Here is a 72,089-nt window from a genome sequence, read left to right as displayed (position 1 = left end):
TACAAACTTCTGGGCCTCACCATGAATATAAAGAAAACCCAGGTGCTCCACCAGCCATCACCTAATCGGCTTGCAACTCCTCCCTCTATAAAGGTTGATAATAACACCCTTGAAAATGTCAACACCTTTCCATATCTTGGTAGCCATTTATCCTCCAAAGCTGACATTGATTCTGAAATCCATCACCGCCTGAGTTGTGCAAGTGCAGCCTTTTCTAAACTGAGGAGAGTCTTTGAAAATCATGACCTCCAAGTCCAAACTAAAATTCTTGTATACAAAGCCATCATCCTTCCCACCCTTTTATATGGAGCTGAAACCTGGACTACGTACAGTAGACATCTCAAAGCCTTAGAGCAATACCACCAACGCTCTCTACGCAAAATCTTGAGGGTCAGCTGGGAGGACAAGCGTACCAACTGGAGTATACTTGAAAAGGCCAATATCTACAGCATCACTACGCTCATCATGCAGCATCAACTCCGATGGATTGGACATGTCATTCGCATGTCAGACTCACGTCTCCCAAAACAGGTTCTGTACTCCCAGTTGAAGGAAGGGCAGAGGTCTCCTGGTGGTCAAAAGAAGTGTTACAAAGATAGCATCAAAGTAATCCTTAAAAAGTTCCATATCAATATTAATAACTGGGAGGAAATCGCACTGGACAGAGACAATTGGAGAAAATGCATCCACAACGGTGCCGCACTACATGAAAAGAATCTCCAGCGTGCCGCTGAGGATAAATGCCAGCGCCGTAAGGAGAGACAACAACTTAAGAAGACCCATACTCCAGTCACTACCAATAGTCTTACATGCCCACACTGTAGTAGAGTCTGTGGATCTCGAATTGGCCTCCACAGCCACCTGAAGACCCACAAGTAGATGACTGATGAAGGACATACCATACTCGTATTCGAGTGGTCGCCGATGATGATGATGAATTGGATGGATTGGATTTGTCCTGCTTTTTGTGGACAGGACATACCTGGGCAGTTTTCCACATTGTCAGATAGATGCCAGTGTTGTAGCTGTACTAGAACAGCTTGGCTAGTTCTGGAGCACAAGTCTTCAGCATGACAGCTGGGATGTTGTCGGGGCCCATAGCCTTTGCGCTCAGCCGTTGCTTGATATCACGTGGAGTGAATTGAATTGGCTGAAAAGTGGCTTCTGTGGTGGTGGGGACCTCAGGAGTAGGCCAATATGGATGATCTACTCAGCACTTCTGGCTGAAGTTAGTTGCAAACACTTCGGTCTTATCTTTTGTACTCACGTGCTGGGCTCCACCATCATTGAGGATGGGGATATTCATGGAGCCTCCTCCTCCAGTTAGCTGTTCAATGGTCCACCACCATTCACAACTGGATGTGGCAGGACTACAGAGCTTTGATCTGATCTGTTGATTATGGGATCGCTTAGCTCTGGCTATAGCATACTGCTTCCGCTGTTTAGCATGCATGTAGTCCTGTGTTGCAGCTTCCCCAGGTTGCCACCTCATTTTTAGGTAGGCCTGGTGCTGCTCTTGGTATGCTCTTCTGCATTCCTCATTGAACCAGGGTTGGTCCCCTGGCATGATGGTAATGGTAGTGTGAGGGATATGCCGGGCCATGAGGTTAGATTGTGGTGGAATACAATTCTGCTGATGGCCCACTGCACCTCATGCTTGCCCAGTTTTGAGCTGTTAGATCTGTTCTGAATCTATTCTATTTAGTCCTGTGGTAGTGCCACACAACACAATGGTGAGTGTCCCCATTGTGAAGACGGGACTTCGTCTCCACAATGACTGTGCAGTGGTCACTGCTACCAATGCTGCCATGGACAGATGCGTCTGCAACAGGTAGATTGGTGAGAACGAGGTCAAGTAGGCTTTTCGCTCGTGTTGGTTCTCTCGCCACCTGTCGCAGGCCCATACTAGCAGCTATGTACTTCTTGACTCGGCCAGCTCGGGCAGTAGTGGTGCTACCAAGCCATTGAAGTCCCCCACCCCTATGCTACTCTCTGTGCTTCTTGCAAGTGGTGTTCAACATGGAGGAGTACTGATTCATCAGTTTAGGGAGGGCGGTGGGTGGAAATCAGCAGGAGGTTTCCTTGCCTCTGCTTGACCTGAAGCTATGAGACTTCATGGGGTCCAGAGTCAATGTTGAGGACCGCCCAGGGCCACTCCCTCCTGCCTTATACTATTGTGCCGCCACCTCTGGTGGGTCTGTTCTGCCAGTAGGACAGAACATACCCAGGGATGGTGATGGAGGTGTCTGGGACATTGGCTGAAAGGTATGATTGTGAGTATGACTATGTCAGGCTGTTGCTTGACTAGTCTGTGGGACAGCTCTCCCAATTTTGGCACAAGTCCCCACGTAGAAACATAGAAGATAGGAGCAGGAGTAGGCCATTCGCCCCCTCGAGCCTGCTCCGCCATTCAATGAGATCATGGCTGATCATCCCAATTCAGTACCCTGTCCCTGCCTTCTCCCCATATTCCTTGATCCCTTTAGCCTTAAGAAATATCTTTAACTCCTTCTTGGATATATTTAATGAATTGGCCTCAACTGCCTTCTGTGGTAGAGAATTCCACAGGTTCACCACTCTCTGGGTGAAGAAATTCCTCCTCATCTCTGTCCTAAATGGCTTACCCCTTATCTTTAGACTGTGAACCCTGGTTCTGGACTCCCCTGCCATCGGGAACATCCTTCCTGCATCTAGTCTGTCTAGTCCTGTTAGAATTTTATAAGTTTCAATGAGATACCCTGTAGGGTTCGAAAGTCCACAACCACGTTTTACCAAAAATTGGATTGCCCTATACAGTTTAAAACCAACATTTTCGGCCAAGACAGAGGTCCTGACAAGCAGGCTGGGATATGCCTGGGACATCTGAATACAGGGGACTGTGGCTCAGAGGCGAGCCATAGTTGTCAGCCAATCGAAGCAGAGTGCATTCTCAAAGGCCAATCAGGGGACCGAGTCAGACCTGAAGCGAGGAAACCCCCGGCCAATGGGGACCACCCAGTCCGGGTTTGAATATGTGACTCACCCTTAATCGGGCTATGAATACAAGCCATCATCACCTTAATCAACTCGGACTAGGGACAATAGTCTTGGGATCACTACAGTTAAGAGGTGGCCCAAACTAATCAAGTCCCAGGACTGACACAATGAGGCAGCAGACTTGGAGGAGCCGATGTGCACTCAAAACAATACCCCTGTCCTCACACCTACCTGTATAAATATGGAACACAAGAAGGACCAACGCTGAGAGAGAGCTATTACCAGAAGAACGAACAGGAGAGCGAGTTAAGACGCTGAGGGAAAAGACGAGCCCGGGAGGGACGAGCTGGGGCGAACTAACATCTAAAGAACTCCAACCGCGCTGAGGAGAAGATCAACCATCAGGCCCCAGGCTCAATCGGTATACTGAAGGTTTACTCCGCTACCAGACGGTGCAACATCGCCGCAAGAAGCCGTACCGTATACCGACTCCCGTTCCGGGGACCTCGACAAGAAGACACCAACGACCGAAGTGGCTGTGGAAGACGGCATTCACTCCAGTCATTTCGGGAACCTTTTCCATCAAGCACAAACCAACCAACGACAGCCGACCAAAAGCGCAATCAACAAAACCAAACTTCGAGAAAACCCAACCAGACGCAGCAAGGTCGTCTCCGAGGTTTGGGGACGACGAACCCCGAGGCACAGGTCGAATTCTGACGACGACAGCGACAACAACAACCGCACTCAAAATTCCATCTGTCAAGGGAGGAGGCTGTGAGTATAATTCAAGGGCCTGCAACTGTCAGTCTAGTTTAGGTAGGAAAGTGGGTTGGTTGGATTGGACTTGGTAAAGATAAAACTGTGTAAACATTCTCGTTGTGTCCGTTCTCTCTCATATTTTATTTTTATAGTTATAAATGTGTGTGTGTGTGTTTATTACGTTTGTGGTAGAACTTACCTTGGCAAGTAAAATTGGTTGTCACCTGCTCTTTTCCAAGGACTACTTGTCTCTGAGTGTCTATTTAAAGTGCATCGTTCTCCACCCAAATTCTGGAGTTAGAACCAGATAGGGGCATTAGGGCGCTTCGAACCCGCCAAACAACGGAACAGCAGACTAGGGAAAAGAGAGAGGACTCCAGGAGCACTTGGGCTCAGGAGTACCCCACAGATTAGATATAAACTGTGCGGGTCGCCACCGTATTTTAGTCCTCCTCTATAAGCTGTTGTTCTCTATCTCCTTAGAGGGTGTTTAGTGACATCCGACCTGCAGACTAACATAAGCTGCAAGGGTATAAAGGAGACCGAGGCCCAATACATCAACAGGCACTAAAGACCCCTGCAATTGGGCAGAGCAGAGCCCCATCCCCCTACACAATGGCCACCGCGGCAGGACTCCAGTGGAAGAATGAATGCATGACCTCGGAAACAGTGGTTTTTGGTAAATCTAAGATGGAGAAGAGAATCTCCGCCTACGCTATTTCCAAGGTAAACTTCACAAAAGAGTGGGTACAGAACCTAAGCAGGGCACCACGTCCCATGGACGCGGCGGCCCAGTGGACGGCAGGATCAAAGCATAATAATGTCAACATGGATTTACAAAAGGTAAATCATGCTTGACTAATCTACTGGAATTTTTTGAGGATGTAACTGGTAAAATAGATAAGGGAGAACCAGTGGATGTGGTGTATTTGGACTTTCAGAAGGCTTTCGATAAGGTCCCACATAAGAGATTAGTGTGCAAAATTAAGGCACATGGGATTGGGGGCAAGGTATTGACTTGGATAGAGAACTGGTTGGCGGACAGAAAGCAAAGAGTTGGAATAAACGGGTCGTTTTCCGAGTGGCAGGCAGTGACTAGTGGGGTACCGCAAGGATCGGTCCTAGGACCCCAGCTGTTCACAATATATATTAATGATCTGGACGAGGGAATTGGATGTAATATCTCCAAATTTGCAGACGACACAAAGCTGGGTGGGAGGGTAAGCTGTGAGGAGGATGTCATGAAACTCCAGTATGATTTGGACAGGTTGGGTGATTGGGCAGAAACATGGCAAATGCACTATAATGTGGATAAATGTGAGGTTATCCACTTTGGTGGCAAAAACAGGAAGGCAGATTATTATTTGAATGGCAATAGATTGGGAGAAGGGGAAGTGCAAAGAGACCTGGGTGTTCTTGTGCACCAGTTGCTGAAGGTAAGCATGCAGGTGCAGCAGGCGGTTAAGAAGGCAAATGGTATGTTGGCCTTCGTAGCAAGAGGGTTCGAGTACAGGAACAAGGATGTCTTGCTACAGTTGTACAGGGCCTTGGTGAGACCGCACCTTGAGTATTGTGTGCAGTTTTGGTCGCCTTACCTGAGGAAGGACGTTCTTGCCATGGAAGGAGTGCAGCGAAGATTCACCAGGCTGATACCTGGGATGGCAGGAATGACGTATGAGGAGAGATTGTGTCGATTGGGCTTATACTCACTGGAGTTTAGAAGATTGAGAGGGGATCTCATCGAAACCTATAAAATTCTGTCAGGCCTGGACAGACTAGATGCAGGAAGGATGTTTAGGATGGCCGGGGAGTCCAGAACCAGGGGTCATAGTCTAAGGATAAGGGGTAAGCCATTTAGGACTGAAATGAGGAGGAATTTCTTCACCCAGAGAGTGGTGAACCTGTGGAATTCTCTGCCACAGAGGGCGGTGGAGACCAGTTCATTAAATATATTCAAGAAAGAGTTGGATATATTTCTTAAGGCTAAAGGGATCAAGGGATATGGGGAGAAGGCAGGGACAGGGTACTGAATTTGGATGATCAGCCATGATCTCATTGAATGGCGGAGCAGGCTCGAAGGGCCGAATGGCCTACTCCTGCTCCTATCTTCTATGTTTCTAAAAGGCAATCTGGCTCATATGCCTGACAAGGCAGGTCCGGGCATCAGACTGAGATAGCCAGGATTAGCGAGGAGCTGCGAGAGGCGCTGCTCACCTCAGAAGCTAGGGAAGCCACAGGTCAGAGGATCATGTTAGAGCTGTTTGAGGAAGGGGAAAAAAAGGCCAAAGAGGAGGAAGCCTCCCGCAGCCAGCAACAATACCTGCAGGGGCAGGTGACCGAGGCTAAGGCTGGGGAGCGCAAGGTTAAGAAGTTGAATGTTACTTATGCACAGAAAATCGAAGAGCTGGAAGGCCAGCTGAAAGATTTGCAGGCGGCATATAGAGTTAACTGCAAGGAGGGTTTCGAGAAAACAGATCACAGGCCTTGCAGAGAACGGGTTCAGTCGCTGCTCCAATCTCTTGCCCAGGCGAAGGGCACGATCTGTTTGTTAGAGCCAAAGAGGGCTGACAACAGATCGGAGCATTGGGGAATAGTAGAGGACCCGGCTGCGAAGGACAGCCAACCGCTTCCCGAAGCACCGGTAGGTCCGGTCGAGCCACGGGGGGAACCAAGGGTGCAGACCAGGGAGCCCACAGGGCGGGGGACCGGACAGGGAGGTCCGGCCCAACCATAAGGGTATGGGACCGAACAGGTAGATCCGGTCCAGCCCAAGGGGTATGGGTCACCCACAGAAGGAGTTGGGTCTGTAGGATCGGAATCCGAGGCAGAGGAAGAGGAGGTAGAGGAAATAGGGACCCCAGCTATGGAGTCTGCGGCGGGACCTATGTGTCCAGTGGTCCAGAAAAAGTACAGGCCTCCACAAGGTGCACAGGCCCATGGGCCACTGGACAGTGAGTTTGTAGTCCCGCACGCAGCTCCAGCTCTGAAGGCCATGATTGCACATATCCCCACGCTCACCAGAGGGGGGGAGATCCATCTGTACATTTCTCTAACATCGCACAGGCGGTAGAAATGAACAATTGTGACGACCAAGAAGCAGTAAAGATGCTGCTATTCTCAATAGAGGGGAGGGTGTACCAGGCCCTCCCAACAGCCTGTAGAAAGGGGCAGGTCACCCCAGAGCGGTTACAACAGGCCATCTTAGAAGCCCTGGGGTGTAACAATGGGAACCCCCTTGACAGGCTCAACAAGACCAGCCAGTTACCTGGGGAAGCCCTGCAGATGTACGTGGACAGGCTGTGGACGGTGTACCGTGCAGCCTGTGGCAATATCCTGGATAGAGAGGCTCTTACAGCGGACCAGCGTGAAACGTGGTTCCGGATGATTATCGCAAACAGTCTGCCCTTTATTAAGACCCGGGCAGATCTCTGGTTCAACTCCAGAGACCCTAACCTCACCGAAGAGGCGGTGACTGAAAGGATGTCGGTTACCCAGCGTAACGGGGAAACCCCAGATGAAAAGCTGGATAAACCCACAAAGGGGCGAGTGCACGAAGTGCACTCAAACCCTAATCCAAAAAGGGAATGGTATCAGGAGGGCAAGCACCCGTCCGTTAAGAGGGGAGTGTGTTACGGGTGTGGGAAGCCCGGCCACTACCGAAGTAGTTGTAGGAGCAATCCACCCCAGGCGCAGGGAGGAAGGAACCCTCCCGCGACTGCCCCGTCCGGAGGAAAGAAAGGACAGGCAAACGAAGTTTATGAAAACGCAGTGGTAGCACTCCGACAGCTGATGGCAGGGACGGGACGCATAGATGTAGCCGTAGGAAGGGAAATCCCCACGGCTCCACAACCACGGGATCAATGACTACAGCCCACGCAGCCTGCTTACTTGTGCCCACTAGATTATGACTCATGGGGTAGACCGTGGGTGAAGATGGAGGTGGAGGGAGCACGGGGAACCTACCTGTTGGACACGGGTGCTTCCAACACCATCGTCCATGTGGAGGATCCGGGGGCTTCGCCTCTATCCAGCGGGGTGCCCCATGAACTAATGGGATTCACGGGGAATGAGAAGACAGGGTACTTCTCACTCCCACTTACGCTTCAGTTAGGCGCACTTACTGCGAAGTGGAAGTGTGTCCTGATGAAGTGGGAGCAGGCTGACAAGGGGATACTGGGGGCTGACTTTGTAATCGCCCACCAGATCCTGGTGGACTTGCGGAACCATTGTCTATGGGGAACCGTAGACCCAGGGACCAAGAAGGGAGTTATGATGATTGACAAGGTGCAGGATAAGGGGAATCTCTGTACAGTGAAGCCAAAGGGGGGCTACGACCTGGAGCTTCTGGCCAGTGGCACCCCAGCCGAGTACAGGGCCTATGTGCGAGCCAATCTCGCAGCATTTGCCACCCACAAGCACGACTGTGGGAGAGTCACAGGTGTGGAGGTCAGAATAGATGGGGATCCCATGTCTAGGCCCCAAAGACAATACAACTTCCCGAGAGAGGCGGAAGCCAATTTAGAGGTGGCGCTGGGTTCGCTAGTCGAGCAGGGTGTTCTGAGGCCCATAGCCACCCACGTAAACTCTCCCCTTTGGCCGGTCAGGAAACCGGACAACTCGTGGAGAGCCACGGTGGACTATCGGGTGCTCAATAAGAACATCCCGGCTTGCGCTCCCACGGTGGCAGCGGTTGCAGACCTGATCCGAGAGATCCCTGCTTCAGCCACCACGTTTACGGTGCTAGACATTTCAAACGGCTTCTGGTCGATCCCTGTGAGGAGAGAGGACCAATACAAGTTTGCTTTCACGTTCAGGGAGCAACAGTATACTTGGACCTGCCTCCCACAGGGATTCCACAATAGCCCTAGCATCTTCCACCAGTGCATGGCCAATTGTCTAAAGGGTTTCAGCCAGCCAGGACAGCTGGTGCAGTACGTGGACGACCTGCTGCTCTTCACAGAGAGCAGGGAACAACACGGTCCACTGCTGGCTGAGCTGTTGGCTGCGCTGAAAGACGGCGGGTTTAAAATAAACCCCAAGAAGGCCCAGATAGGGTTGAGGGAAGTCAAGTTCCTGGGTTTAACCTTAAGGGCAGGAGAAAGGGGCATTGATGAGGCCCGAAGGCGGACAGTGCAGGAACTCCCGGTACCGACCAACGTGTCCGGAGTTCGATCCTTTCTGGGGATCACGGGCTATTGCAGGGACTTCATCGAGGATTATGCAGCCACGGCAGCCCCCCTGCACAGGCTCCTCCACAAGGGGGTTGAGTGGGAATGGGACGACGGCTATCAGGCTTCATTCCTTCGATTGAAGCAAGATTTGCAAAAAGCACCTGCACTGGGGGCAATTGATGGGGGTGAGGATTTCTTTTTGGAAGTGGCAGCCAGCGGGGACAGCCTGAGTGCCGAGCTTTTACAGGAAAGGCACGGACGGCTGAGACCGGTGGTGTACTCCTCTAGGGTCCTCACGGATGTGGAGAAAGGGTACTCGAACTGTGAGAGACATCTGTTGGCTACTCACTGGGCAGTGAAGAGGTCACAAGTCTTCACAGGAGTATCCCCTATCACACTCCTCACCCATCATACCCCGACCCAGATGCTGCTTGATGGGAGGATAAAAGATGGGACGGTCAGCAGTGCAAGGATCATTCGCTGGACCCTCCTCCTCTCCCAGATGGCGATCAGGGTCAGAGGCCTCTGTGAGCCAAAGCTCGCAGCCAACCTTACTTATGCAGGGGAACCGCACAGATGCTCAGTAGAGGGGGTGTGGGACGTCGACTTCGGATTTCGGGCAGGGATACATCCCACAGGCCGCAAGATCTACGTCGATGGGTCAAGTTCAGTGTCCGCGGGTACAAGACTCATGGGTTGCGGAGTTTGGGACCCCAAGGCAGGCATAGCCTTGGCACTTAAACTCCCCAGCACCCTGAGCGCCCAGCAGGCTGAACTCTCGGCGGTGATGTACGTGGTCACTCACCCCGAGGAATTCCCCACCCCGTACACGATTTGCTCGGATAGTATGTTCACATGCAATTCGTCTACAGAGTATCTGGTGATTTGGTCCCGCAGGGGGTACACCTCCGCGGATGGGAGACCCCTGGTCACCAAGCCCCTGCTAGTGAGGATAGTGGCAGCCCTAGGGAGTAGTAGGGATGCCTACATCCATAAAGTAAAAGCCCACTCTAAGACCGAGCCACGGGCAGAGGGTAACCAGCGAGCCGACCTGCTAGCCAGAGAGGGAGCACAGACCGGTTGCTTCTGGGACCCGTACGAGAAAGGCAGTGTAGTAGCTGTCAGAGGCCAGCCGAGGGCACCAGGGAGCGCAGGGGTAGGATTGGCCCCGGACCTGAGAATGGTCCAGACGCAGGATCCCGTCCTCAAGGCGGCCATAACAACCATCCTCGATGGAGGAAAAGCAGAGGGCCCGTATGATATTGCGGACGTAGCTGTGAAGGAAGGGATGCTGTTCAAGGGGGACAAGTGGGTGGTCCCAGTGCAACACCAGCGGGAGTTCCTACAACTGGCCCATGAGGGCCCAGGTGCAGGACATCCCGGGCCAGAGTCCACCTGGCAGAAGGTGGAACAGGCAGCGTGGTGGCCAGATCTCCGGACTGACGTCCGCGACTTCTGTGCAGCCTGCCTGGTGTGTGCAGCAAACAACCCAGACCCCCAGAAAAGAAAGGCATCCATGGGGCACATAAGGCGGGTAGAGGGACCATAGCAGTCGATCCAGGTCGACTACATAGGACCCCTACCGACTGCCCAGGGAGGATACAAGTACTGCCTGGTGTTGGTAGACATATTCTCTAAGTGGGTGGAGGCCTTCCCCTGCCGAACAGCCACCGCAATAGGGACGGCCAGGATCCTGGTCAGGGAAGTGTTTTCAAGGTGGGGACTGCCACAGTTTGTGGAGTCCGACCAGGGGAGTCACTTCACTGGCCAGGTGATGCAGGCCACCCTAAAGGTACTGGGAATTAGGGCAAAATGGCATGTTGCTTACAACCCCCAGTCCTCAGGTCCAGTGGAACGCCTGAACCGCACCATTAAAGAAAGACTCCGCAAGGAGACAGGGGACTCACCGAACAAATGGGTAGAGGTCTTGCCTCTGGTCCTCATGGGAATTCGAGCCAGTCGATCGAAGAGCACAGGGTACTCGCCCCATGAGCTGATGACCGGACGGCCCATGAGGACACCGGTACACGTATTGGTGCCCGGCCTCACCGAAGGACAGCTTCGGGAAACAGACCGGGACCGCTTTGCTGGGAATCTGCTGGAACGACTGCAGCAGATTCACTGGCAAGCGGCCACCAATATGGGGAAACAGCACCGCAGCAACAAACTGCTGCTGGAACCCCGCAAGTCATGGTCCGCAGCTTCGCCAGAGTGGGGGTGTTCGAACCATTGTACATGGGTCCTTATAGTATCGTCGATAAGGCCAGCCCAATGGTTTATGCGGTCCAATTACCCCGCCGGGTGAAGTGGTACCACATCAACCAATGTAAGCGGTTTGACCCCACTAGGGCAGGAAGGAAGAAGGTCCCCAAACCCAGAGAACACCCAGAAGTGACAGAGGACACCCCGGTGGAGGTGGCAGCTTTGACAGAGGTCGATGTCGGCCCGAAAGCTATGCCGCCCAGGATGGTCCTCTGCCACTGTGGAGACATCACACAACTTGACAGACAGGCAGGAAGGATAGGACAGGAAGTTCAAAGTCAAGGTCACAGGGAGGCTGGAGCTCAGTGTGAAACCGACGCGCAGCCGAGGGAAGCCCTGCAGCCCACAGCAGAGAAGGGAATTGTGTTAAGCATAGCAACCGGAAAAGCAAAGGAAGGGGAGGATCAGTGGGAGGACGAAGGGATACTGCCCATGATGTGGGACTTTGTGCCGCCGGTGAGGCGTAGTTTCCAGGCGGTCCGACCCAGGGTGACTTGGTCCCCCGTGTATCCTTCCCCAAATACAAGGGTTCAAAAGCAGAGGAAGCGCCGGAAGGGTAAACTCTGTACTGTGAGGGGTAAGTCCCCGTCACAATCCCCAGAACGAGCAGGGGGACAGTTGAAGGAGATCCTCCTGCAAGCCCTATGGAAGGGGGTATCTCGATCCCCTGGACAAGGTCAACAGGATGACCAGGAAAGGGGAGGCAGTTACAGAGACTGACCTGGCCACCCGGAGACAGGTGGCATTGTACATAGCACCTTTTTGATAGTTGGGGTGATTTTGCAGTGAGGTGATAGTGTTTTGGTTAAGCAAGGAAAACAAAACTTGGTGCTACTCCAGTCAAGCCTGAAGAAGTCTCAGGCAAGACTGTGTTTTTCAATTTGTGTTCCAGAAGATGCTCCGGACCATCGTGATGATACTCACCTACATGGGGACCTGCACCGGATGCCGAGGGGACACCGAGAAGTCCCTGGTGTACGGGTGTTCCGGGGGCTGGGCGCCAACCGTAACCACGGGAGAAGGGATCATGGAGGCAGAAGACCAGGCCACCTACTTCCACGAGGGAAGATGGCCTGGGTGGTTGGGCTCAAATTCCACCCGGTATTCGAGCCACAAGAGCTTTACTTACGGAGAGGCCTCCATCCCCTGTCCGAACATCGAGGTGGCCACTTCCCGGGTTAGGGTGACAGAGGGGAAAAGGGTGTGTTTGACATGTAAGGGGGATGTACCTTTAGGACGCTGGTGGTGGCTCAGGAAATTGAGCACGGACATCGAGGACAGGAACTCAGACTGGGAACGTCTGAGCAACGATACCTGCCGGACCATCACGGGGTCACCGGGGGAAGTCACTGTGTGTTGGGAAAAATGGTGGGCCTACGATGAAGGGATGTACGTATGCCTATGGGGATCAGCCCAAGTATGCCCAGCGGGGCTGTCCATCGCCTTTGCCAGGTGGTGGCAGGACACGGGATGGAGTGGGATAGAAGCGGGGAAGCTTGCGTCACCCCTCGTATCCGAGTGCCCATCAATGCCACCGAGCTCCTGGCTCAGGTGAGGAAACCCCTACCAACGCCCAAACCCACTGATGCCCACGGATGTCCGACCACCACTAGGGGACCTGGGAATGGGTTGGTATTAGTACCGACGGGTAAGTTGGTGTACCAGGGAGTGCACTACGCAGTTGCATCTGTGGTCCTTAACCTAACAGAAGTTCGCCTACCTGCGTTCTGCCCCCAGAAAACCGAGTTGCTGTATCAGGCTCTGCTGAGGGAGATGTTCCGAAGCTTCTATGAGCTGGATTTCGGGGACATTAGTTTGGCAGACCTGTACACAAAAGAAGACACAACCGAGAGGGGCAGGCAGTGCAGGGGGGTTATGAACGATGTTTTCACTGGGTTTAATACTGGGGCCTCAGTTATGAACAGCCTGGATGATGTGCAGCTGACCCTACAGATTAATGGGATAAATTCTCAGCTGCGCAGCATCCTAGGGAAGGAGAATGATGTTTTGGGCTCCACGCTTCACGAGGGGGTGGCTATGACTGTGCACCTGAAGGAGATTGTTGCCCAGCTAGAGGCTTATGCTCGGACGATAAACACCTTGATTAAGGAGGATAGGCTGGCCTCCGATCAGGCGGCGCAGAATGAGGTGTGTGTGCTCTATGGGGCCTGGTTGCTGGGAGAGGGCCGCAGTAACTTGGAAGACCTTAGGCAAGGTCGGGTCCCCTCCTGGATCAGCAACCGGCACCTGGAGGCACTACACCCCTATAGCCGCACCCTCAGCCCATGCCAGCTCCGAGTGGCGTCAGAGGCCTATCCTGTCCCGGTTGACTGTGGGAAATCCAACCACACGATTATGGGCAGAAGTTCAAGTGGCCCAGGAAAGGATCCAATCCCGGAACCCTCCACAATTCACCTCACGGTACAGCACAATGTAAGTGACTTGCAGAACTATGTTGCCCGGTTTGGGTACTCTATACCACTCTTACCTGAGAAGCTCACTGCCTTATTGAAGGCAGTGGACCTCAGTCAAAAACATTACTTCACCCTTGAACAGAAAAACAAAGACATAGCTCTTGGGATTGCAGACATACAGTCACCCGCGTGGTGGGAATGGGGAACAAGGGTAGATATCCCTGTCTGGCTTTGCGTGGCCTCTCACACGCTGGTAATTGTACAACTGGTCATTGTAGTGTATCTCATTATAAACACCTGCAAAGCCAGTAGAGCCCTCAAAGCACACCGGTATCTGAAATTATTCAACAAGCAGCAACAGAAGGACAGCCTAGTATAACCATGAGAAGAATGCCCTTTTGTTTCCAGGCATTCTTTCCTTGTCGGAAACAAAGAGGACCATTCTGATGCACTGTATCGCAGCACTACTCGCACCCGGAGCTGGCTAATACCATACACTACGTAAGCTGTCAAAACTTATGTACGGCAGATCACATAGTACGAACTTACGCCATCACAGATATATATCTTATACTGTATGGATATGGTGAAAGCTGTACAACTTTGCAGGAAAGGACGCAAGGAACACACGCAGCATGGGGTATTTTGTTATGCTCTATGTATTGGAAAAATGTAATATCTTGTTTTGATGTATACCTGAAAGGGAATATGATTATTATTATTTTTTTGTTTGTTTTTACACTAACTTTGTAAGGGTTATTAGTTAGAGTAAACAACAGGGATGACTGACACTTGGTAGGCCTTTGGATTTTCTTACATGCCAATTGACACATCCCAGCTATACCCGGTTGTGTCAAGATGGGGGACTGTAGGGTTCGAAAATCCACAACCACGTTTTACCAAAAATTGGATTGCCCTATACAGTTTAAAACCAACATTTTCGGCCAAGGCAGAGGTCCTGACAAGCAGGCTGGGATATGCCTGGGACATCTGAATACAGGGGACTGTGGCTCAGAGGCGAGCCATAGTTGTCAGCCAATCGAAGCAGAGTGCATTCTCAAAGGCCAATCAGGGGACCGAGTCAGACCTGAAGCGAGGAAACCCCCGGCCAATGGGGACCACCCGGTCCGGGTTTGAATATGTGACTCACCCCTAATCGGGCTATGAATACAAGCCATCATCACCTTAATCAACTCGGACTAGGGACAATAGTCTTGGGATCACTACAGTTAAGAGGTGGCCCAAATTAATCAAGTCCCAGGACTGACACAATGGGGCAGCAGACTTGGAGGAGCCGATGTGCACTCAAAACAATACCCCTGTCCTCACACCTACCTGTATAAATACGGAACACAAGAAGGACCAACGCTGAGAGAGAACTATTACCAGAAGAACGAACAGGAGAGCGAGTTAAGACGCTGAGGGAAAAGACGAGCCCGGGAGGGACGAGCTGGGGCGAACTAACATCTAAAGAACTCCAACCGCGCTGAGGAGAAGATCCACCATCAGGCCCCAGGCTCAATCGGTATACTGAAGGTTTACTCCGCTACCAGATGGCGCAACATCGCCGCATGAAGCCGTACCGTATACCGACTCCCGTTCCGGGGACCTCGACAAGAAGACACCAACGACCGAAGTGGCTGTGGAAGACGGCATTCACTCCAGTCATTTCGGGAACCTTTTCCATCAAGCACAAACCAACCAATGACAACCGACCAAAAGCGCAATCAACAAAACCAAACTTCGAGAAAACCCAACCAGACGCGGCAAGGTCCTCTCCGAGGTTCGGGGACGGCGAACCCCGAGGCACAGGTCGAATTCCGACGGAGACAGCGACAACAACAACCCAACAAACGCACTCAAAATTCCATCTGTCAAGGGAGGAGGCTGTGAGTATAATTCAAGGGCCTGCAACTGTCAGTCTAGTTTAGGTAGGAAAGTGGGTTGGTGGGATTGGACTTGGTAAAGATAAAACTGTGTAAACATTCTCGTTGTGTCCATTCTCTCTCATATTTTATTTTTATAGTTATAAATGTGTGTGTGTGTTTATTACGTTTGTGGTAGAACTTACCTTGGCAAATAAAATTGGTTGGCACCTGTTCTTTTCCAAGGACTACTTGTCTCTGAGTGTCTATTTAAAGTGCATCGTTCTCCACCCAAATTCTGGAGTTAGAACCAGATAGGGGCATTAGGGCGCTTCGAACCCGCCAAACAACGGAACAGCAGACTAGGGAAAAGAGAGAGGACTCCAGGAGCACTTGGGCTCAGGAGTACCCCACAGATTAGGTATAAACTGTGCGGGTCGCCACCGTATTTTAGTCCTCCTCTATAAGCTGTTGTTCTCTATCTCCTTAGAGGGCGTTTAGTGACACCCGACCTGCAGACTAACATAAGCTGCAAGGGTATAAAGGAGACCGAGGCCCAATGCATCAACAAGCACTAAAGACCCCTGCAATTGGGCAGAGCAGAGCCCCATCCCCCTACAACCCTCTCATTCTTCTAAACTCCAGCCAGTATAAGCCCAATCGACCCAATCTCTCCTCATACGTCATTCCTGCCATCCCAGGTATCAGGCTGGTGAATCTTCGCTGCACTCCCTCCATGGCAAGAACATCCTTCCTCAGATAAGGTGACCAAAACTGCACACAATACTCAAGGTGTGGTCTCACCAAGGCCCTGTACAACTGCAGCAAGACACCCTTGTTCCTGTACTCGAATCCTCTCACTACGAAGGCTCACATACTATTTGCCTTCTTAACCGCCTGTTGCACCTGCATGCTTACCTTCAGCGACTGGTGCACAAGGACACCCAGGTCTCGTTGCACTTCCCCTTCTCCCAATCTATTGCTGTTCAGATAATAATCTGCCTTCCTGTTTTTGCCACCAAAGTGGATAACCTTACATTTATCCACATTATACTGCATCTGCCCAATCACCCAACCTGTCCAAATCATACTGGAGTTTCTCAGCATCCTTCTTACAGCACACACGCCCACCCAGCTTTGTGTCATGTTTATGAGTAAGACTTTGCAGGGTCGACTGGGCTGGGTGTGCCAATGTCGTGTCCGTAGCAGAGGTCGATGCGGGGTGGTCCGTCCGGTTTTATTGTTTATCGTAGCGGTTTGTTGCAGCCGAGTGGCACGTTAGGCCATTTCAGAATACAGCTAAGAGTCAACCACATTGCTGTGGGTCTGGAGGCACTACAGCAACTCGCCAAGGCTTCTTCGACAGCACCTCCCAAACCCGTGACCTCTACCACCTAGGACAAGGACAGCAGCTGCATGGGAGCACTATCACCTCCAAGTTCCTCTCTAAGTCACATATCATTCTGACTTGGAAATATATTGCCACTGGGTCAAAATCCTGTAACTCCACCCCCCCCCCCCCAAAGCACTATGGGAGTACCTTCACCACGCTGACTGCAGTGGTTCAAAAAGGCAGTTCAGCACCACCTTCTCAAGGATAATTAGGAATGGGTAATAAAATGCTGCCTTGCCAGTGACGCCCACATCCCAGGAACGAGTAATTTAAAAAAATCTGTGTTTACCCCAAATGTTGTAGCTCTGTAACCAGGGCTCGAAAGGACAAGAGAATAAGGATTGAAAGTGGCCCTTCGGCGATGCTGTTTTGCCAGCCTCACTACCTTATGCAGCCATAACTGAAACGAAACAGGAATTTGTAAACCCAGTCAAAGTTGCAATATCAGAGAGGAGAGGGAATCGAAAGGGGGAAATGGAAAGGGGATCAAGAGGGGGGAATGAAGGGGTAGAGAGGGGATCAAAGGTGAGGGGGTGAGAGAGGAGCTTGGAATGGGGAACTGGTGGGATGAGGGAGATCAGGAACTTGGGAGCGGGGCGGGGGAAAGAAAAGGTCAGGAACTTGATTGGGGGTGGGGGGGAAGCGAGCATAGCGAGAACAGTGCAGGGGTTGGGGGGGGGGGCGGGGGGAGAAAGAGGAGAGATGATGAGAGCAAGAACGTGATCCAGATGGGAAGATAGATCACCTTCTTCCACCTCCACTACACCTGCATCATATTCTCCCTCTTCCCCACCACCACAGCTGTTTAAAAAGGTAGTTCCCTACCAGCCTCTCAAGGGCAACGAGGGATGGGCAATAAATAAATTAATTTAAATAAAGTGTATTCTGTGTTGGTCCTACAACAATGCGTAACATGACATTTGTGTTATTTGCCGGACTCGACTATTCCAATGTTCTCCATTGCCAGCCTCCCATCTTCCAACCTCAATGAACTTGAGCTCATCAAAAACTCTGCTGCACGTATCCTAACACCCAGCAAGTCCCATTCACCCATCTGCTCGTTGACCTACTCTCGCTCCCTCTTAGGCAGTCCCTCGGAACCAAGGATGACTTGATTCCACATTAAAAATGGAGTTTGCAGGTGACTGATGAGTCCAATGCGGGACCTACAGTCTCTGTCACAGGTGGGGCAGACGGTGGTTGAAGGGGTGGGTGGGTGGGGTGCTTGGGTCAATGGGTACTCCTTGCATTTGGCTTCCGCTTGCTCCTGGCGAAGAGACTCGAGGTATTCGGCGCCTTCCCGGATGCTTCTCCTCCGCTTTGTGTGGTCTTGAGCCAGGGATTCCCAGGTGTCGGTGGGGATGTTGCACTTTTTCCAAGGAGGCTTTGAGGGTGTCCTTGAAGAGTTTCCTCTGCCCACCTGGGGGTCTCTTGCCGTGTCGGAGCTCAGAGTAGAGCGCTCATTTTGGGAGTCTCGTATCGGGCATGTGGATGATGTGACCTGTCCATCGGAGCTGATCGAGTGTCAAAGCTTCGATGTTGGGGAAGTTGGCCTGAGCAAGAACACTGACATTGGTGCGCCTATCCTGCCAATGGATTTGTAGGATCTTGCGGAGGCAGCGTTGGTGGTACCTCTCTACTGCTTTGAGGTGCCTGCTGTACATGGTCCATGTCTTTGCGGCATATAGGGGGGCGGGTATTACTACTGCTCTGTAGCCGGGTTTGCGGTCCTGGTCTTCAAACACTCTCTCTTCCTCAGGCAACTGAAGGCTGCACTGGCACACTGAAGGCGGTGTTGGACTGAAGTTGGATGATCAGCCATGATCGCATTGAATGGCGGAGCAGGCTCGAGGGGCCGAATGGCCTACTCCTGCTCCTATCTTCTATGTTTCTATGTATGGAAAGTGGTCCACATTCTCCAAGGCCTTGTCATGGATTTTGATAATCGGGGGGCAGTACGGTGTGGCAGGGGCAAGTTGGTAGAGTACCTTTGTCTTACAGATGTTTAGTGTAAGGCCTATGCTCTCGTACGCTTCGGTGAAGGTGTTAACGATGGTTTGGAGTTTGACCTCCGAGTGTGTGCAGATGCAAGCATCGTCTGCATACTGTAATTCGACGACAGAGGCTGGGGCGACCTTGGATCTAGACTGGAGACGACGGAGGTTGAACAGTTTCCCGTTTGTTCTGTAGATTAGCTCCACTCCAGCGGGGAGCTTACTGAGGGTGAGATGGAGCATTGCAGCCAGGAAGATCGAGAAGAGTGTTGGTGCGATGACACAGCCTTGCTTGACCCCAGTCCATACGTGAATTGGGTCTGTGGTGGAACCATTGGTCAGGATCACGGCTTGCATGTCGTCGTGAAGCAGGCGGAGGATGGTGACAAACTGTTGAGGGCAGCCGAATTTGAGGACACTCCATAATCACTCACGGTTGACAGTGTCGAAGGCCTTTGTAAGGTCAAAGGCGGCCATGTAGGGCAGTTGGCGCTGTTCCCTCCATTTCTCTTGTAATTGGCGCGCAGTAAAGATCATGTCCATTGTGCCCCTTAGTGGGTGGAATCTGCATTGTGACTCTGGGAGGAGCTCTTCAGCCAGTGGGAGAAGGTGATTGAGGAGGATTTTTGTGATGACTTTCCATGTGACAGAGAACAAGAAAGCGCCTCTGTAATTACCGCAATCGGACTTGTCACCTTTCTTGAAGATGGTCATAATTACGGCATCTGAGATCCCCTGGCATGCTTTCCTCCTTCCAGATAAGAGAAATGAGTTCATGAATTTGTGCCAGTAGTGCTTCTCTGCTATGCTTTAGTGCCTCGGCAGGGATTCCATCCGCTCCCGAGGCCTTGTTGTTCTTCAGTTGTCGTATGGCCTTTTCAACCTCATGCTGGGCTGGGGTTGTGCGGAGATGGTGGCGGGTAGCAAGCTGCGGGATGGAGTGGAGGGCACTCGCGTCGAAGAGAGAGTCTCGGTTAAGATCTTCGAAATGCTCCTTCCAGCGGGCACTGACTGCCTCCCTGTCCTCGAGGAGTGTCTCTCTGTTCTTGGCCCGTAGTGCGTTAGGACCTTGGGCTGTAGGTGGTCTTGACTGCGCTAAAGAATCCACGCACGTCGTGGTTATCGGCTAGCTGCTGGATCTCCTGCGCTCTCTCCACCCAGCATCTGTTCTTTAGGTCGCGAGTTAGCTCACGGTCCACCAACATTCCTGCTAAGCTACGCGGCTGCACAGCCATCTGGAGGTTCCACGTAGGCTGCTTACCAGCTTTTGAATGGGAGATTTTGCACGTGAAATTTTTTTTCAATGGGCTGCGCAGCTCCTTAAAAGGGACCGTGCACCCAAAAAAAATTATTAGCAGGTACATTATCCATCAACACTGATTTTAAAATTCTCATCATGTTAAAATCCCTCCATGGCCTTACCCCTTCTTATCTGAACCCAGCCGTGTGAGCCCTATCTGTTCTCTGAAAACAGTAGTGTTAACACTGAGCTCTGGAGCCTGGCTAGCGCCATGGATCAAATTACACATTGCAAAGATCTTGATTACTTTCCAGCAGGCAGGATCAATATTATACATTCCAGACTGTTGGGTGCGTCTTGTCCTCCTAGGGGACCAATTAGAAATCTGGTGTTGCAAATAAACATGGCCATCAATGATTTAGACTTCAATGTAGAGGGCATGATTAAGAAGTTTGCAGATGATACAGAAATTGGCCATGTGGTTGATAGTGAGGAAGAAAGCTGTAGATTGCAGGAAGAGATCAATGGACTGGTCAGGTAGGCAGAAAAGTGGCAAATGGAATTCAATCTGGAGAAGTATAAGGTAATGCATTTGGGGAGGGCTCACAAAGGGAATACACAATAAATGGTAGAATACTGAGAAATGTAGAGGAACAGAGCGACCTTGGAGTGCATGTCCACAGATTCCTGAAGGTAGGACAGGTGGTTAAGGCGGCATACGGGATACTTTCCTTTATTAGCCAAAGCATAGAATACAAGAGCAGGGTGGTTATGCGAACTGTATAACACACTAGTTAGGCCATAGCTAGAGTACTGCATACAGTTCTGGTCACCACATTACAGGAAAGATGTGATTGCACTGGCGAGGGTACAGAGGAGATTTACAAGGATGTTGTCAGAACTAGAGAATTTTAGCTAGGAGGAAAGATTGGATAGATGGGGTTAGTTTCCTTTGAAACAGAGGAGACCAAGGAGAGACTTAATAGAAGTGTATAAAATGATGCCTAAATAAAGTGGATAGGAAGGACCTATTTCCCTTAAAAGAGAGATCAATAACTAGGGAGCATAGATTTAAAGTAATCGTAGATGGATCAGATGGGAGTTGAGGAGAACTTTTTTTCACCCAGAGGGTGGTGGGGGTCTGAAACTCTGCCTGAATGGTGGTAGAGGCAGAAATCCTCATCACACTTAAAAAGTACTTGGATATGCACTTGGAAGTGTAGAAAGGGAGGGGTCTTTGGTTTTGGGGTTATTGTCTGGCCAGTCAGGCGTATCTGAGCTGCTCCAGGCCCCGTGCGGTTTCGAATCGCTTCCCTTTCTGGTTCTGACCGCCGGACTTATTTCAGTAGCGATATAGACAAAAAGAGACTCATGGTTGGGTGCAAAGAAGACCAACGTTTATTAAAAAAAGAATAAATTGCTCTCCAGGGAAAATAATGAATACAGCACACTTTTACTTCATACAGCACACCTTTACTTAATACAGCACACTTTTACCTAACGGGGAGAGAAGACGGACACATCGAGGGAAAATTGACTAAAAATGGCAATTTTAACAAAATTCCCCTTTAATTCCCACCCCTTATACCTATCTAGGTTGCCTTGTAATGGGCCAGAAAGTTCATGCTCACCAGTAAATGCCTGCTCCATGCCCCTGCGACCTGCCTTGAATTCTTCACCACCCCGAAGTAGAGATACCCCAGTAATTCAAAAGTAACTGCTGGTATTCCACTTCTTTGGGCGGGCTGCTGAGCTGTTCCTCTGGTAAGCAGGGCAGTGGAGGCGAGGCGGTAGAGAGAGAATGGCTTCCTGAGGGGCTATCTTTATACCCCATTTGGGAGCCCTTATCTTCGCGCCCAAATCTGGACGTATCCGGGGTACACAAAAGGGACCGATCTGTCCCCATTGACCGTACTGGGTTTGAATGCGTTTCCCATTCGTTTAACTGGTTTGTGCTCAGTTTAAAATGTCCCACTGATTTCTCAAGTGCTAGACAAACAAATCCTTAAGTGTTCAGTAAACAGTCCTTTGTCCTGCGGTTACATTCCAACCGCAATTGATTGACAGCTTCAAGTGCTTAAGCCCTCGAGTCAACACTGTTGAGAGCTTGTAAACAAACAGTCCTTTGTTCGATGTTGAACTTCCTAAACCGCAGTTGATTGACAGTTTAAGTACCTCAAGTACTTCAGCCAGTGATGGGAGATGTTCAGACAGGCTGTCTTTCTCTTTTGCCACAAGGCCTGGCAGCCATCTTTGATGCCCTGGGTTTTTAAAAGGTACATTCCAACCAGGTTTTCTTTAATCAAATAATCTTCGGGGGCTGTCGAAATTTTCCAAAGTTTTGCGAACCTTACAGAAGTGCCATAACCTGCAGGGCTCCAGACCAAGAGCTGGAAAGTGGGATTCGGCTGGATGGCTCTTTTTCAGCTGGTGCAGACACGATGGGCCGAATGGCCTTCTGTGCCGTAAATTTCTATGATTCTATGACTTACTTTAAATTTAGTATTAGAGTCATAGAGTTTTACAGCACAGAAAGAGGCCCTTTGGCCCATCGTGTCCGCGCCGCCCATCCATCCCTGTCCAGTCTAATCCCATTTTCCAGCATTTGGTCCATAGCCTTGGATGCAATGGCATTTCAAGTGCTCATCCAAATGCTTCTTGAATGTTGTGAGGGTTCCTGCCTCTACCACCCTTTCAGGCATTGAGTTCCACATTCCAACCACCCTCTGGGTGAAAAAGTTCCTCCTCAAATCCCCTCTAAATCTCCTGCCCCTTACCCTGAACCTATGCCCCCTTGTTATTGACCCCCCTACTAAGGGGAAAAGTTCCTCTTTATCTACCCTATCTATGCCCCTCATCATTTTGTACACCTCAATCAGGTCCCCCCTCAGCCTTCTTTGCTCCAAGGAAAACAACCCCAGCCTGTCCAGCCTCTCGTCATAGCTGAGGCGCTCCATCCCAGGTAACATCCTGGTGAATCTTCTCTGCACCCTCTCCAAAGCAATCACATCCTTCCTATAGTGAGGCGACCAGAACTGCACGCAGTACTCCAGCTGTGGCCTCACCAGCATTTTGTACAGCTCCATCATAACCTCCCTGCTCTTATATTCCATGCCTCGGCTAATGAAGGCAAGTATCCCATATGCCCTTTTAACCACCTTATCTACCTGTTCCGCTGCCTTCAGGGATCTATGTACATGTACACCAAGGTCCCTCTGACCCTCTGTACTTCCTAGGGTCCTACCACTCATTGTGTATTCCCTTACCTTATTTGTCCGTCCAAAATGCATCACCTCGCACTTTTCAGGGTTAAATTCCATTTGCCACTTTTCCGCCCATCTGACCAACCCGTTTATATCGTCCTGTAGCCTGAGGCTTTCCTCCTCGCAATTTACCACCCCACCAATTTTCGTGTCATCTGCGAACTTACTGATCATACCTTTTACATTCTCATCCAAGTCATTTATGTAGATCACAAACAAGGGACCCAGCACAGATCCCTGAGGTACCCCACTGGACACAGGCTTCCAGTCACAAAAGCAACCATCGACCATCACCCTCTGCCTCCTGCCACTCAGCCAGTTTAGGATCCAACGCGCCAAGGCACCCTGGATCCCATGGGCTCTTACCTTCTTGACCAGTCTCCTATGCGGGACTTTGTCAAAAGCTTTACTGAAGTCCATGTAAACCACATCCACAGCATTTCCCTCATCCACCCCCCTAGTCACCCCCTCGAAAAAGTCAATCAGATTTGTCAGACATGATTTACCCTTGACAAAGCCATGCTGACTATCCCCGATTAATCCTTGCCTCTCCAAGTGGAGACTAATTTTGTCCCTCAGAATTTTTTCCAATAATTTCCCTACCACAGATGTTAGGCTCACTGGCCTGTAATTCCCTGGTTTATCCCTGCTACCCTTCTTGAATAATGGTACTACATTAGCTGTTCTCCAGTCCTCTGGTACATCCCCTGTGGCCAGAGAGGTTCTGAAAATTTGTGTCAGAGCCCCTGCAATCTCCTCCTTTGCCTCCCACAGCAGCCTGGGATACATCTCGTCCGGGCCTGGGGATTTATCCACTTTTTGGCCTGCTAAAACCGCTAGCACCTCCTCCCTCTCGATGCTAATATGTTCAAGTATGTCACAGTCCCCTTGCCCGATTTCTATGTCTGCATCATCTTTCTCCATAGTGAACACAGATGCAAAAAATTCATTTAAAACCCCGCCTACATCATCTGGCTCTACACACAGATTGCCACTTTGGTCCCTACCCTTTCCCTGGTTATCCTCTTGCCCTTAATATACTTATAAAACATCTTAGGATTTTCCTTTATTTTGCTCGCCAGTGTTATTTCATGGCCCCATCTAATTTCTTTTTTAAGTATGCCCCTGCACTTTTTATACTCCTCTAGGGCTTCTTCCGTCTTTAGTAACTGCCAAAAGCCCCCCTTTTTTTCCTAATGCATTTTTGTATATCCCTTGTCATCCAAGGTTCCCTTTGCTTGTTGGTCCCACCCTTGACCTTTACAGGAACATGTTGGCGTTGTACTCTCTCTATTTCCCTTCTGAAAGTCTCCCACTGTTTTGATGTGGATTTTCCTATAAGTAGCTGCTCCCAGTCCACTTTGGCCAGATCCTGCCTTATCATATTAAAATCGGCCCTCCCCCAATTTAGAACCCTTATTTCCGGGCCGTCTTTTTCCATGACCACCTTAAATCTCACCGAATTATGGTCACTGTCGCCAAAATGCTCTCCTACTGACACTTCCACCACTTGCCCGGCTACATTCCCCAGAATTAGGTCCAGTACCGCCCCCTCTCTTGTAGGACTTTCTACATGTTGGCTCAAAAAGCTCTCCTGGATGCACTTTAAGAATTCTGCACCCTCTAAGCCTTTCACACTCTGACTATCCCAATTTATATTGGGGAAGTTGAAATCCCCCACTATTATTACCCTATTATTTTCGCACTTTTCTGAGATTTGCCTACATATCTGTTCCTCTATCTCCCCCTGACTGTTTGGGGGCCTATAGTACACTCCCAGCAAAGTGCTTGCCCCCTTTTTGTTTTTAAGTTCTACCCATATGGCCTCATTAGAGGAACCCGCTAATATATCCCTCCTTACAGCAGTAATTGACTCCTTAATTAATATTGCAACACCCCCTCCCCTTTTACACCCCCCTCTGTCTCGCCTGAAGATTCTATACCCCGGAATATTGAGCTGCCAGTCCTGACCCTCCCTCAACCATGTCTCCGTGATAGTATTGTGGCGGTACCACTGGTTGTCCCTTACATTGAGACACATAATTCCCTTTAACTTACCTAACTGTATGTACTTAACTTACTACTGTATGTACTTAACTTACTTATGTATGTATAACTTACCCGTTGGGGCTGTTGCCCCTTCAACTTACCAGTTGGGCCGTTGCCCCTTTAAGAGGCGACCGAACGCGCTGACGTCACGCATCACGTGACGCATGCGCGCCGGCCGCCGGCCCGACCTTCCAAGACGGCCGCCGGCACAGCCCGGCCTACCGCGACTTCGGCCGCATCAGCCAGCCGACGGGAGCGACGCGATCTCCCACTCCCGCGGCAAGCACCGGCACAGCCTGGCCTCGCGACCTCAGCCTCAACGGCCAGCCTCCGTACCGGGGAGATGCACCGATGCAACGGCGCAGGTCACGTGACCGCCTAAGCGCACGTGCTGACGTCACGATGCAGTCACGTGACGCCCAAAGCGCGGGAACACACAGCAGAGCGTGATGACATCATCACGCTCTCCACAGGACTGCGAACTCAGTCCTCGTGGAGTCCCCGCTGGGACAAGACCTACACCACGGTGCTCCTACAGTCAGCCATCTTACCTGCTGTAATTAGCCTGTTCCTGTAAATAAACAACTTATTTATAGTTCGTCGAAGTCAAATTCTCTTATTTAGTGGTGATCTACACGAACCGCTACAGTATGAAGAATATTGATCGAGACAAAAAGTTTACAATGGTGAAGGGTTCAAATACCAGGGGGGCACAAGCTATAAAAACAAAACAAAAGTGAAGTCAAGCTAAAAAATCTGCACCCAAAAGGTAATCAAATTGTGGAACAAGTTACCAGGGCAGGCCACCAAAACGTGTTGTAAAATGGATCAAGAAATACTTAGATGCCTTTCTGGAGAGAGAATAGATTGAGAGATTAGGGAAGAGAAGGCACATAGGTAAGGGTTGATGCCTGAAAAGGAGACAAGTTTGTTGGGTCTAATGGTCCTTCTGCTGTTCATTTAGAAAAATACATATTTCTGAGCAGGCAAACCTAAAGAAATTATTTTTTGTTAAAATTGCTGGGTAAGAGGCACAACTTAAAAGTGGTTCTGGAAAACCAGTAGGCTAGGGAAATCTACATTTCCAATCTTTAGCGTAGATTCCTGGACAGCTCTTAGGCTAGGTTAAAGTCTCAAAGTCTGCAAAAAAAGATATTTTTATTACAAATCTTAATTGTGTACTATTTTCTCCTATAAAAGTAGGCATACTTTGAATGAAAAATACTCCTCAGATTTTCCTGCTGGTTTAAGTTTAATATTGACAAAATTAGCGATGATAAAAACAATTTTTGAACAATCACTACTTTTGCAAGTCAATAGGCAATATCTCTTTTACAGGGGTAGACCCATGCCTTCAGCAGCAGCCAAAAAACTGTGATGAGAAGAGGTAAAAATAGATAATGGATACCAGTAAAAAGGACCAAATTGTGTAGGAGATGGCCATCATGAAAGCAGATAGGTTCTTTCAGATAACCTGGATCGGGGAAATCAGAAAATGAGACACGTTCTGAAAATCGTACCTTTTAATAGGATGGTAACATTTTTACATGCCTAAAATTTTTCTTAGCATTAATTTTTCTATGGAGTAGCTTCTCCTTCCTCCTTAAAGTGCTTATTCTTGCTGGGAAACTATCCTGTAACTCACATAAGTAGCTTTTCATGTGCAAGTCTGTCAGGCAATTTGACCACAGGGAAGGCAGCCCCTTAAGTATCAGCAACTTAGAGCCGAGTATACATCAGCAAGGTCTCAGATTCAATCTCTGGTCTGTATTGCATTTTCAACTTCAGTCATGGCTATGGTGCTACAACTGGACTCAGCACCGAGTTTCACGGGGAAAAAAATCCTGTCCACTCACTCCTCTGGAAGTGAGCATGTACGGACAGCATCCAGGGCACAATCAGGCTGGGTATGATGCCTCCACAAGGTACTGGAAGTCAGAACTGTACCGTAACCAATAGTTCACACCTTCAGGAAAAGCAGAGTGAGAGAAAATGAGCATCAGAAGTGGCTTTGGAGATGTCTGTGGGCCAGGCCATTTTGCTCCTCCAGCTGCAGCTTGGAAATGAACAAAGTGGGAACAAGAGGAAAGAAACTTCATTAAAATTATATTACCTTTATTTATAGCTGGTTTAAATATGAAAAATCGCAATCCACTTTCACAGCAGATTCACAAATTATTCTCCATCACACATCTGTTACATTTGAATTCAGGTTTTTACAAAACATTGAACACCTTCTTGAAGACCTGACTAAACAAGCTCTAAATGAAAATAATGAGCAGGATCTGAACCAGGCTTTAAAATAGCTTTTATTATCAAAGCTCACATGTAAAACAGAAATTGTTTCCATAAACTGTACAAGACCATGGCACATACTGCAGCCAAAATTGCTAAACTGACAGACTTGTCAGTATCAAGGTAAAGAAAACTATTTTCCTCACAAGACTTTGCACATTAAATCCAGTTTGTGCAGATGCCCTATATTTTGAGAACAGTGGGCAATACACGAGTGATAAGTTGAAGAGCAGGGAATATCAAAGTACGTTATTTAGTAGAGCTACATACAAAAAGCAGACAAAGCCACTTAAAACTAAGAAAGCCAAATAAACAGTAAACTACATGAACTCAAATCTAGTCACAAGGCTCATAGGATATGTAACTATCTACATCAGTATTTGTTGAGTCTCTTTAAACAAAAATTACACATTACTGAGGTTCCTACTCTTGTCAAAGGAGATCCCTGCATACATTTCAGAAAAAGCTTCTTACTGGCACACCAATCTGATGCTATAAGAAGTGCAGTTTCACTTCCTGAACCAAGTTATCTGTACACCTCTTTCACAAACTGTGTCGAACAAGGCAGGTGCCAAGGTCACCACTTTCTGTAATTGTAGAAAATATAATAGAAGGGCGACACTTCAATTCTGACAGAAAGCACTGCTAAAAATAATCACTTCACATTAGGAATATAAATCAGCTTTTACTAAATTTATTCACTCATGTCCATGTCTTCTTCATGGTGATCGTCGCCATTGACCTTTGACTCTTTAACAATATCTGTACTTCCCTTGTCACTTGCTTGCACTAACTCTTTCAGTTTTGGGGACATTCCAGATTCAGAAATTCTCTGTTCTTCCTTTCTTTCTTTTTCACTGTCATATCCTTGTTCCTCTTCATCATAATTCCTTGTAACCTGAATAAAGGAGTAGGAAACTCTGAATATTTGTCTAATTCAATAAACCAATCCATGTAAAATCACATAGCTTAATATGCAACCTCACACACTCCCATAGAACAGTAATGATTCAAGCTAGTACAAATTTATAGAAGGGAAGATTTACTTTTTCTAACTAAAATTCTGTACATTTACAGATTTACCTTCACATCTCCCTTTTCACTCTCAGCCTTCTTCTCCCTCTCCTTCTCTCGCTCTTTGTCTTTGCTCTTTTTCTTTTTGCTAGCCGATCTCTCCCTTTCCTCTACTTCTCTGCTTCGGTCTCGGTCTTTATCCTTCTTCTTTTCTTTCTTGTGCCTGAAAAATAAATTGGTCAACATCTTCAAACAAGTTCGTTAAAGTTCTACCTCACAATTCAAGACAAGGAAAAGTTAAAGTTGGGCTTTTCTTTGGAAGAGAGAAATGAGGAGAAGGAGACAAAGAAATGTAAAAAAAGATAGGGCCTTGGTCATAGAGCACAGAAAGAGGCCCTTCGGCCCATCGTGTCCACGCCGGCCATCAATCCCTATCTATTCTAATCCCATTTTCCAGCACTTGGTCCGTAGCCTTGTATGCTTTGGCGTTTCAAGTGCTCATCTAAATGCTTCTTGAATGTTGTGAGGGTTCCTGCCTCCATCACCCTTTCAGGCAGTGAGTTCCAGATTCCAACCACCCTCTGGGAGAAAAAGTTTCCCCTCAAATCCCCTCAAAACCTCCTGCCCCTTACCTTGAAACTATGCCCCCTGGTTATTGACCCCTCTACTAAGGGGAAAAGTTCCTTTCTACCTACCCTATCAATGCCCCTCATAATTTTATACACCTCAATCGGGTCCCCCCTCAGCCTTCTCTGCTCTAAGGAAAACAACCCCAGCCTGTCCAGTCTCTCTTCATAGCTGAAGCGCTCCAGCCCAGGTAACATCCTGGTGAATCTCCTCTGCACCCTCTCCAATGCAATCACATCCTTCCTATAGTGTGGTGACCAGAACTGCACACAGCATTCCAGCTGTGGCGTAACTAGCGTTTCGTACAGCTCCATCATAACCTCCTTGCTCTTATATTCTATGCCTCGGCTAATGAAGGCAAGTATCCCATCTGCCTTTTAAACCACCTTATCTACCGGTCCTGCTGCCTTCAGGGGTCTATGTACATGCACACCAAGGTCCCTCTGTCCTTCTTAAGGTCTGACCATTCATTGTGTATTCCCTTGCCTTGTTAGTCCTCCCAAAATGCATCACCTCACACTTTTCAGGGTTAAATTCCATTTGCCACTGTTCTGCCCATCTAACCAACCCGTCTATATCGTCCTGTAGCCTGAGGCTTCCCTCCTCGCTATTTACCACTCAAATTTTCGTATCATCTGCAAACTTACTGATCATACCTCCCACATTCATATCTAAATCATTAATGTACACTACAAACAGCAAAGGGCCCAGCACCGATCCCTGCGGTACACCACTGGACACAGGCTTCCAGTCACAAAAATAACATAGAAACATAGAAGATAGGAGCAGGAGTAGGCCATTTGGCCCTTCGAGCCTGCTCCGCCATTCAATGAGATCATGGCTGATCATCCAAATTCAGTACCCTGTCACTGCCTTCTCCCCATATCCCTTGATCCCTTTAGCCTTAAGAAATATATCCAACTCTTTCTTGAATATACTTAATGAACTGGCCTCGACCACCCTCTGTGGCAGAGAATTCCACAGGTTCACCATTCTCTGGGTGAAGAAATTCCTCCTCATTTCAGTCCTAAATGGCTCACCCCTTATCCTTAGACTATGACCCCTGGTTCTGGACTCCCCGGCCATCATAAACATCCTTCCTGCATCTAGTCTGTCCAGGCCTGACAGAATTTTATAAGTTTCGATGAGATCCCCTCTCAATCTTCTAAACTCCAGTGAGTATAAGCCCAATCGACACAATCTCTCCTCATACGTCATTCCTGCCATCCCAGGTATCAGCCTGGTGAATCTTCGCTGCACTCCTTCCATGGCAAGAACGTCCTTCCTCAGGTAAGGCGGCCAAAACTGCACACAATACTCAAGGTGCGGTCTCACCAAGGCCCTGTACAACTGTAGCAAGACATCCTTGTTCCTGTACTCGAACCCTCTTGCTACGAAGGCCAACATACCATTTGCCTTCTTAACCGCCTGCTACACCTGCATGCTTACCTTCAGCAACTGGTGCACAAGAACACCCAGGTCTCGTTGCACTTCCCCTTCTCCCAATCTATTGCCATTGAAATAATAATCTGCCTTCCTGTTTTTGCCACCAAAGTGGATAACCTCACAATTATCCACATTATAGTGCATTTGCCATGTTTCTGCCCAAATCGTACTGGAGTTTCACGACATCCTCCTCACAGCTTACCCTCCCACCCAGCTTTGTGTCGTCTGCAAATTTGGAGATATTACATCCAATTCCCTCGTCCAGATCATTAATATATATTGTGAACAGCTGGGGTCCTAGGACCGATCCTTGCGGTACCCCACTAGTCACTGCCTGCCACTCGCAAAACGACCCGTTTATTCCAACTCTTTGCTTTCTGTCCGCCAACCAGTTCTCTATTCAAGTCAATACCTTGCCCCCAATCCCATGTGCCTTAATTTTGCACGCTAATCTCTTATGTAGGACCTTATCGAAAGCCTTCTGAAAGTCCAAATACACCACATCCACTGGTTCTCCCTTATCTATTTTACCAGTTACATCCTCAAAAAATTCCAGTAGATTAGTCAAGCATGATTTACCTTTTGTAAATCCATGTTGACTTTGTCCGATCCTGTCACTGCTTACCAAGTGCTCTGCTATTACATCTTTTATAATAGATTCTAGCATTTTCCCCACTACCGATGTCAGGCTTACCGGTCTATAATTCCCCGCTTTTTCTTCACCACCTTTTTTGAATAGTGGGGTAACATTAGCTACCCTCCAATCCATGGGTCATGTTCCAGAGTCTATCGAGTTCTGGAAGATGACCAGCAATGCATCTACTATTTCTAGGGCCACTTCCTTAAGTACCCTGGGATGTAGATTATCAGGCCCTGGGGATTTATTGGCCTTTAGTCCCATCAATTTTCCTAACACCATTTCCCTACAAATACTGATTTCTTTCAGTTCCACCCTTTCATCAGGCCCCATGTTCCCCGGCATCTCTGGGAGGTTATTTGTGTCCTCCTTTGTGAAGACAGAACCAAAGTATGAATTTAGTTGGTCTGCCATTTCTTTGTTTCCCATTATAAATTCCCCTGATTCTGACTGTAAGGGACCTGTGCTTGACTTCACCAATCTTTTTCTCTTCACATATCTATAAAAGCTTTTACAGTCAGTTTTTGTGTTCCCCGCTAGCTTACTCTCATATTCTATTTTCCCTTTCTTAATTAATCCCTTTGTCCTCCTTTGTTGAATCCTAAACTGCTCCCAATCCTCAGGATTATTGCTTTTTCTGGCCAATTTATATGTCGTCTCCTTGGATCTTATGCTGTCCCTAATTTCCCTTGTTAGCCACGGTTGAGTCACCTTTTTTGTTTTATTTTTATGCCAAACTGGGATGAACAAATTCTGTAGCTCATCCATTCGGTCTTTGAATGTTTGCCATTGCCTATCCACCGTCAACCCTTTGAGTGACATTCCCCAATCAATCCTACCCAACTCGCTCCTCAGACCATTGTAGTTTCCTTTATTTAAATTGAAGACCCTAGTCTCTGAGTCAACTACTTCATTCTCCATCTTAATGAAGAATTCGATCATATTATGATCGCTCAGACCCAAGGGGCCTCGTACAACAAGATTGCTAATTAATCCTTTGTCGTTACATAATACCCAGTCTAAGATGGCCTGATCTCTGGTTGGTTCCTCGACATATTGGTCCAGGAAACCATCCAGTAAACACTCCAGGAATTCCTCCTCCACAGTATTGTTACTAATTTGGTTGGCCCAATCTATATGTAGATTAAAGTCACCCATGATGACCGCTGTGCCCTTATTGCACGCTTCTTTAATTTCCCTTTTAATGCCATCCCCAACCTCCGCCTTACTGTTGGGAGGTCTATATACCACTCCCACTAATGTTTTTTTCCCCTTAGTATTTCTCAATTCTACCCATACAGATTCCACATCATCAGAGCTAATATCCTTCATTACAATTGTATTAATCCCTTCTTTAACCAGTAATGCTACCCCACCTCCCTTTCCTTTTTGCCTATCTTTCCTGAATATCGAATACCCCTGGATGTTGAGTTCCCAGTCTTGGCCATCCTTGAGCCACGTTTCCGTAATCCCAACCAAATCATATTTGTTTACCTCTATTTGCACAGCCAATTCGTCCACCTTATTACAAATGCTCCTCGCATTAAGACACAAAGCCTTCAGGCTTGTTTTTTTTAACGCTCTTAGACCTATTAGAATTATTTACTGTGGCCACGTTTGATTTAAACCGTTGATTTCTCTGACTGCCACTTTTGTTGTTCTCCTTCCTATCTTTTGCTTTTATCCCGGTTTCCCTTTCCTCTGTCTCCCTGCTCAGGTTCCCAACCCCCTGCCATTTTAGTTTACACCCCCCGAACAGTGCTAGCAAACCTCCCCGCAAGGATATTTGTCCCGCTCTGGTTCAGGTGCAACCCATCCGACTTGTACAGGACCCACCTTCCCCAGAAGACGACCCAGTGATCCAGGAAACGAAAGCCCTCCCTCCTGCACCAACTCTTTAGCCACGCATTCATCTGCTCTATCCTCCTATTCCTATACTCACTAGCACATGGCACCAGGAATAATCCAGAGATTACAACCTTTGAGGTCCTGCTTTTTAATCTGCTACCTAGCTCCCTAAATTCTTGTTGCAGGACCTTATCCCTCTTTCTACCCATGTCGTTGATACCAATGTGAACCATGACCTCTGACTGTTCGTCCTCCCCCTTCAGAATGCCCTGCAGCCGTTCAGTGACATCCTTGACCCTGGCACCAGGGAGGCAACATACCATCCTGGAGTCACGTCTGCGGCCACAGAAATGTCCATCTGTTCCCCTTACGATAGAATCCCCCATCACTATTGCTCTCCCACTCTTTTTCCTCCCCTCCTGTGCAGCTGAGCCACTCGTAGTTACACGGACTTGGCTCTTGCTGCATTCCCCCGAGAACCCATCTCCCCCAGCAGTATCCAAAACGGAAAATCTGTTGGAGAGGGAGATGGACCCAGGGGACTCCTGTACTACCTTCCTAGTTCTTTTACTCAGTCTGGCAGTCACCCATTTCCTGTCTGCCTGTGCACTCTTGACTTGCGGTGTGACCACCTCGTTAAATGTGCTATCCACGAAGATCTCAGTTTTGCGGATGCTCCAGTGACTCCAGCCGCAGCTCCAAAACGCGGATTTCGAGTAGCTGCAGCTGGAGACACGTGTTCGCCCTGGACACCAAAAGTGTCCCTGACTTCCCACATAGCACAGGAGGAGCACTCCACGCTGTAGAGCTTGGCCTTGGTCTAATCTTTCAATCGAAAGATAGCACCAATACTGGACTGAAGCGTTACTACAATCCAGAACCTTCTAACTCAGAATTCTACTACTGAACCAAATTGCAACCCTAGAATGTCAGATAATCACAATGAAGTTTTATTATGAAGGTAATTGATCCCGAGAACTTGTTCACTATGATAAAAGGTTCAAGCACTCATTGAGATATTTTTACATGCATTATACAGAAATGGTTCATGAACAGTAGTAATTCAAAGCAAAATCTATGTATCAAACATTTACCTTCTAGGGGATGGTGACCGTGACAGTTTACGCTTAGGTGATCTTGACTTCTTAGGGGACCTTGAAATAGTCCTACTTCTTCTACGCCTTCGTTCCCTTTCTCTTTCTCGCTCTCTGTCTCTGTCAAAGTAAAGGGAACATTTTAATTACGGTATTCCATTACTCTTACATAATCACCCTGCATTTATATGAATTGCCATATAGACCCAGATAGTTATACTGTAAAAAATGACCATTTTCATCGTGCTCCTTTGCTCCCATGGTTTATACTTTTTAAAACTGTCAAAAGTTCTCAACAGGTTTTTTTTTTTATTTTTAAAAAAAGGCATAACTTGCATTACAGAAATATCACAAAGTTAAGAGTCTAGGAAAAATAACGGTCCAATGTCAATAGCCCAGTTTCCAAAGTGAATTCCTTTCTCATTTGGGCTGCTATAAAATGGTTTCAGCATCACTACAGTGAATCCTTGCATCAAAAAAATACCCATATAAAATGCTGGCCCTTAATTAAAGTTAAAAGGCAGAGGGGACCAAGACACCTGTAACTGCACAAATAATTTTACAAGATTTCGGAAAATATGGCAATTCAGGTGAATGGTCTCTTCCCTTTAAATGCACATTTGACTTGAAATTGTTAAAACATTGCTTCCAAGTGAAAAACAGGTGTAGATAACACACCAAACAACACATCACATTGGTGCTTCAATGTGCTATGCCACAGAGCAGTGCAACACAAGATCTTGGCCTTGATTTTCTGTTTGAAGTTCTAACACACTTCTTAGTGGTTTACTGAATAATGTGGTCCTCTGTCTCCAGCCTCCCAAGTGAGGAATGCTGCATGGACCAGAAAGTACCTAAACTGGAGAAAGAAATGCAATCCTGTCTTTTCTCCTTGCCCCACATTTCTTAAACATAGAAGCTTTTTTGTAAAGTGCACCACTTGCATGCATACCTGCTAGGGCTGCGAGACCGTCTGGCTGTGCTGTAGCTTTTGGGGGGTGTTTTTGATCTTTTCTTCTCTTCCTTCTTTTTTTCCCTAAAAGTGTGTTAAGGAAATATAAAATTCATGCTCAAAAGTGGTTCTACGTAACTTCCATGTTAATTTTGTGGCAGAGACCAGAAAAATTGAAACAAAGGCTTACATAAATACCAAAGAGACGCACTGAAAGAAAGCTGTAACAAACCTTGCTTTTGATATACTTCTAGATCTCCTTCGCTCTCTTGAGCGTGACCGTCTTCGTCTCGGACTTCGTGATCGTCGCCTGCTCCTAGACTTTGAATGTGAACGTCGTCTAGATCTGCTCCTGGAACGCCTGTTAAAAGAACACACTTTGTCAAGTACTCAACAAAACAAACATGCTAATTTAAATATATCGCCATCATTTAAAAACATTTAACGAGTGGGTCAAGACACATAACCAGAAACTAGCAACCAGTACTCTCAAAACAAGTTATAAAACACAAGGGTTAAATATGCAGTGTAAGTGCAAATGATAAACATGTGTGGCAGCAAAAGCCACGTTAGCTGCAGTGCTACGATGTAAAGGGTACAAAGTATATTCCAGTAAAGGAAAAAAAGGGAATGCACTGAAGGCTGGGGTTCTGTGGAGGAATAGAACAAGATGAAATTTAAAACTAAAAACACATTTAGAACAGTTAATGGAGGGCACTATTTAAGGAGAATCTATACTAAACAAGTTACTCAAATATAAGGCAGACCAATCACCTGAGGGTTTTACATGTGAGGATCCCGAAGGAAGCTAGGGAAGAAATAGCAGAGGCTCTGACTGTCGAAAGGTGGCACATGTCAATACACTCTTCAAGTAAGACAGGGATAAGCCAGCAAGTTATAGGCTAGCTAGTCTTAAGTTGCTGAGAAACTTCTAGAGTCTACAATGCGAGTTAATCAGGGCCAGTCTGCATAGATTTCTAAAGGGCAGATTGTGCATGGATTATAGAATTCTTTGAAATAGTACCAGAGCGAATAGATTCAAGAGAAAAACAGCGGACGTAATTTGTATAGATTTAAAAAATAGATTCTGTCTGACTCAGCTACACCATCCCTCTCCAGTGCTATAATAATTTATTTGATCAATACTGCCTCCTTTTTTCTCCCCTTCCCTACCTTTCCTGAATACCTTGTAGCCAGGAGTATTAAGTTCCCAATCCCTGCCTTCTTTGAGCCAGGTCTCAAGTTATTGGCACTGTATCATATTCCCATGTGGTGACTTGTGCCTGCAGTTCACCAATCTTACTTACCACGCTACGTGCATTTACGCACATGCACTCCAAACCCATCTTAAGACTGCCTCGCATTTGCCCCCTGCCTGATCCCTTATTTCTGAACTATTCTTTACTCTAGTGTCTCTCCCAGTCCTCTGTGCACCTGTTTCTCCTCTCTAATGTTTCATCCTGGTGCCCACCCCTCTGCTAAATTAGTTTAAAACCTCCCCCACAGCACTAGTTAACCTTCCCACAGCTCCGTTGAGGTGCAACCCATCCACCTTGAACAGGTCCCAATGTCCTAGGAATCCGAAGTGCTCCCTCCTGCATCATTCCTCCAGCCACACGTTAACCTTTCTTATCCCACTATTCCTATGCTCACTGGCACGTGGCACTGGGAGCAATCCAGAGATGACTACATTTGAGGTTCTTCTCGACTTTCCTCCCAAGCTCCTGAAATTCTTGACTACAGGACCTCAACCCTGTTCCTTCTTATATCATTGATTGCCACATGGATCACAGCTTCTGGCTGTTCCCCTTCCCCCCTCAAAATGTTCTGCACCCTCTCAGTGATGTCCTCAGCAAACCTAACATTAGTGTCTTGTTTTACCATTCTCAAGCACATCAATATCTTCCTCATCTATTCACTCTTTCTCCAGGAATCATATTCTCCCCTTGAAACATAGTTAACGAAGTTCACCTAATGAGGGACATGGCAGGCTCTCCTTCAAATCAAGGGCTCCACACAAGGGAAATTGGATACAATGGAACCTGCCAAACTCTCAATAGAATGACTAAGAGAATTCAGTGAAACCAATAAATGCTGACATTATGCAAGTAACCCCCCCCCAGCATTAACACTGTCTGCAACTAGGTGCCGTTCAACACCCATGAATAATGAAAGATACAGTATTGGGGGGGGGGGGGGGGGAGGAAGAGAGAAGAGAAGAGACACCAAGTTATGCATTTCCCAATCCATCAAGGGTGTTGAATCTGGATTGTCACCACTTGCAATCATGCCTAGGAAGGACTTCAGCAGGAGCTTCCAAAGGGTCTCTCCCATGGTGAAAGGACCAGGTGGAGATCATGTGCGCCGAGGATAACCCAATGCATTGCTGGGCTGAAGGAAGGCTTAAACTGGTGACAAAAACAGAAATTGCTGGAAACACTCAGATCAGTTAGCAGCTGTGCAGAGAACAGACAAGTAACAGTTTCCAGTGTGGAACCCCCATCAACTTGGTAGGTAACTCCACAACTGTGGAGAGGACAGACAAGTATTTCTAACATTTTCTGTTCATGTTTCAGATTTCCAGCTTCTATAGTTTCTTGCTGCTTTCCCTAAACTGGTTAGGCTATAGTGAAACGGCTGAGATAACTTGCTGCAAGTCCCTGGGTGACCCATGCTTATAAGGGGGAACATTTTCATTTAAATGTCTACTTCTCAAAACAGGAAGGCGGCTCCATCGCAGGGCTAGAAGTGAATCGGGAGGTTGCTGTGAAAACTGGCCTATGCCTTTAAAATCACTGACCCTGCCAACATTGATGCTGAAACCTTATCTCCCACATGTTCAACTTCTCCCAAAAGGACAATGGAGAAATGCAGCCACATGAAAAGGTAAAACATGAGGCAATTTGGAAATTGGCTGATCAGAGGTACTGGTATACAAGATATAAGCTGCAATCCCACTCTTCTTGAAAAATAGTTCAGATGGTATCAATCCAATCATCTCTTGACTGACAGATGTCTGTAATGCTTCGGAGAGAGAAGGACAGATGAGTTCTGGCCAGAAGATTTCCAAACCAGAGAGAATTCACTTTCTTTTAAGGTCTCTTGGAATTTTTTTTTGCAGCTTTTACACTTTTAGATCCACCATTTTGATAATTCTGGGCTGCTAAATCAGACTAGGTAAATGGAGGGATTGAAAGTTGGGGGCGATACAATTTGAACAACTCACACGGCCAGCTAAAACAGAAAATGGATCAAATTTCATGTTAATTTAGAGCATCACAATTAACAGGGCCAACCATGTCTCCCTAGCTTAAAGCCCTGCATCAGGAATAATCACGCCTTGGAATGTATTCAGATAGAAGCTGATCCATCCACTACCGTGTCTTGAAATTATTTATAATGTAATTGGCAATTCTTGGTACTTATCATTTTTTATTCTTGTTTAGTTTAATTTCTTTATTTGATCACCCACCTGGTAATCAACACCACAGCAGGGCTTAAAGGACCTTTGCATAACTTGTTTGGGGGGCAGGATGCAGAATTGAGAGAGATTCTGGGCCTTTATGCTAGGCAGGATCAGGAGATGGGTGGTCTGGATGACATCAGGATAGAGGCAATTCCTGAGAACTAAAAAAAGACTGGACATATATCCTAGCTGCTGTATTCTGTGCTGTACTTTTCCCAATAATACACAAAGACTATTTTGGCTAATCATAAGTAACTGCAGGTCAAACGTTTCACATTTTGTACATATCAGTAAGGAAAATCACTTAGAAGACAGCATTTTCACTGCCCTGGAACTTATACAAATTTCAGTAAATGGTCAACAAATCACATTACATGAGATTTCTTGAATTGTCACAATGTGTCAAATCACTTGTTCAAATTATCATCCTTTCCCAACAAAATTCTCAATGAAAACAGGAACGTTTCCCTTCTTCTCACCTGTGCCTTGACCGGGAACGGGACCGCCGCCTGCGTGAACGAGACCGTGATCTAGAATGTTTCCTTTTGTCATCCTTTTTGTCTGAAATATAAAAACCACAAGTAATTGGCAGAATTCAAGAACAAAATATACAATAAAGCCACAAAGAGCGTAGATACTTAGTTCAACACTAGCAACAATTTTTTGATTAGAGGGCATAGAAAGTATATACCAGTTTGGTATTACGGAGAGATTTTGCTTTCTTTAAAAAAAAACACATAAACCAATACAACACCCACTGCAACATTAGAATTAATCCAAAATATTGCTCTTTGCACCGTTCAGAACTTAGTGGAATACTGCAGCCAAAATTGACCTAAGTAAAGGGAAACTGACCTGATTTTCCCAAAGTTTCAAGTTAAAATCTGCGTCAAAAATGGAAATGATAGTTTTAAGTCTAATCCGACATCCCTGTTCGTTTTATACTGCCTGCTAAACTTTAAATGCCAACCTCAGAAATAGCCAAACACCCCATACTTGGATATTATAAAATGGCCATTTCTGTTGCATAGTTGATGACACTAGTCAAATGTCTGCCATTGTTACCATCAGCTGTAATGGTGCACATCATTCACAAAATAGCAATCTAAAATGCCTATGCCAATGTAGCCTGATGTAGAAGAGCTGTTACAGTTGTTAAAATATTGAATAAATGCCTGTTTTTAAAATATCTAAGTGCTCTACTGAATAATACAAGAGCTCATTAACGTACTGCTTGAGACTAGACCAGTACTGTAATGCTGCCATGTATTTATTACTGTCAAGATGAGGGTACCTCAGTTTTGATGAAAAAAAAGTTTCTCTCAATTTACAAAAAAACCCCACAAAATCTTTCAGATTTCTACTGACTTATGCTAAGGCTGTGCTTTAAAAATATGTGCAGTCACGACTTGAATTTGTGTATCAAGCCTTTTCCACATACAGGAAACTGTGCGCTATCCGGCACCGACCTGCTGCCATTCCCTCAAAACTGCCGTACACTCCAGAGCTAATGTTGAAATATACGGAGATTTTCATCTTCATATGAATCAACAAACCCTGTTGCTTAGCAACAGCCTCTAAACAGTCGGCAAGCATCTCTGTAGTGTCTCTAGCTGAAGCTGTTGCTTAGCTACAGACGTTGCAGAGCTTGCCTGTTCAAAAAAAGGGCTCCTGATTTTTGCCGGTGGCTCGAGCTTGCCGGACGGTTCGCCTCCGGATAACACAAAGTTTCCTGTAATTAGCATAATATGGATACTGATCCAATCACTTCTAAACTCATTATACAAAAGTGAACACAAGGGGAGCGTGGCTCCATAGCACCTTAGTCCCACTCGATTATTTTATGTCTAAGTTGTATAAATAAACCAAGATCAGAAGTGAGATAACATTAAAAAAGTATTACCAGTTTCTATAGCTGCTGAGATCAGTGACTGTGCTTCTTTAACCCTTTTCATTGCTTCTTCTATGTCCTTTGAAGAAGTGTCAGATTTCAGGGCTGGACTTACGATGGCACCAGCAGCATGGTTTAACCTGGAAAAATGAATGCATACAGTGCAGTTCAAGACAAAACATCTTCTATCTGAAAATGGATTACATACAGCATTTTACTTACACACACATGGAAAGGAAGGTGGGAAAAGACCATAGGGTCCACTAATTGATGGGGCAGCGCCTTCACTTAATTGGCTGGGAAAGATTTTCCAGGCAGCATATAGATCTGGAGAACAGTTAATTCTTTAGCAGCCAAATGCAATACAGTTTCTGGAGTACCAGGTAGGCCATATCATGCTCCAGCCAATGAGTTTGGACAGTGCTGTCCCCTCATGGCCATCTAGCTGGGAAAACGGTTCATCTCATTCATAAATCAGACGTTTGCCCTTTTTCAAGCAGATCAGCTTTGATGGAACTGTTAGTGGACCATACTCCAACCTCTATGTACCAATGTGACTTTTGAAAAATATGAATATGCCACCTGATTAAGATGAAGGAGAAAAATACCAACATTTGCAATTTCAAATTTCTCTTGAAGGCACCAATATTCGCCGAGCTGGAATTTTACAGCTGTCAGCACCCCTCCTATACCTCACCCAAGTATCTGTTCTTGATGTGTGAACCAGATACAAGCAGGCTATTCGACCTTGAAGTATCACAACAGATCCTGTTCTCGCATATATAAGGCATAGACTTAATATCAGGGGTCAGCAGACAGCAATCAGAAGTAGGAACTCTGGCTAATTCTTCCCTTCCCTAATGCAGGAGCATGGAGACCAACTGCAGTAATCTTATTACTTTCACAGACCAAGAAGTGAACCTGGAATATTCTTTCATGGCTTAGAACTACAGCAGACTTTACCCTCTGGCAACTGGGGAAGCCATTGCTTTTTTCCCCCCAAAAGCTACACAGGAACTTATCCCATGCATTTGAAAGTGAAACAAACAAGGAGCAGACAGGCTTGATGCTTTCCCTCACTGAACTGACCAACTGCTATGTACAGAAAACATTTTATGCCAAAAATAAAAAGTAGAACAATTATCCAACTTACTTTGGATCAACTTGAGTGATGAGCTTTAAAAGCTGATCTGCTGTAACCTAAGAGGAAAAAATAAACATTACGAAATGGTAACGAAAAAGAAACATTTACCAGTGTACTTTGGAAATAAAAAAGGTATCAAACATTAATCATTGCAGAACTTAAATAAATTCCAAGCTTCACAACTACGAAGTATGGAACACTTCTATTTCTAGCAAATGTCTTTTCAATCAGTTATTCAGCAATCAAATAAAAAGTTTCAACATCAATGCTTTCCACTTACTAAACAGCTACTTGCTCCTCTGCACTTGCTTTGGAGAATATCAAGTTTGTCACTAGATAAAACTATTTTTGAAGTGTTGAAGACCTAAAATCAGTGATTCTCAAACTTTCTTGGATGGAGTCTAAATTTCATACCCTCCACAAGGGAAGAAAATGGAAGAGGCTGAAGGGAGCAAGGCCTGAAGATTTCAAACATTTGCTTGTTGGATTTTTAAAAATTCATTCACGGGATGTGGGCATTGCTGGCAAGGCCAGTATTTATTGCACATCCCTAATTGCCCTCGAGGAGGTGGTGGTGGTGAGCCGCTGCAGTCCATGTGAAGGTACTCCCACAGTGCTGTTAGGGAGGGAGTTCCAGGATTTTGACTCGGCGACGATGAAGGAACAGCGATATATTTCCAAGTCAAGATGGTGTGACTTGGAGGGAACTTGGGGGTGGTGGTATTCCCATGCACCTGCTGCACATGTCCTCTAGATGGTAGAGGTCATGGGTTTGGGAGGTGCTGCCGAAGAAGCCATAGCAAGTTGATGCAGCGCATCTTGCAAACATGGGGTGCCGGTGGTAGAAGCAGTGAATGTTTAAGGTGGTGGATGGGGTGCCAATCAAGCAGGCTGTTTTGCCCCGGATGGTGTTGAGTTTCTTGAGTCTTATTGGAGCTGCACTCATCCAGGCTAGGAGAGTATTCCATCACACTCCTGACTTGTACCTTGTAGATGGTGGAAAGGTTTTGGGGAGTCTGTGGGTGAGTCACTTGCCACAGAATAGCCAGCCTCTGACCTGCTCTTGTAGCCATAGTATTTGTGGCTGGTCCAGTTAAGTTTCTGGTCAATGGTGACCCCCCCAGGATGTTGTTGGTGGGGGATTCAACAATGGTAATGCCATTGAATGTCAAGGGAAGGTGGCTAGACTTTCTCTTGTCGGAGAGGGTCATTGTCTGGCACGAATGTTACTTGCCACTTATCAGCCCAAGCCTGAATGTTGTCCAGGTCTTTCTGCATGCAGCATGGACTGCTTCATTATCTGAGTTGCAAATGGAACTGAACACTGTGCAATCATCAATGAACATCCCCACTTCTGACCTTGTGATGGAGAGGTCATTGATGAAGCAGCTGAAGATGGTTGGGCCTAGGACATTGCCCTAAGGAAATATTGCAGTGATGTCCTGCGGCTGAGATGATGGAGGCCAATAACCACAACCATCTTCCTTTGTGCTACGCATGACTCCAGCTAGGAGAGCCCCCCCCACCCCCTCACAGACTTCAATTTTACTAGAGCTCCTTGATGCCACAGTCAAATGTTGCCTTGATGCCAAGGGAAGTCACTCTCACCTCACCTCTGAAATTCAGCTCTTTTGTCCATGTTTGGACCACAGCCGTAATGAGGTCTGGAGCCGAGTGGTCCTGGCGGAACCCAAACAGACCATCGGTGAGCAGGTTATTGGTGAGCAAGTGCCACTTGAACTTGAACTGTCAACAACCTCTTCCAACACTTTGCTGATAATTGAGAGTAGGCTGATTAGTTGGGATTGGATTTGCCCTCCTTTTTGTGGAGGCGCCAAATCTGGGCAATTTTCCACTTTGCCGGGTAGATGCCAGTGTTGTAGCTGCACTAGATCAGCTTAGCTAGAGGCCCGACTAGTCCTGAAGCACAAGTCTTTAACACTACAGTCAGGATGTTGTTGGGGCCCACAGCCTTTGCTTTGTCCAGTGCGCTTGGCGATATTCACCCTAATTTATTTTTGCTGCATGGCCCGTTCACAAACTTAACACAACATTGAAAATGGCGGTCCCGGGCCCGGCTAAAAGCTGCGCAGCTTAGAGGGAATGTTGGCACTTAGCCGTTTCTTGATATCACATGGAGTGAATCAAATTGGCTGAAGGCTGGCTTCAGCACTTCTGACTGAAGATGGTTGCAAACGCTTCAGCCTTGTCTTTTGCACTCATGTGCTGGGCTTCACCATCATTGAGGATGGGGATATTTGTGGAACCTCCTCTTCCCGTTAGTTGTTTAATTGTCCACCACCATTCACAACTGATGTGGCAGGACTGCAGAGCTTTGATCTGATCCATTGGTTGTGGGATCGCTTAGCCCTGTCTATAGCATTCTACTTCTGCTGTCTTAACATGCATGTAGTCCTGTGTTGTAGCTTCACCACGTTGGCAGCTCATTTTTAGGTATGCCTGATGCTCTTCTGCACTCATTGATCAAGGGTTGGTCCCCTGACTTGATGGTAATGGTAGTGTGAGAATTATGCTGGGCCATGAGGTTATAAATTGTGGGGGAATACAATTCTGCTGCTGCTCTTGGCCCACAGCGCCTCATGGATGCCCAGTTTTGAGCTGCTAGATCTGTTCTGAATATATCCCATTTAGCATGGTGGTAGTGCCACACAACATGATGGAGGGTGTCCTCAGTGTGAAGATGGGGCTTCGTCTCCACTGGATTGTATTGTGGCCACTCCTACCAATACTGTCATGGATAGATGCATCTGCGACAGGTAGATTGGGGAGGGCGAGGTCAAGTAGGTTTTTCCCCTCTCGTTGCTCCTCACCACCTGCCACAACTGTCTGGCAGCTATGTCTTTCAGGCCTCGGCCAGCTCAGTCAGTAGTGGCGCTACTGAGCCACTCTTGGTAATGGTCATTGAGGGTCCCCACCCAGAGTACAGTGCTTCTTCCACGTGGTACTCAACATGATTAAATCAGCTGAGGGAGCATGGTAGGTGGTAATCAGCAGGTTTCCTTGCCCATGTTTGACCTGCCGCCATGAAACTTCATGGGGCTCAGGGTCAATGTTGAGGACTCCCAGGCTCACTCCCTCTCGACTATATACCACTGTGCCACCACTTCTGGTGCGCCTATCCTGCCGGTGGGACAGGATATACCCAGGGACGGTGATGGAGGAGTCTGGGACGTTGGCTGAAAGGTAGGATTCTGTATGACTATGTCAGGCTGTCTTGACTAGTCTGCGGTTCAGCTCTCTCAATTTTGGCATAAGTCCTCAAATATTAGTGAGGAGTGAGGACTTTGCAGGGTCGACTGGGCTGGGTGTCCTTTGTCGTGTCCGAATCAGGTGCCACGGTTGATGCCGGGAGGCCCATCTAGTTTTATTATCTTCCTCACCCTTCCTCTCCACCATCGTCTAGCTGTGTGGGACTGCACTCGCCTGGTCCAATTCTTATCCCTCAAATTGTAGCCAGAGAATTACCTGTAATGGCTTCTCTTCCTGTTCTTGCACCGTTACCTCTGGTGTCCCCCAAGGATCTATCCTTGGCCCCCTCCCATTTCTCATCTACATGCTCCCCTCGGCGACATCATCCAAAAACAGACAGTTTCCACATGTACGCTGATGACACCCAGCTCTACTTCACCACCACCTCTCTCGACCCCTCCACTGTATCTAAATTGTCAGACTGCTCATCAGACATCCAATACTGGATGAGCAGAAATGTCCTCCAACTAAATATTGCGAAGACTGGAGCCGTTGTCTTCAATCCCCGCCACAAACTCTTCCCTAGCCACTGACACCATCCCTCTCCCTGGCAACTATGAGGTTGAGCCAGACTGTTCGCAAACTTGGTGTTAATTTTACCCCGAGATGAACTTCCAACCACATATCCGCGCCATCACTATGATTGCCTATTTCCACCTTTAGAACATAGCTAGACTCTGTCCCTGCCTCAGTTCATCTGCTGCTGAAATCCTCATCTATGCCTTTATTACCTCTAGACTTGACCATTGCAACGCACTCCTGGCTGGCCTCCCACGTCCTACCCTCAGCCAAAACTCTGCCCGTGTCTTAACTCGCACCAAGTCCCGTTCACCCATCACCCTGTGCTCGCTGACCCATATTGGCCCCTGGTTAAGCAACGCCTCGATTTTAAAATTCTTGTCCTAGTTTTCATATCTCTCCATTGCCTCGCCCCTCCCCATCTCTAATCTCCTCCAGCCCTACAACCTTCCGAGATATCTGTGCTCCTGTAATTCTGGCCTCTTGAGCATTCCCCGATTTCAATCGCACCACCATTGGTGGCGGTGCCTTCAGCTGCCAAGGCCCTAAGCTCTGGAATTCCCTCCCTAAACCTCTCCGCCTCTCTTCCCTCCTTTAAGATGCTCCTCAAAACCTACCTCTTTGACCAAGTTTTTGGCCATTTGCCCCAACATCTAATGTGGCTCGGTATCAAAAATTTTTTTGACAACCATTTTGTGAAGCGCTTTGGGATGTTTTACTGCTTTAAAGGTGCTATACTGCTATTGTCGTCGTTTTTCGTCGCAGTTTTGATACAACGGAGTGGCTTACTAGGCCATTTCAATGGGCAGTCAAGAGTCAACCACATTGCAGCGGGTCTGGAGTCACATGGGTAAGGACTGCAAATTTCCTTCCGTAAAAGACATTAGTGAACCAGATAGGTTGTTTTAACAATCCAGTAATGTCATGATCACCATTACTGATACTAGCATTTTATTCCAGATTTATTTAATACCCTACAGATGCACCCTGTCGGATGCAACAATTGTAGCATAAACCTTACAGATTCAAAGTACAGACTTGCTTGAAAATATTGGTAAAATCCGTTCTAGTAATTAAAGCCTCATGTTAACACTAAATCAGGAATAAGCAAGTGAAAACTTGATACAAGATGTCGGTCTCACCACCACTGGTTTTCACTATCTACTGGCACCTTATTAACTTTCCCATAGATAATAAAATGTAATTTGCACTTAGCTATTGGGATTTAGTACCAAATGATATTGATGATGTTAGTCAATTTTTTAAATGCCTAGAATTTACCAGTAATCTGAACAGTATTTAAAGCCCAGTTATCTGTTGACTTTTCAATATGTGTGGGATGCAGCACTGCACACAAACACACTATCCACTGAACCCCCCAGAAATACATCACTAGCAGTATGTGTGCAACTCTAACTTGCATAGAGAAAGTTGGAGTATATTATATACCTATATACGTATTTGGCATGTCCTTCCACATTACATTAAATAGCTGTATGCAACCCTCTCTGATGCCTATAGGGCAACACTGCCCTATTAGGACATGTATACACCATCTAGCAAGAGACACTGGGTAGTGTGATAAGGAGTGGGAAGCTAGGCTGATTTGCCTCTTACAAAGCCTAGAGAATTTTTGGGGACAACTGTAGTGCCCCTCCTGCTACACCAGATGAGTTAACTTGGCAGAGGAATACAACTTCACAAATACCACTGTTCACATCTGGACGTACAGAAGTGGGTGGAAAAAGCAGCCGAGGTGATCAAGAGACTCCTGAAGATCAATGGATCTAAAGCACAAATACCAAAGGCAACAGAGTACCCCACAAAGGTGTTACAGGAAACTTTGTGTTATCCAGAGGCGAACCGTCCAGCAAGCTGGAGCCACCGGCGAAAATCAGGAGCCGTTTTATATTCTTTTCTTGCTTTTTTTTTTGAACAGTCAAGCTCTGCAACGTCTGTAGCTAAGCAACAGCTTCAGCTAGAGACGCTTGCAGACTGTTTAGAGGCTGTTGCTAAGCAACAGGGTTTGTTGATTCATACGGAGATGTATGTTTCAACATTAGCTCTGGAGTGTACGGCAGTTTTGAGGGAACGGCAGCAGCTCGGTCCCATCGGTGCCGGATAGCACAAAGTTTCCTGTATTTGTTAACAGGTATGGCATACTTATTAACAGAGACCTGCACTATCAGAAGCATGTAAAACCTGAATCACTGATCAGCATATGGTATGAGGTCAAAATAGCAGCCAACCACCATTTTAGCATTAATTCTATTACAGCCATCACACAACTTACCTGTGAATTTAAGTTTGTTCCTGGCAGTCCAAGTGCAGCAAGAGTAGGGTCCAAACCAGGATTAACATTTCCAAGAGTAGCCAAAGGAACACCGCTGAGCTGGTTAAAAGAAAAAACTGCCTGAAAGAATTGTTTGCATAAAAGTTTTAATTGAGAATGGTCTTCAGTGTTTTATTTCCTGTATACTGCTACAAAATATATTGTAAAAAAAGACACTGCAGATTTACATTGGAAGGAAGTCTTATTTATGGATACAAAACATATCCATATTGTTTGAACACTGTTAATGCTATTTTGGAAACGTTGACCGTTTTCAGATTACCTCTACCCTCAATTGATAAAATGAATGAAGTTAAATTTAGTACCCTGCATTGAGAAGATTGAATTCCATCTCAACTCACTCACCCTCCCAAGTGTTTATAGAACACCCTCCATCTGAAGCAAGATATGAACTTGAAGACACCAATTTACAGTTTGGTGCAAATGCAGGGTTCAAAAATAAATATATGGGAATTTGAGTAGTCACAAATTATTTGGATTCAGATATTTCAAACCAATGCTGCTGACTATTTGCCCTATGCATTTTGATCCAATTTAGAACAAATGCTGTAGGGTTTTGAAAAAGTTATTCTATTCCCACAAGCACACAAAAAAAAATCACCATCAGTATTGGTTTCTGTCAATATTTCCCAGTGTTATCACTGGGATACTTAGTGCACTGGTGCCAATATGCAACTAAAAAGTGGCACATTATCCAATGTGCTTTCATATAATACATTTTTTGTGTTATTGTTAATTCATCATTTCAAATTGCTTCCACCAGTAACAGATACATAAATCAACAATACATCCATGTTATACTTTACATATTCAAATCCTCTCCAGATACAATCTATATTTAGAATGCAAAATATAAAATTGTACTTTTCACTAAATGGTCACAGTACAAAATCTCTCAACTATTATACTAACCAATACAGTCCTACCGCTTATAACTGGCACTTTCATTCAAACGTGATTTGCCCGCTATACCAAGAAAAATACACGTATACTTTTATGAAACTTATAAAAAGGGACTGTGAGTATTCGAATCACCCAGCTTTGGGACATCTAATCTAAATTGTTCCCAGACTGTCAGGTTACGAGACTCAAATTAAACAAATTACAATTCTGTGAATTTCCACAATCCTTATTCCTGGGACAGACTCCATCCTTTAGAGCTCAATCAATAGTTTATATGAAACTGCCATTGGGCAGTGTTTGTGCTCCTCTTATCCATCAATTCTAATCTAATCATCTGATAATCTCAGGACATGGTTTCAGATGTCAAACTGTAGGGATCAGATGCAGACCACTGATATTCAATGTACAGCAGACGAGCACCACTTTTAAATAAGACAATATTGCCTGAAGGACATTTAAAGTCTCAAACGGAAGGTTGCCACAGCTTTCTACTTTTAACTCAAAAGCCAGTTTGGTGCTTGTAGCAGACAACATAATTAAAGAGACAGCACATCCAAGCTGATTTAGCATTGTGCTAATTATGCCAGCTACAATTTGCAGAGCACGATGTAAATCAACAAAGGCTGAACTTAAGTGGTGAAAGAATTGCTTTTTGCTTTTCTTAGAGGGCATCAGTTAGAATAAAAAAATACATTTAGACCAGCAAAAGCACACATTTATTTCTGCCCAAAATAAACGGAACACTTAAGACGCAATAAGCGGCAGCACTGAAATTGACATTAATGCAAATGAATAATGGTATTCATTTTTTGGCAGATACAAGTGACTGCCAGTTTTAAAAATGTGTGTTTTAAGTGGTGAATAGAAAAAAAAACTTCAATTCAATTGATCTAATGGGGAAGCCTAATCACCATTAATCTTAATAGCTTGAGGATTGTACCTTCCACTCACATTAAGATTGGCTCATTTTCCTATACAGGTACTGCAATTTCAAAATAATTTCATGTAGAAAACCTAGAAATACACATCAGTAATTAAGCCCCTTTAAAAACAATGATTATTTTAACTAACTTGAAATTGAACAGTTTACTTACTGATGTCAGAGGATTTGGTGTAGGTAAAAGTCCACCTCCAGGCAGCAGACCTGCCACTGCATTAGCTGGTGCCAACAGAGACAAAGCCTTAGACTCATCAGGAATGACTCCTGTAGAAAAATTCAGATCTGTATTAGAATAAACCCACACAAGTTGAGACAATACACATACATACACCCAGCAAAACAAGGTCTCACTGTTTTCAGCACCTTAGCTTGTAGAAAGTACACTTATAATCTTGCTAAAATAGATTTTATGTTTTACTAATTACAACTGAAACCTTTAAACTTTTAGAATGAAATGCCATAGATGTAAAATTTGATTTTTTGCCCTGAATCTACAAATCAGTATATACTATAGTAAAAAATAAATAAATATCACAATACACACTACTTTTTTTTTGTAACACTGCCAAGATATTATCACCTGTACTCGATTTTTTAGTCATGAACCAAACGTAAGCAAGCACAGTCGGTTCTCCAGGGGTTGTGCTCTCAACTTTTCAAAAGATGTTTTATGAACAAGCGACTCGTGTCGGCTGCTTCACTATAAAGCACACAGAAAAATCAAGATACACAAGACAAAAAAAAGTTTATGATTTAGGGACCAAAATCATGAAAAAGTTCACTATGACTTGTTTAGAACTTACCATTAGACAGGAGCAATTCATGAACAAGCTGAAACATACTGCTCATTATATATTAAATGCTACTTTTTGTGTAAGTGAACCACTTTTTTTGCAATTTTACTAGATATCAATTTGCCACTGTGCCCCAATGCCCCATAATCAAGAGTGACATTCTGTAAATATATATACACACCAACTGCATTTCTATCCTTTACAGATAATAATTATCAGCACTGCATGTATATAAAGATACTGTGTAGCACCTCAGCAAGAAAACATACAACAAGTAAAGGACACTTAAGAGAAACTGGATTAGCTGCAGAAGGCAAAACTGTTGGGTGGTATTTTCAGCAGGGCCTGGTAAATAGGTCTGGCTGAACCAGGGAAAAGAACTGTAAAACACAACAACAAAAAAAGAAAAACCACTGTTAAACAAAGGCAATGGTTCCACTTTCTGTACTGAGCGGTGCTGATAAAATTAACAGAATGCACTTAGCATAGCGTTATCCGGGTCGTTTACACCACTGAGATGCTACCAACTGTCATAACTAAAGGCTTGTCTTTTAAATGATTTATGAAATTTACTACGCAGTTCATATGTACCTTTGGCGTTCATACTCAGATGGAAGAGGAATTTGACAGGAGGGAAAGAACAAAGAAAAAAGGGGGAAGGAAAACAGACAAAAGAATGAAAGATAACTGACAGCCATCGTCTACCAGTAAACAAGAGTTCCGACATGCTGTAAGTCCTTTTTCAAGCTGAGCAAGTTATTGCACATATTACTTGCTTACCGTGTTTCTTGTTTGTATTTAGCTAATCCAGATCTTCATTACAGCACAAATCACAATCACACACAAATTAAAACATGCAAATAAAAAAAGAAACCTCTATGTTGGACTCCAGAAAGGTTAGATTTTATGATGTGCATCAAAGTACACAGTAATTGGTACTTTAAGTTCATCAGTTATTCAAAAGTTACCCCCAAATTTTCAAAAGTTGATTTATTGACCAATTTCACCAACTAAACCAGAAATGTTTTCATCCTAACCAAATTCTTTTTGAAGAAACTTGGCTCAGAGCATAAAAATTCTCAAGTGTAAGCTACACATAATACTAGGCCAAAAAACTTTACTGTTAATGTAATGAGTACTTTTAAAATAAAGGAATTCTGCAGTTCAATCATGAAGCACCAACTTATCTGGGACCCAGAGAGAATTTTATTTAAAAAAAAACAGTTCAGTGTAGTATAATGTGTGATTGCAGATACCATAAAGCAGGCCATTTTGGCATACACAGCTTTGTGTTGCCATTCCAAGTGTGTAATTTGATTTATAAATTGAATTGTTACCATCAATCACTTTCTAGTCCCACACAAACCAAAATAAATTGTGCCAAAATTACCGACTCTATAGTACATTATCCCTTTTAATAAATTTCTCTTTTAGCCTGCCCTCTTTTAATCTGCTGAATTCTTTCCTTCATACAATCTAAACTGGATAACATCAAAGCCTAGAAATATAGAAACAGTGAAGAGAAAAGGTAGTTAACGAAAACAAATGTTTACAACAGGACAACACATGGGGACTCTTATGCTTGCTGGCCTTTTGTAAATTGCCTAGAATCCCCTGTCGCTGCAGAGGACCCACTTTTTCAGTCATCAGGGAAGGGGCTCTGCAATTGCCTTCTCCACTATAAAAATCACACACACAGATAACAGAGAGAAGAATTTATTATTTTGGGTGATGCTCTGGGTTTTATGAAACAATATGGTTATTAAAAAAGACAACTCCACCTTCACAAAAGCACACATAAAAAGCTGGATTAACCAACTTTTTAAAAACTTTAGACTAAGAAGTCCCACCCCATTAACAACCCTTGGTGTACTGCATTAAAACAAAATTCTTTTGAGAATACTCATGTATATTTCCACAAGCAATTAGAATGCTAATAGATTCACTCCTCGGTGCTTCCATTTTAAACTGGGCTTTCTCCGGCAAAAATAAAAAGTCACTTTCAGCAGGTATGGTATTACAACCAAATATTTTTGTGCCATGGTTTAGAACTGAATGCAAGAAGTTAAATTACTAAACATATTTTAAAAATAAGTTAATATTAATGCTACAGTGCATTAAGCACTAATTACTCCGTAGAATATTACTGTATTACTAGTAAAATAACACTTTTGTAAGATAGACAATGGTAGTGAAATACAATTAATTTGTGACAATTAGTATTCAACATTATTTTGAGGTGTATTATTATCCTGTGTGGCCTCATTGTGTAACTACCAATGGTAGTGTTTACAAGAAACAATGTGCATTGTCATGGCTATGGTCTAATAACATCCCCATGGCCAAAAGGATATTATTTAATACTAAATAAAAATTAGATGTCAAACTAATTGTTTTACAGTGCAATCTATCTTAGTTGCAACTGTCCATAACCATCAGTCCTAATATAAATGATTTCGTCTAGACCCTACATCAACCATCTGTCGCTAAAGAATCCACTGAAGTTAGTCAAAAAAGTCAGACAGGTTTCCTCAGAAATTTCTCAAAATACACTGCAGCTTTAACATTTTACATTTTTGTTGTCTTAATGATGGCAGTATACCAAGGGTTAATGCATCAATATCACTAATAATGTTTAACATGCTGGTACATTGCAATTTACTGAAAAATGCTCTAATGGGTACAACTGAGGTTATAAAGGGCTAAAGCCCCCAAGCAATAAAACACAAACCTTCTGTGTAAGGTACAACTATCAAAGCTCTGTCAATGAAGACGGTGTTTGTCAAATGCTGCGCCACTCCCACAGCGTCAGGATCATGAAACTTTACGAAACACACACGAGACGTCACTGGCAACGGTGATTCACTGAAAAAAAATCAAAATATGGTTGAACCATAGTGTTGAGATTACATTGCATCTTATTTTTAAAAAAAAACAGAAAATGAAAAGACAAATTGCTACAAATGGATCTTTCAATCTCAACCATACCAAGTGATAAAAGAAGTTAAATGCTTCAAAGCAGGCTAGTCACCACTGGATCAGTTTTCCCATCATTTCTGATGACACATACCAGACACACACTCATTACAGGAGAAGAATAGAAAATGAAGCCTGCATGTCCAGGTTATTATTGCAGATCCACAAAAATTAAATATTGCCATAGGTGAAGGTCAAGAAAGCAAATCTTGACCCCGCAAGGTGACTATGGGGCAGATGGGGAAAAAAAAGCAAAAATTACACAAAACCGCTTCAGTTAAGTAGGAAGAGATCCATAACTGCTCAGGTTTTTCCCACCCCCCGCCCTCCTTCCCAAAATCCAGATAAGAGTGGTGGGAAGGGCAAGGGTTAATACGTCAGTATCATTAATGACGTTCAGTCATGCAGAATTGCAGTTCTGGATAGCAAATACTTTAATTATTAATTGTGACAATTTTTGCTTAAGAACTTTAGTTTAGCTCATCAACAAGCAATCAGCAACCGAGTGCAATTGTGGAAGGGTGTCACAATGGCAACTCACTGATACGAAATTTTTTAAAAAAATACTAGAAAGAGAATAGATTCATACAAATTTTCCTTTTGAAAAAGGTTTAGGGTCATCAACTGAAAATGTGTCAGTAATTGCAGGGGTGCTGACCACTACAACGCTATCAGTATTTATATTGCTCTGTAACATTTTAAACCATCTTTTCGATCGAACTGGAATTGACAAATTCTTTTACTGAGTGCAGCTCAGTATTCAGATTCAGCAGCAGTGAGCTATAACTTCAATAAAGAGCCATTCCAGCTTTCTGTAACTGGAATTTAGCTCAATTTGAAGTTTTAAAACTTTGGAATCTTATTCTTCTCTTGTGCAATGGGTGTGCCCTTCAGCAGCATAATACCACTAATAGTGCTGCACAAAATTACTTTCAACACACACAAGGTCAATCACATTACCAGGTATCCATATATCACTCCCAACCAAAACTACATGAAGACAAAATCTAAACAGTACAACCAACAGCAACATTCACCCCCCTCAAAATAAGTGAATCACTCATCGTCGTCTCACTCAAATTCTCTTTTTCCGGCCTATGTTTGTCTTCCTCCCTTGCTTTTTGATTCTTAGCTCCTTTAGTTTTCTGTATCTTATTCCTTTACCTGCCTTTCCCCACCACGGGTACTGAGGGCAAAAATAGCATGCAACTATCTTATTACTCTAGCAAGAGACTCAACACAGGTAGCTTCCTCCCTCTCTCTTTATTTAAATTTTTTTTTAAAAAAATACCCCTTTTTATACTGGAAACAGTCGCAAGAGTTTTTCTTTCTGCGTGCTATTCGCTCTCTGATCTCCCAGGGACCTGGGTGCAGATTCAAGGTTCCAAACCGGAACAAAAAATCTCTCATCTCTCATATAATAGCAAAATACTGCGGATGCTGGAAATCTGAAATAACAGCAGAAAATGCTGGAAATACTCAGCAGGCCAGTTTCAGGTCTAGGACCCTTCATCAGAACTGGAAAAAGCTGGAGATGTAACAGATATTACCAGAGAAAGGAAAGAAAAGAAAGAGGGAAACAAGAGAGAACCAGTTCTGATGAAGAGTCCCAGACCTGAAACGTTAACTCTGTTTCTCTCTCCATGGATGCTGCCTGGCCTGCCGAGTATTTCCAGCATTTTCTGTTGTTATTTCTCTCATCTCTCCCTTGGTACAAAGCCACGGCTCTCCTCTTGGCTATCACCAGAATCCTGAAACTTCCCTCGGGGCAAGGAGTCCAACCAATTTATACAAGATCGTCATTTCCATCAATTTTTGGGCAGCACCTCTAAAACCGCCTGGGTGATGTTTTTATATTTTTTTCCTCTTAGAAAGTTGAAAGACGGGTCTATAAAGGTCAAAGCTCAATTCATTTCTGAAGCCTCCTTTGTTGAGCTAGTCCAAAGAACACTAATGAGTTTAAAAGAAGTGGCAGTCAGTATAACTCATGTAGCCATTGTAACACATGTGGGTTCAAGAGAAACTGGTACCCTGAAGGAAAAAAAGTGCTGAGGTCAGGAAGGACTGGATAACTGGGGCTGGCACCAAGAAAACAAAACAGTGGAACCTGCTGGAGACAATTTATGTTTTTGTATGACTTGGTATTCTGTATTTTTAATTCCTCTACCATCAGCATGCACTTCAAATTAAACAGAAGACAACTCTTCAATTGACAAACTTGAGATAGCACTATATTTTAAATTTAGATATAAACTTTCAAAGTTCACAGTACCACAATATTTAATGCATCGGTAGCACTTTCATGCAGGTTACAATCTGCAACATAGGAGTGCAAGAGGCATTTCTTCAGCCAACTGCCTGAAGTAAAAGTCGTACCTAGAGCTTTTACATCACTTTATGCTAAATCCTCCTCATGCAAAGTTTTAAAGGATTTACAAGGAAAGTAGAAATAAATGTAGCGAATCACGCAACATACATTAAAAAAACTAATTTTATGATTACAGGATCACACAGGTGTATTTCCAATGCACCCAAAGAAGTAGACGTAATGCATTCCCTATGTTAATAAGTCAGAGTATTGAAAATGTATTGCCTAGTCAGTATGATAAACTGTTTCAGCTTAATAAAATTATAGTGTAATAACCCATGATATAATAAACATTACAGAACTGGTAGTGACACTAGCCTTGACTAAAAGTTTTGCACTATTGTAGATGAACAGATTTATAATTACATACCAGAGTATCAAATCTCTTTTGTAGCAGTTACGTGAACATACAATTTCTTACACTTGTCATTAATGAGCATAGTAATTTCATGAGATTTGAATCAAGTTTCCAGATGTCAAACACACATGGATTTGTAATAGCCAAGTGGATTTTACTTGTATAAAACACATACACACACTTGTGGTACTGCTCGGTGAGTTGTTAAATATGCTGTAATATTAATTACTTTCAATATATAAAGAACAAACTTGCATTTATATGTCTTAGGATCTCCAAAAGTGCTTTATAGTCAAGGAATTACTTCTGAAACACAAGTGTTGTGTTGTAGGCAAACATAATATTAGTGTTTATAGGAGCAATGATACATCATATTAAAGTGTAGATTATTAATTATACATAATATTAATCTCTAAAGAGGTAGTGGGGTGGGTTGCAGAAGCACTTAAATTTAGCAGCAAGGTAAGAGAAATTTGTAATTTAAGTAGCAGACTATTATAATCTAAGCAGTGCAGCTGAAAAATAAATTAAGATTTAAAAAGCAAGGCAGGTGGCAAGAAAATTTAAGCAGCAGAGCAAAATAAATGAATAATTTAAGCAGTTGGGCTGGCAGCAGGAAGAATGAAAGTTTAAATGGTGGAGGAAAAGATATTAATTCAAATAGTGGAGCAACCGACAGGGATGAGTGATGATGCAAAAATTTAAGCGGGGTTGCCAGGAATACCAGTAGGTCTGCCCGAGAGGCTGCGAAGATGAGTGATGGGTGTACAAGATTGCCCCAGGTAGAGAAGGGGAGAAGGCTGGGAAGCTGGAGGGAAGCAAGGTAGAATGGGAATGGGAAGGCATGAAAATAGAAATATAAAATGCAAAAAGTTAATAGATCAAATTAAAAATAAAACTTACCTGGCGAGAAGGAAGAAAACGGCAGGCAGACCTGGGCAATTCGTACCACAGCTCCACCAGTGGTGGGAGGCCTGTTTACACCGACAGGCAATTGTTTACATAGAAATTCTCATTATAAATGGTTACATGGCAATTTTACATTATAAATGTTGATATAAACGTACTCAAAAATCGTGACAGCAGGACGCAAGGTTTGTGGACAGTGTGTGCCACGCCCAAGACTTTTAGTTAATATATTTATTAAACAATTATTTTTTTTTAAAAAGGTTACGGCTACAAGTGGTGATCTCACGCAAGCGGAGTGTTAAAGATCCAAATTCTTGTCTTAAAATGGCACTCCCACGCCTTCAAAAGTTCTCTTTTGTTCCACTTACTTTATCTTTGAAAACTTAACTCTTGAAAGCCCAACTCCATCCAAGACCTGAATACTTAGGGAAGCTCTGCGGTGTTGAAATCAAAGCTTATTGCAATCTCCTACTCACTCGGGATCTCAAAGCCATGGAATTCCTTATTTCCCTTCCTTCCATAACTTTGACTTTTAAAAAACATTGGCATCATGTAATCATCACTGTGATCTTTTATTCTTCAGCCTTGGCAGCACTCTGTCTTATGGACCTTGGTCTGTCATCTTGATTCATCAAGAAAACCATTATTGTTAGCTAATTTAGAAGGGATAAAAATGTTTACTTTTGACATTAAAAACTGACAACGATCATGGGTATTTTCTAGCAATCAGCTCAAGTATGACCAAAATAGTACTTAATGTTTGCAGTGTAATTAACAGGTGATTATTGAAGTCATTCTAGTTCATTGTTATACCTGAAAGGGGTAGACTTGTCATTAGGGTTCATCATTTGGCTCCAGATAAACCTGCAAGTCAATTCCGTAACACGTAACATGATTGCATAAGAACACAAGAAATAGTAGCAGGAGTAGGCCATTTGGCCCCTCGAGCCTGCTCCGCCATTCAATAAGATCATGGCTGGTCTTCTACCTCACCTCCATTTTCCTGCACTATCCCCATATCCCTTGATTCCCTTAATATCCAAAAATCTATCAATCTCTGTCATGAACCTCCACAGCTCTCTTGGGTAGAGAATTCCAAAGATTCACCAAAGAAATTTCTCCTCATCTCAGTCCTAAATGGCTGACCCCTTATTCTGAGACTGTGACCCCTGGTTCTAGACTCCCCAGCTAGGGGAAACATTCTCTCTGCATCTATCCAGTCAAGCCCTGTAAGAATTTTGTATGTTTCAATGAGATCTCTCATTCTTCTAAACTCCAGAGACTATAGGCCTAGTTTACTCAATCTCCCCTCATAGGGCAATCCCCCTATCCCAGGAATCAGTCTGGTGAACCTCCGTTGCACTCCCCTCTATGGCAGGTATATTCTTCCTTAGGTAAGGAGACCAAAACTGTACACAATATTCCAAATGTGATCTCACCAGGGCCCTATATAATAGCACTAAGACGTCTTTACTCTTATACTCAAATCCTCTTGTAATAAAGGCCAACATACCATTTGCTTTCCTAATTGCTTGCTGTACCTGCATGTTAACTTTCAGAGACTGGAAGATGGATAAACAGGAAGCTTATTAATGCTTCGTGCTCGTAACTGCATTTTTAGTCAGTGAAACTCCAGCAGCACCTCGTGCATAGAGGCCCCAAATCCTTAACTCTCGTCAATCTGCACCTAAATTCTTCAGGCTTAGCCAAGTCCGTGTATCCTTAAAGAAGCAAACAGAAGCTACTTTGGTGGTAAGTAAGCCTATTTGACAACTAAGTCCCACACATGAAGATGGGACCTTACTATACTTCAGAATATTAATAGGTGCTGCACAAGTCTCTAACCAACCAGAGCTTGAAACAATATTTTGAAGGGGGATAAAATGTACATGACCATTTTTCTTTGTTACCATCTCTACTGATGCCAGGCACAGCTAATTGTATTAAATTATATCTTTCTTGATACGTTTTTAAAATAAATTGACACTGATGACAGCAATGAACTCAGTTGAAATTATTTCACCCGTTTTTCACGATTACATCCTGCAATCCCATGTTTTTCTGCTAAAATGCAAATTAGTCCGACAACTGACTGCTTTTGCAACAATGAAAAATTAATTGTATTTACTCCTTTTTCAGCTAGCCATGTTCCCTCAATTATCTACGTCTTTCCCATTTAAGAAATAGGAGGAAGCGTAGGCTACAAGGCCCCTGAAGCCTGCTTTTTACGACTCTCGCCATACTTTGGCTTAAAACGTAGTTCATGTTATGCACAATATTGCTCGGCCCATTTAATAATCTGCAAATTATTAAACCTGTAATATATCAGTACATTGCTCAAAAATTAAGTGTAAAAGCTACAAAACAATAATTATCGCCTGTCGACATTAATGAAAAAGGCTTTACATTGGCGGCCATTTTACTTCACAGGGGTAATAATGAAACACCTAACTTTGGTACAACTTCAAAAATTACCTCTTTAAAACTAACGCTTTATTTTTTTTTTAAATTAGCCCACCCCCCACAAAAAAAGTAAATCCAGATAAATGCGGCTGGGAGGATGGTCGTGATATTGTGAGGGCAGCGAGTCCCAAAGCCACACAATAGTGGAAGAGACTGGAACTCCGTTATTCAAGAAAGGAAATGCATGTGATATTTCCAACAGATATTTCGAATAGCACGTCCGTAAAACGCACTCCGTGCACAAAATTGCTTTCCCTCAGAAGTAAAAGATAAAACGTTTGGCGTCAGATCTTAAGCCGCTGGGCGGCGCGGCTTAGGCCCCGGCCCTGCCTGGGAGTTTGGAGTTACTCACTCTGAAGGGAAGAGCCGCAACTCGTCGATTTTGCCCAAAAACCCGAACAGAGTTTTCATCTGCTCCGAGGTCGCGCTCGGCGAAACATTGGTCACTTGAATTACGTCTGTAGCCATCGCTTTTAGAAATTATATGGGTTTTTTTTGAAAATGGGAAGAAATTATTTTCTTGATCCGATTTTCCACGACGTTTTCTTCAACCTAAGACATTAAAATACAGAAGAAAAGAAAGTGGGAAAGTATATATGACAATTTAAAGATAATTAATCGGTAGTGAAAATGCCCGGGTCTTCGGCCGAAACCCTCAATAACAACGACAACGGGCAGACTCCGCGGTATCCCACAATCCCCGCGGCGGACTGCGCAGGCGCGGCGGTTCCCCTCGGTCCCCTCCTGCACTGGCTGGCAGGGGAAGGTGGTGGCGGCGCTAGGGGGAGCTGCGCGCCTTCTTCCCCAACCCCTCCCTCCGCCCAGCGTATGGCGGCCGCCATCATTTTCCAGAGGTACACACACGGCGGAAAGGGAAATGGAGACTGAAAGGATTGCTTTTTCGTCTTCCTATTTTCATTTCATAACGTGTCACGCTTCTTTCCAGTGCCGATTATTTTCTGTTGGTTGGGTGGGGTGCGAAACTGACCCGTTTCATGGTGTGCTTATACTATATATACACATATATATATTAAAATATATATTCCACGAGGTCCTGTTTAATCGAATTCGCGCTAGAACGGTCATCAACATGAAATTTGACAAGTTGGGATCAAAAAAGGGGACACTTTTGAACGTCTGGAGCTGTAATGACTTTCTAAGAGTGAGAGTTCACATCTTTAAAACAAAATGAGCGATTATTACTGGAAAATCGCTTTAACCATTTTGTTCTGTCTGATCAACGCTGAAATCCTGGGTTTTAGTTTGAGACTCTTCGTTTTGAGTTTCTCCAAATTACTTAAAGGAAAAGATAAGCTTAAGAGTAATTTTTTGAATAAAATCATTCCCATATTTTTTATAGTTTCAAAACACATTTAATTTGCAAAGAGGCGCATGGGGTTCGCTGTCCCTACCCATTAGACTGCTCCGTGAGATTTTTTGGAACGACTCCAATGAAACCATCTGCAGCGATTACAGTGGACTAGCCTGCCCCTCCCTATCTCTAACCTCCTCCAGCCCTACAACCAACCATAACAACTTGCATTTATATAGCATCTTTAACGTAGTAAAAGATCCCATGGTGCTTCACAGGAGCATTATCAAACAAAATTTGACACCGAGCCACATGAGATATTCGGGGAGGTAAGGTAGGTTTTAAGGGGCGTCTTAAAGGAGGAAAGAGGTAGTGAGGCGGAGAAGTTTATGGAGGGAATTCCAGAGCTGAGTACCTTGGCAGCTGAAGGCACAGCCACCAATGGTGGAGTGATTAAAATCTTGGATGCTCAAAATGCCAGAATTGGAATAGCGCAGATATCTCGGGATCTCTGTTCCTCCAGTTATGACCTCTTGTGCATCCTGATTTTCATTGCTCCAACATTGGCGGCCGTGGTTTCAGCTGCCTAGGCCCTCCGTTCTGGAATTTCCTCTTGCCTCACCTCCTTAAAACCTACCTCTTTGACCAAGCTTTTGGTCACCTGCTTGAATATCTCTATGTGGCTTGGTATCAAATTGTGCTGGATAACGCTCCTGTGAAGCGCATTGGGACGTTTTAGTATGTTAAAGGTGCTACAGAAATGCAAGTGTTATTATAAACAGGTGCCCTTACTTGGGAAATCATGAGCAATCAGCTGGTTCCTCTGCAATCCCAGCATCTTTTCTGGGAGTTAAGGGACTCAAGTTTAATATTTGGGTAAATTCAAAATGATTGATCTCTTGTTTTCAGTGGAGTGGCACAGGATTGCTCCCCATTTATGCCATTACCTAATGTAGGTATTAAAAGTTGATGTTTAAAATAAAATTAACAAATCATTTTTTTGGGTGGCACTCAGTATAAAATGGCTGGAGCCATTTTTGGGCCGCTTCCGCCGTGTTTCTGCTGGGCGGTTAAGATCTATCCCAACAAGTCTAATTCGTAGATAATATTTTAGCTAATTATAAGGAAGCGTGAGACACGTTTTACTTGTGACACTTTGAAGTATGATAGATGAATTCTAGCTGAAAGACTCAATTGTAAAAATGGATTTCCTGTGGTGTTGCTCATAGGTTCTGGCAGTACCTGTACTGGAAAGGGAAGACATCTTAGAATTTGACAGTGCTGGGGGACTAAGAAAGTTTAGTTGAGAGAGAGAAGGAGAAAGGGAGTGATTATGCCATATGCGTTTTCTTTTGTTTACAATTTCTCAATATAAATAAAAGAAAGCATAGGTGATACAATCGCTCACATTTTTCTGAGTTAAGTTCAGAAATCTCGCTTGACGGCTGCCTGTTGAAAACTAAGGTTAATGAGCTTGCCAAAGAACTCAACGTGGAAAGCTTTCAAGAATCAAATGGATTCCTATACCACTAGAAAGTGAGACACAGCCTTGTTTATAAAAGTGCAGATCTCCATCAAAAAAAATCACAGAATTCTTTGCAACATTAAAAAAGCTCCTGAGCCGTGAGCATGTTTCTTTAATTTTGAAGATGTAATAGTGTATTTTCTTTTTAAGTTGTTATAAATCTTTGCTACATAAAAAAAACTCATGAGGTGTATGCATTTTTCTTCATTTTTAAAATGTTACTGTAGTCACCTTTTTAAGATGTAGGATGTTGTCAGTTTTAAGATGTTATACTGTATTTACCCTTGTTGTAAGATGGTGGTGTACAAAATGTAGGGAAGCAAAGGTTGTTATGCTCTAGACCAGCCTTAGTTTTTGTTGCTTCCTGCTTTATAGAAATTCCTCTTTTATCACAAGTGTCAGGCTTGGCTCAGTGGTAGCACTCCTGCTTCTGAGTCAGAAGGTTGACTCACTTCAGAGACTTGAGCACAAAATGCAGTCTGACACTTCAGTGCAGTACTGAGGGAGTGCTGCACTGTCGGAGGTGCCGTCGTTCAGATAGAATTATAGAATGGTTACAGCACAGAAGGAGGCCATTTGGCCTGTCAAGCCCGTGCCGGCTCTCTGCAAGAACACTTAAGCTAGTCCCACTCCCCTGCTCTTTCCCCGTAGCCCTGCAATTTTTTTTCCTTCAAGTACTTATCCAATGAGACATTAACATCGCTGCAGGATTTCCTCAGGGAGTGTCCTAGGCCCAATCATCTTCAGCTGCTTCATCAATGACCTTTCCTCCATCATAAGGTCAGAAATGGGGATGTTCGCTGATGCCTGCAGTTCAGTGCCATTCACAACTCCTCAGATAATGAAGCAGTCCATGCCCGCATGCATCAAGACCTGGACGACGTTCAGGCTTGGGCTGATAAGTGGCAGGTAACATTCGTGCCACAGAAGTGTCAGGCAATGACTATCTCCAACAAGCGAGAGTCTAACCACCGCCCCTTGACATTCAATGGTATTACCATCGCCGAATCCCCCACCGTCAACATCCTGGGGGGTCACCATTGACCAGAAACTTAACCGGACCAGCCACATAAATCCTGTGGTAACAAGAGCAGGTCAGAGGCTAGGTATTCTGCAGCGAGTGTCTCACCTCCTGACTCCCAAAGCCTTTCCACCATCTGTAATGATCAGTAACCTGTCATTCTGGAATGGTACACTAGGTGGTGCTGTATTTATATAAGAGTGGGCTACCCACGATGCACTAGGCTACCCACAAGGCAGCAGTCAAGATGGAGGCCTCTACAGATACTGTGCCTAGTCCACATGTGCTCAATAAAGTGTCTAGCAAAAGCTAGCTGTTCTTAATAAAAACGACTAGTTATTAATGAACATAACATGGTACCAGGATTGGTAAGATCTGCTGAATATTGTGCAACACGACATGGAGAATTTGAAGCCACCAGAGCGTTTGAAACTCACAGGAAATGTCAACTACAATTGGCAGACTTTTAAACAACAATTCGAACTCTACATTGCTGCCATCGGGTACGGTACGAAGCCAGACGCAAGGAAAATAGCATTGCTGCTCACGGTTGCAGGCCCACAGGCGATAGAGGTATTTAATACATTTGTATTTAATCCAGAGGAGAACAGAGAAAAATTAGACGATGTGCTAAAGAAGTTTGATACACATTGTTCTCCCAAAAAGAATGAAACCTATGAGAGGTACATCTTCCGTTCTCGGACACAGCAGCAAAATGAGACTTTTGATAGCTTTTTGACTGATCTGAAACTGAAAGCACAGATATGTAATTTCTCTGAGCTGAAAGCATCCATGATTCGTGACCAGATTGTGTTTGGTATTCATGATAAAAAAAGTCAGGGAACGTCTGTTGAGAGAAACCGAACTAACATGGGAAATTGCTGTGAAAGTATGCCAAGCTAGTGAGCTAGCTCGAAAGCACGTGAAGACTTTCAGTGAAATCAATAATGATGCGATTGTAATGAGTGATAATGCTGCTGTCGGTGCTGTGTCCTACAAGGGGAAGAAACATGGGCAGAACAGAAGTGAAAAGCAATCGGAGGAAGGAATTTTTAATTGTAAACGCTGTGGTTACAAACACCAGTTAAAACAATGTCCAGCGTTTGGAAAAATGTGCACAAAATGTCATGGAAAGAATCACTTTGCCAAACAATGCTTTTCAAAAGTAAAAACTAAGAAAGGGCAACGAGTTAATGTAATTGAGGACACTGATTTAAGTGAGACATGTTTTGTAGGAATGGTGTCATGTGACAATATCAAAAAGGATACAGAAAATGTGCAGCCCTCAGGAATTAACAATGCTGAACATAAAGTTAATGCAGTAAAAGAGGACAAATGGATGATCCCACTGCAGGTAAATGGAGCATTAGTTACATTGAAACTAGACACTGGGGCAAAAGCAAACTTAATCAGTATGAGTGACATTAACAATATGAAAGAAAAGCCCAAAATACAGAAAAAGTCAGTACTACTGAAGGACTATAATGGACAGAAAATAGATAGCTTAGGTGTATGCAGACTTAAAGTGACAGTCAAAGACAAAGTGCATCATCTCATGTTTTCTGTTGTGGCTGAAGGACTTGATTCACTACTGGGTGACAAAGCTTGTGAGGACTTAGAACTGGTCAAGAGAGTCTACCGTATAAACTGTGCCATAAGCAGACCAGATGACTCGGTGGATTCTGTAGTGAATAATTTCCAGGATGTGTTCAAAGGATTTGGAGTTCTATCATTCACTTACAAGATCCAGCTAAAGGAGTATGCTCAGCCAGTGGTACATGCTCTATGAAGAGTTCTAGCACCCCTGCGTGACCGGCTCAAGAATGAACTGGACAGAATGACCACACTAGGAGTCATCAGGAAAGTCGAAGAGCCAACAGACTGGGTTAACTCCATGGTATGTGTAAAGAAAAAGAACAATGATCTAAGAATATGCATGGATCCAAAGGACTTAAATGCAAACATAAAATGTGAACATTACCAGATTCCCAAGCGAGAAGAAATCACCAGTGAAATGTCAGGTGCCAGATACTTTACAAAGCTCGATGCCTCACAAGGATTTTGGCAACTAAAACTGGATGAAGAGAGCACCAAATACTGTACCTTCAACACACCATTTGGCAGGTATTGTTTCCTCAGAATGCCTTTCGGGATAATATCTGCATCTGAAATCTTTCATAGAGCGATGGAACACATAATTGAAGGTCTGGAAGGAGTTCGGGTCTATGTTGATGACATCATCATCTGGGGCTCCACACTGAAAGAACACAATGAGAGACTGACTAAATTGCTACAGAGCATGACTAAATTGCTACAGAGCATACGCCGGAATGGACTGAAGCTCAACAAAGCCAAGTGTCAGTTTGGCGTCCAGGAAGTCACTTTCCTAGGAGATAATCTATCTGGTAAAGGAATAGAGCCAGATATGGAAAAAGTAAACGCCATACTCAAAATGCCCCGACCCACTGACAAAAAAGGAGTGCTACGCATCATGGGGATGATAAACTTCATTGGAAAGTTCATTCCTAACTTGTCAGCCAAGACAGCCTGTCTGCGAGACCTGCTATGTAAAACAAATGAGTTCGCATGGACAGAAAGACATGAACAAGAGTGGATAAACCTCAAAACAGTGCTGACAACCACACCTGTACTCACCTTCTTTGACCCAACAAAAAGAATCAAAGTATCAACGGATGCATCAATAGATGGCCTAGGTGCGGTCTTGCTACAAGCAGAGGGTGAAGATTGGAAGCCTGTTGCCTATGCCTCCAGGTCTATGACTGATACTGAGTGTCGATACGCCCAGATTGAAAAGGAATGTCTAGGCTTGGTATTTGGACTAGAAAAGTTTCATGGCTACATATATGGACTTCCCACCTTCACAGTTGAGACAGACCACAGCCCACTGGTTGCCATCATAAAAAAGAACCTGAATGAGATGTCTCCAAGGATTCAACGACTCATGATGAAGCTGCAACGATATGACTTTGAACTGATCTACACACCAGGCAAATACATAGGGGCAGAAATTCCTCCCCAAACGCGTGAGTGCGGAAGGGGTACTCACGCGTCTGGCCGGAGGAAATGCCGGTTTTCAGCATGCACAGCGCATGCGCTGAAAACCGGCATTTCCTCTCCTCTCACCCAAGAGTTGAAGAGGCTAGCGCGTGCGCTGTAGGGGGCAGTGCGCGCGTCTTAGATTTCCTCTGTTTTGGGGGATTTGCGCATGTGTAAAGGCCTCCGGTCTTTACGCTTGTAAAAAGCACACGTAAGTATTTATTTTTACAGGTAAGTGGTGTTTTAGTGCAATTTAGAATTTTTTTTCCACAGGTTTATTATTTTAAAGAATCTACAATAGGGTAAGTTTAGTTTTAGACCCCTTTTATTAAAAATTTATTTTTTTCAAAAAAAAAAAATTGTTTAAATTATTTTTTTAAACTTATTTATACTTAATGATGATTGGGATGTTTTTTAAAATTTTATTTAAAGCTTAAGTAGTGTTTTGGGGTGCAGTACTTCTCATGAGTTTGACAGTTCTTACTCTCAAACTTATGAATGAAGTTTCCCCTCCCCTGATTGGCTGAACAGTGCTCACCTGATCCCAGCCGGCACATCGCACTAACTACGCCGCTGGGTCAGGTTAGCACAGCGCGCCGACATCAGAACCTGGCCACTGAAAGGAAATCCACTGCGGGCCAGGTTTCAGATGTCGGCGCGCAGGGTGAGCGCACATCGGGGGCTTGCACGCGCGGCAAGCCCCCGACACCAAGTTCTGGGCCAATGTGTTAGCAGATGCACTATCCCGAGCACCCACAATGAGTCATGTGAGCTCTACTGAAGAAGACGTGGATGTTCATGTGAGTATGGTTACTGCTGCGCTGCCCGTGTCAGACACAAAATCAAAGCAAATAGCAGAAGAAACAGTAAAAGATACAGTATTACAAACAGTAATAGAGAACATTCATCATGGTTGGCCAAAAGGTTCCTGTCCAAAATATTTTCACATAAGGTCAGAATTGAGTGTCGCAAGTGGACTATTACTAAAACAGAACAGAATAGTCATTCCACAGGCTCTACGTCAAGACATGCTCAAAAGGATTCATGAGGGACACCTCGGAATTGAAAAATGCAAAAGGAGAGCAAGAGACACTGTTTATTGGCCTGGCATAAATAAGGACATTGAGAACATGATAGGCAAATGTGAGACATGTCAGAAACACCAAAACAAACAAGCAAAGGAACCAATGATAGTAGCTGACATACCAACAGCACCATGGCAAAAGGTTGGTATGGACCTTTTTCATTTAAATGGTAAAGACTATCTAATAGTGATTGACTACTATTCTAACTATCCTGAGATGGCGCTGCTCTCAAGCACCACAGCAAGCAGTGTCATAATGCATGTGAAATCCATCTTCGCCAGACATGGAATTCCCAGGATTGCTGTTAGCGACAATGGTCCGTGCTTCAACTGTAAGGAGTGGCAACAGTTTGCAGCACATTATGACTTTCAACACATCACATCCAGTCCTTTGTATGCTCAGTCGAATGGTAAGACAGAGAAAGGTGTTCAAGTTCTCAAGCAGCTACTGAAGAAAGCGACAGAAAGCAAGTCTGATCCTTATCTCGCCCTGCTGAGCTACCGAGCCTCACCTTTAGACTCTGGTTCTTCACCTGCTGAACTCCTAATCGGTCGCAAGTTGCGTACCACACTACCCTGCTGTGCAAAAGAAAAGCAGAGTAAGGAACTGAGACAGAGACTTCAACTGTTAAAGCTGAAACAGAAATCATACTATGACAAGTCATCCAAAAGTCTGAAACCATTGACAAGGGATGATGTTGTCAGGATTGAGGATCCAGATGCATGGAACAGGAAAGCTACAGTTCTTGAGGAAGTAGGACCAAGGTCATACACTGTTAGAACTGAGGAAGGACAGATTCTCAGGAGGAACCGCCGTTCCCTCCTACAAACACAAGAGACTATCGAAGAGCAAATCGATGACAATGCCGCAACTGACTCTTGTCACTCACCACCAGAACAATCTAACACAAATACACATACAGGCTCTCATGAAAACACATCAGACTTACCTGTGCTGAGAAGATCCACACGTGAAGTAAAAAAGCCTGATAGACTTAATCTTTGAGTACAAAGAAAACTACATTGAAAATGTATTGACTGTTAAAGATGTTTATGTTGTTATGATTGATTGATATTGATTGATACTGATTTTGTTTAACCTCAAAGAAAGGGGGATGTAATGATCAGTAACCTGTCATTCTGGAATGGTACACTAGATGGTGCTGTATGTATATGAGTGGGCTACCCACGATGCACTAGGCTACCCACAAGGCAGCAGTCAAGATGGAGGCCTCTACAGATACTGTGCCTAGTCCACATGTGCTCAATAAAGTGTCTAGCAAAAGCTAGCTGTTCTTAATAAAAATGACTAGTTATTAATGAACATAACACCATCTACAAGGCACAAGTAAGGAGTGTGATGGAATACTCTCCACTTGCCTGGATGAGTGCAGCTCAATTCACAAGAAGCTCGACGCCATCCAGGACAAAGCAGCCCACTTGATTGGCACCCCATCCACCACCTTAAACATTCACTCCCTCCACCACCGGCGTACCGTGGCTCCAGTGTGTACCATCTACAAGATGCACTGCAGCAACTCGCCAAGGCTTCTTCGGCAGCACCTCCCAAACCCGCGACCTCTTCCACCTAGAAGGACAAGGGCAGCAGGCGCATGGAAACACCACCACCTCCAAGTTCCCCTCCAAGTCATACACCATCCTGACTTAGAAGTATATCGCTGATCCTTCATCATCGCTGGGTCAAAATCCTGGAACTCCCTACCTAACAGCACTGTGGGAGTACCTTCACCACACTGACTGCAGCAGTTCAAGAAGGCGGCTCACCACCACCTTCTCAAGAGCAATTAGGGATGGGCAATAAATGCTGGCCTTCCCAGCAATGCCCACATCCCATAAACGAATTAAAAAAAATAAACTGAGGCCTCATCTGCCTTCTTGTGGACATAGAAGATTCCATCGTTGTGCTTATATTCCAGATGAGTCTCCCTCCAGCTTAATTACCTTTTCCCGTCCTGCTTCCATTTCCCTCTATTCCCTTCTTCCTCATGTATGGATCAAGCCTACTTTTAAATGCATCAATGCTATCCACTTCAACCATTCCATGTGGCAGCAAGTTCCACATTCTTGTCACTCTCTGTGTAAAGAAATTCCTCCTAAATCCTTTATTTGATCTGTTAGTGGCTATCTTATATTTATGCTCCCTTTTTCTGGACTCAACCACAAGCAATGTTCCCTCTAATTTTTTTGTGCGCGGTCCCTTTAAATTTGCATGTGTTATCTCTTCCAGCGGCAGGAGCTGATGAGCGACCTGCGCGGGACCTCGTGATTGGTGTGCGGCCGCGTGCCTTAGGGGAAACATTGACCACAAGTAGAAACAGTTTCTCCACATCAAGGTGTAGAATCAGTTTGGGTGGAGATAAGAAATAATAAGGGAAAGTCACTGGTGGGAGTAGTCTATAGGCCCCCTAACGGTAGCTACACTGTGGGACAGAGTATAAACCAAGAAATAATGGGAGTTTGTAAAAAAGATACTGCAATAATCATGGGCGATTTTAATCTTCATATAGATTGGACAAATCAAATTGGCAAAGATAGCCTTGAGGACGAATTCATAGAGTGTATTCAGCACAGTTTCTTAAAACAATACGTTGTGGAACCAACCAAAGAACAGGCTATTTTAGATCTGGTAATGTGTAATGAGACAGGATTAATTAATGATCTCATGGTAAAGGATCCTCTAAGGAAGAGTGATCATAACATGGTAGAATTTCACATTCAGTTTGAGGGTGAGAAACTTGGGTGTGAAACTGGTGTCTTAAACTTAAATAAAGGCAATTACAAAGGTATGAAGACAGAGTTGGCTAAAGTGGACTGGGAAAATAGATTAAAAGGTAAGACGGTAGATAAGGAGTGGCAGACTTTTAAGGAGCTATTTCATAACTCTCAACAAAGATATATTCCAGTGAGAAAGAAAGACTCTACAAGAAGGACGAACCATCCGTGGCTTACTAAGGAAGTTAAGGAGGGTATCAAATTGAAAGAAAAGGCATACAGTGTCAGCTGTGGCTTAGTTGGTAGCACACTTGCCTCTGAGTCAGAAGGTTGTGGGTTCAAGTCCAACTCCAAGGACTTGAGCACATAAAGCTAGGTTGACACTCCAGACGTCTCAAATGAGATGTTAAACCGAGGTCCCGTCTGCCCTCTCAGGTGGACGTAAAAGATCCCATGGCACTATTTCAAAGAAGAGCAGGGGAGTTATCCCCAGTGTCGTGGCCAATAGTTATCCCTCAATCAACATAACAAAAACAGATTATCTGGCCATTGCTGTTTGTGGGAGCTTGCTGTGCACAAATTGGCTGCCGCATTTCCTACATTACAACAGTGACTCCACTTCAAAAAAAGTAGAGCTATAAAGCGCTTTGAGACATCCGGTGGTTGTGAAAGGTGCTATATAAATGCAAGTCTTTCTTTTCCAAAAAAGGAGACCTGGGTGTCCTTGTGCACCAGTCGCTGAAGGTAAGTATGCAAGTGCAGCAGGCGGTTAAGAAAGCAAATGGTATGTTGGCCTTCATAGCGAGAGGATTCGAGTACAGGATCAAGGATGTCTTGCTGCAGTTGTACAGGGCCTTGGTGAGACCACACCTTGAGTATTGTGTGCAGTTTTGGTCGCCTTATCTGAGGAAGGATGTTCTTGCCATGGAGAGAGTGCAGCGAAGATTCACCAGACTGATACCTGGGATGGCAGGAATGACGTATGAGGAGAGATTGGGTCGATTGGGCTTATATTCGTTGGGGTTTAGAAGAATGAGAGGGGATTTCATTGAAACTTATAAAATTCTAACAGGACTAGACAGACTAGATGCAGGAAGGATGTTCCCGATGGCGGGGGAGTCTAGAACCAGAGGTCACAGTCTAAGAATAAGGGGTAAGCCATTTAGGACTGAGATGAGGAGGAATTTCTTCACCCAGAGAGTGGTGAACCTGTGGAATTCTCTGCCACACAGGGCAGTTGAGGCCAATTCATTAAATATATTCAAGGAGTTGGATATATTTCTTGAGGCTAAAAGGATCAAGGGATATGGGGAGAAGGCAGGGACAGGGTATTGAATTTGGATGATCAGCCATGATCTCATTAAATGGTGGAGCGGGCTCGAGGGGCCGAATGGCCTACTCCTGCTCCTATCTTCTATGTTTCTATGTTGTGATTAGCCAGAAGATTGGGAAATTTTTAGAAACTTGCAAAGGATGACTAAAAAAAAATAAAGAGGGAGAAAATAGATTGAGCGTAAACTAGCAAGAAATATAAAAACAGACAGTAAGAGCTTCTAGAAGTATATATAAAGGAAGAGAGCAGCTAAAGTAAATGTTGGTCCCTTAGAGGATGAGATTGGGGAATTAATAATGGGAAACAAGAAAATGGCAGAGACTTTGAACAAATATTTTGTATCTGTCTTCATGGTAGAAGACACTATA

General features: G+C 44.8%; 1 protein-coding gene across 7 annotated transcripts; it reads right to left on the bottom strand.

Annotated features, from left to right (window-relative positions):
* Positions 1-21,452: 21,452 nt before the first annotated feature.
* On the bottom strand, positions 21,453-61,085 carry srsf11 (serine and arginine rich splicing factor 11). 7 transcript variants are annotated; one of them, XM_085982775.1, is made up of 13 exons: positions 61,069-61,085; positions 60,009-60,208; positions 53,314-53,447; positions 49,943-50,052; positions 47,886-48,005; positions 41,813-41,859; positions 40,672-40,799; positions 39,248-39,329; positions 35,535-35,663; positions 35,303-35,386; positions 34,351-34,470; positions 28,768-28,921; positions 27,681-28,582 (listed from the first exon to the last, which is right to left on the bottom strand). In XM_085982775.1, the coding sequence occupies exons 2-13, from the start codon at positions 60,122-60,124 to the stop codon at positions 28,379-28,381; spliced, it is 1,428 nt and encodes a 475-aa protein (XP_085838901.1). In that variant the 5' UTR covers positions 60,125-60,208; positions 61,069-61,085; the 3' UTR covers positions 27,681-28,378. The 7 variants fall into 7 exon arrangements, with proteins under 7 accessions (XP_085838903.1, XP_085838904.1, XP_085838901.1 ...); XM_085982777.1 differs by lacking the exons at positions 27,681-28,582; positions 61,069-61,085 and adding an exon at positions 21,453-27,445 and having other exon boundaries at positions 60,009-60,370; XM_085982778.1 differs by lacking the exons at positions 27,681-28,582; positions 61,069-61,085 and adding an exon at positions 21,453-27,439 and having other exon boundaries at positions 60,009-60,370.
* Between the last annotated feature and the right edge of the window lie 11,004 nt (positions 61,086-72,089).

This window comes from Somniosus microcephalus, chromosome 3 (assembly GCF_052327205.1).
Source record: "Somniosus microcephalus isolate GS21.2 chromosome 3, FLI_Smic_1.0, whole genome shotgun sequence".
Taxonomy (NCBI): domain Eukaryota; kingdom Metazoa; phylum Chordata; class Chondrichthyes; order Squaliformes; family Somniosidae; genus Somniosus; species Somniosus microcephalus.
The sequence above is the reverse complement of the archived record's forward strand: the minus strand, read 5'-3'. Positions and strand labels throughout refer to the sequence as shown.

What these genes read in the sequence shown, in the direction of transcription:
- srsf11 (XM_085982775.1), bottom strand. Translation starts at nt 60,124, where the DNA reads ATGGCTACAGACGTAATTCAAGTGACCAATGTTTCGCCGAGCGCGACC. An exon ending in ATCACTCAAGTTGATCCAAA is followed by an intron (nt 40,800 to 41,812) that starts GTAAGTTGGATA and finishes TCATTTTTCCAG; the next exon opens with GTTAAACCATGCTGCTGGTG. An exon ending in CGTTCCCGGTCAAGGCACAG is followed by an intron (nt 35,664 to 39,247) that starts GTGAGAAGAAGG and finishes TTCTTTTAACAG; the next exon opens with GCGTTCCAGGAGCAGATCTA.